Source organism: Beta vulgaris, chromosome 8, assembly GCF_026745355.1.
Source record: "Beta vulgaris subsp. vulgaris cultivar EL10 chromosome 8, EL10.2, whole genome shotgun sequence".
Taxonomy (NCBI): domain Eukaryota; kingdom Viridiplantae; phylum Streptophyta; class Magnoliopsida; order Caryophyllales; family Amaranthaceae; genus Beta; species Beta vulgaris.
In genome coordinates this window covers 23,170,991-23,231,938 of record NC_079209.1, presented here as the reverse complement: position 1 = coordinate 23,231,938, position 60,948 = coordinate 23,170,991, and the positions used below count along the sequence as shown (strand labels likewise).

At 37.7% G+C, this 60,948-nt stretch overlaps 1 protein-coding gene across 1 annotated transcript; it reads right to left on the bottom strand.

Annotated features, from left to right (window-relative positions):
- Positions 1–19,878: 19,878 nt before the first annotated feature.
- On the bottom strand, positions 19,879–21,026 carry LOC104883734 (hypothetical protein). Its single transcript, XM_048637862.2, has one exon. The coding sequence runs from the start codon at positions 20,899–20,901 to the stop codon at positions 20,392–20,394; it is 510 nt and encodes a 169-aa protein (XP_048493819.1). The 5' UTR covers positions 20,902–21,026; the 3' UTR covers positions 19,879–20,391.
- Positions 21,027–60,948: the final 39,922 nt, after the last annotated feature.

The window sequence follows — 60,948 nt, the reverse complement described above, 5'->3', positions numbered from 1 at the left end:
GATTTGATGCACATTGACTTGTGGGGTTCGTATAGAATTCATGCATCGAATGGTGCAAGATATTTCCTGACTATATTGGATGATCATAGTAGAGTAACTTGGACCTACTTGATGCACAATAAGTTACAAGTTGCTAAGGCTGTCACTGATTTCTTACAAATGGTTAAAACTCAGTTTAACAGGGATGTTAAGACTGTTAGATCAGATAATGGAACAGAATTGATTAAAGAACACTAGTAAAATAAATGTTGTTTGATGTAGTAAAAAAGTGGCCTATTGCGGCGGTTTTGGCCGTGCAGCAAGGGGGCAGCAATAGGTAATTATTATATTGCTGCGCTTTCTGGGCAAAACCACAACAATATGTTTGTTTCTTATTAAAAAATACAATGTATTGCTGCGGTTTTGGCTAGAAACCGCAGCAATAGGTCCTGGCACGGGCAAAAAAAATTTTTTTTTATTTTGCAATTAATTTTTTTTGCATATTGCAATTAAATTTCAAAGAATATCATTCCTTCAAGAGACTATTACAGCACTGAAGTACCAGACCACAAAAGTAACTAAACCAAATCACTATATATTATACATCAGAGTTTGCGTGCTTCTCTCTCTAAAACTTTTCTCTGCGTAGATCCTAAGTAGCAGCCATGGCAAGAAAGTCTAGAGCAAGGCAGAAGGCAAATCAGGCAAACTCTAACATAGTTCCAGGGAAGGGTCCTACTGAATCTCAGGCAAAGAAAGTGCGATTGGTAGATGAAGTTATGGGTATTGAGGAAATGGTGATTGAGGATGATGATGAAGAACCGGAGGATTTACAACCTGAAATTCTTTCGCCTCGATCATCCTTGAGGTCGCTGCAACAACAGACAATGCTGAGAGAAAACTTCTCGGATTGGCTTGAGACAATCCAGAAATCGGGAGATAAGATAAATCACGACCAGAGTCGTCGAATAGAAGGTAATATTAAACCTGTTCCCATTTTATTTTCACCTGAAACTGAAAATCCGAACATAGTGAAAAAAAATGGAGGATGTGCAAATGGAGATTGATTTCTGGAGTTTAGCTGTATATTGTTATGTCATTGGAGCTAATCCTCCTATCCATGTTATGGATGGATATTTTAGGAGAATATGGAGGAATAGTGGTATTGATAAAATTGCTATGGTTAAGAAGGGTATCTATGTTGTTAGATTCACTACAATGGAGAAGCGTGATAAGGTGCTTGTTGGAAATAGTCTGTTTTTTTTATAGCAAACCAGTAGTAGTGAAACCATGGTCTACTGACATAGACATATGTAAAGAGGACATAAGAGTAATGCCTATTTGGATACAATTACAACTAGACTTCAAATATTGGGGGGAGTCTTGTCTGGAGAAAATTATTAGGCCAATAGGTAGAATGATAAAAAATGATCAGGCAACTAGCAAGAGGGACAAGTTGCAGTTTGCAAGGATTATGGTGGAGGTATGCATAGGCCAAGCGTTCCCTGAGAAATTGCACTTCATTAATGAGCATAACAAGATGATAGAAGTTATAGTTCATTATGAATGGAAGCCACTGCTATGTGCTGCTTGTAAGAAGATGGGACATGATGCTTCCAGGTGTGAAAAACCTATGGTGAGGAAGGAATGGCGACAGAAGGGCCAGGGGCAGGAAATTGAAGGTGAAAATGTTAATAGGATAGTACAACCTGCAGTTATGCAGCCTGTTAAAAATCCAGTCAGAAGAAGCCTGACTAGTAATGTAGTGACACCTACCCATAACACATTTGCAGTTTTGGATGAGGTGGAGGCAGATCGAAAAGGAGGGAGATATTCCAGAATCTAGTAGGCAAAAGGAGAATGTGGTAGATTAAGCTGTGATGGTGGGACTAGTAGCATGTGGGGCAGTAGGGGAAGTTTCAGGAGGCAGCAAACCTCTTGAAGCTCATGGATAAGATAATTGTGTGGAATGTAAGGGGTCTCAACAGCCAACAAAAGCAAAAGGATGTGAAGTTGGTATTAAATAGCCAAAGAGTTGGTTTAGTTGGGCTCCTTGAAACTAAAGTAAAGGCTCATAAAATGGGAGAGCTTTACCTTAGTTTGTTTAAAGGGTGGTGTTTCACTTCCAACTCCTCTTATCATAAAGGGGGTAGAATAGTGTTGGCCTGGAATCCTCAGAGCTTTCATGTGAACATAGGGAAATGTACCAGCAAACTGGTGAATTGTGTGGTCAAGCCTGTGAGTGGCTCTCCTCAATTCTGTGGCTCCATTGTGTATGCATCAAATGATGCAAAAGAGAGAGATGAAGTTTGGCAGGATCTAGAGTGTATTGCAAACCAGAGAAGTATGCCATGGATGGTTGTGGGGGATTATAATTGTGTACTTTTCCCAGATGAAAGAATTGGTTCTACTGTTAGACAACAAGAGACAATGAGATTGCAAAGTTGTGTACAAAAGTGTGATTTACAGGACATGGCCAGTACTGGTAATAAGTTCACATGGAACAACAAGCAAATGGGTGAGAACAAGGTGCTCTGTAAGCTTGACAGGACAATGGTGAATCAGGAATGGTTAGATCAATTCCCTACTGCTGTTACACATTTTCTCTCTGAGGGACAATTTTATCATAGCCCTACTGTCATTATGGTTTATCCAAACATTGAGATTGGTAAACATCCTTTCAAGTATTTTTTTTTTTTTTGCTAGATAAGTAAAGATTTATTGCAAAAAACCAAACCTTTTACAACCTAAACCACTTCCAAGGGAAGGCGAACCAACTAGGTTGGACCCCCTAAACCACAAGGAAGGGAAACAGCCAGCAGGCTACATACAACCAAAGGAACAATGTACTACAAAGATACTTATCTACTTTTTAACAGATCAAACCAAACTCTATCAGCAGTAGAAATTTTCTTAGGCAAGACTGTATTGATCCTAAGAATAGTTAAGCTTTTCACTCTATTAACAATCTGGTCAGGCCTCCAGCCAACAAGGTTCCACACAGCCTCATTTCTAGCCCACCATATGAAGTATACAGCAGCTTTCAATACAGCAGCCAACACTTTTTTCTTGAAACATGAAGTTCTGTTATTTCTCCAAAATCTTACTATTCTTGGGAAATCATACTGATGACTCACCATACCCAGCCAAGATCTCAATAAATCAACACACTTCCTAGAATAATCACACTGGAAGAACAAATGTTCCTGTGATTCTCTTCCTGTAGAGCAAAGTTGACAAGCATCATCATGTATTAAGCCATGCTTCAATAGTCCGTCTGCTGTATTTAGCCTGTTTTTCATTATTAGCCAGGTAATAACTCTGTGCTTTGGAATAGAAATTCTATTCCAAACAAACTTGTCCCAGGTAACATGCTCCTCTTCCACACAAAGCTTTGCATATATGCCTTTGAGGCTGTATTTCAGCATTCCAGTGAGGTCTTGAATAGAGATTTTGGATTTCAAATACTCTTTCACCTCACACACTTGTTTCCAATACCAGCTACATCCTACTGGATGTCTGTAATCCCACCAGTGCTCCTCTTTGATATAGACAGCATGAACCCATTTGATCCATAAGTTGTCCTGCTTTGTTGCCAGAGCCCATACATATCTAGCCATAGCTGCTTTATTCCACTTATGAATGTCTCTGATACCTAAGCCCCCTTCACTCTTAGGCTTACAGATATCATCCCATTTAACCCTTCCAGGTTTACTGCTATAGTAAGTTCCATACCACAAAAAGGCTCTGCAGACACCTGTAATCTCATTAAGGACTTTCTTGGGTAGAACAAACACCTGGGCCCAATACATGTGTATACTCATAAGCACAGAGTTAATTAGTTGCACTCCCCCTGCATAGGATAAGTGCCTACTACTCCACATCCTTATTCTAGTAGTCATTTTTTCCACAAGCACCTGACATTCAGTAGCAGATAACTTCTTTGAATATATAGGCACTCCCAGGTACTTGAATGGTAGAGTACCCTGAGAGAAACCTGAAACATCCTTTACTCTTTGCACATCACTAGGAGCCATACCAGCAGTATAGAATTCTGACTTATTCTCATTGATACATAGTCCAGAGGACATAGAGAATAGTTTAAAAGCTTGCAACATGAGATAGATAGAGTAGAAGTCCCCTTCACAGCATAGAATCACATCATCTGCAAACATAAGGTGATTCAAATGGAGCCCTTTACATCTAGGATGAAACTTGAACCTAGGGTTCTGGCCCACCTTCTTCAATATCCTAGTCAAATATTCCATGCAAATGACAAAAAGGAGGGGTGAAATAGGGTCTCCTTGCCTCAACCCCCTTTTTGATTCAAAGTATCCATGCATGCTTCCATTAATCATTATTGAAAATCTGGGAGTTCTCACACACACCATGACCAGCTGAATGAATTTAGGAGGGAAAAGTAAAGCTTTCATCATATCTTCCAAAAAATCCCATTCAATAGTATCATAAGCCTTTTTCATGTCTAATTTCATTAGACAGCTAGGCTTAACATTCTTTCTTCCATAACTTCTAACCATATCTTGACAGACCATAATGTTATGTATTATAAATCTGCTATGCACAAAAGCACCCTGATTTTCAGCAATGATATCAGGCAATATGAGTCTTAGTCTATTGCTAAGGACTTTAGTTATACATTTGTATAACACATTACAGCAGGCAATTGGCCTATATTCACTCACATTATGAGGGCAGGAGACTTTTGGAACAAGAGTGAGAATAGTGGCATTCAGTTCCTTTAACAAGCAACCTTTATCAAAGAAATTCAGTACTGCCTGTGTAATTTCACCACCAGTTAGATCCCAGGTATCTCTATAGAAGTGAGAGCCCATGCCATCAGGGCCAGGGGCTTTATCACCAGCAATAGAGAAGAGAGCAGCTTTTACTTCACTAGCTGTATAGGGACTATTCAACAAGCCTATGTGTTCTTCTTGAAGCTTAGGACCCATATCAATTACTGCAGCTTTTATTTCAGTCCTGTCCTGAATGCTGGTTCCCAGTAACTCTCTGTAATAATCAAGGAAAGCTTGAGAAACATTCTCAACTCCTTCCTGCCATTCACCCCTACTGTTATTGATTGCATAAACAGTGTTTTGAAGTCTTCGAGCTTTAATTGCATTATGAAATAAAGCAGAATTTTCATCCCCATCTTTACACCAAGCCAGCTTTGCCTTCTGAGCTAGGAAAGACATATACTGTTGATGCTTGCTTCTATACTCAGCACTGACCTTCCTTTCAGCCTCACTAACACTCATATCCCTAGGATCTGCCTTTAGTTTCTCTTGGCATTCTTTCAAGTATCCAGCAGCCTTTAGATCTTGACTCTGTATATTAGAAAAACCCTCCTGATTTAACTTTTTCAGTCTCATCTTCACCTCTTTTATCTTCTTCACTACTTTATACATAGGGGTACCTTGAATCTCTTGATTCCACCCTTCTTGAATGAGTTGTGAGAAGTTGCTAGCTGAGCTCCAAATTGTAAAGTACTTGAAAGGCCTTCTAGTGTTTACTGTAACAGGGTAAACATTGACAACAATAGGCGAGTGATCAAACAAACCCTCAAGCATAAAGTGTGCTGCTGATGTAGGAAACAACCTATACCAATCATCATTTACCATAGCCCTATCCAGCTTAGAGTACACCCTACTCTCCCCCTCTTGTTTATTATTCCAGGTGAAGAGGTTACCCGTGCTAGTGAGATCTTGCATCCCACACTGAGCCATACATTTCCTTAAATCTTCCATATCCTGTTGTCTCACCCTAGCACCAATTCTCTCATCATTACTCATCACACAGTTAAAGTCCCCTAGAATTATCCAAGGACCCTTACACAGATCCACCAACTTCACTAAATCCGCCCACACTTCCTTCCTTCCATGTGCATCATTAAAAGCATATAAGAATGTACAAAAGAATTTTCTACCAGCAGGTGCAGTTATGGAACAATGCATAAGCTGACTAGAAATGAACATGATATCTACCTGAAAACTCATAGGATTCCAGGCAATAACAATCCTTCCTCCCTTATGAAAAGAGGAGTTAGAAGAAAAACACCAACCTCTAAACACATTCTGGTAAAGGCTACCCATATTACATGCCTTCACCTTTGTTTCAAGGAGACTTACCAGCCCAACATCCTTCATGCCAAGAAAGTTCTTAACATCCTTCTGTTTAGCTAGGCTGTTAAGTCCCCTAACATTCCAGACAATAACTCTATCCATGAGCATCAGGGAGCTTTCCACCCCCTTCATCTTCTTGTTCAGCCCCATTTAAAACACAAACAACTACTTCAGCTGCTTCAATATCTGCTGGTTGTGAAACAAGAACCTCAAAACCATTATTCACTACTGGACTAGTAGCTACATTGAGGCTTCTTCTAGCTGGCTTTTTTACAGGCTGAAACTCCACATTCTCAGCAGGAGGTATAGCCTTAGCATTAACCACCACCTCTTGAGGTGGACCCTCTTTCTTCTTCCATTCTGTCCTCACCACCATTTTCTGGCACTTATCTTGGGTATGCCCCATAGTGTTACACCTTTTACAGGTTACTGGCTTCCATTCATAAATGATATCAACTTGTTCAACAGCATCACACTCATTTATGAACTCAATAGTATCTGGAAATTCCTGATCTACCTTCACTTCCATCATAACTCTAGCATACTGCAGCTTATCTCTTCTAGCTGTTGCCTGATCTGTTTTGATAGGTTTTCCCACCTGGCTAGCAATCTTAAAGAGGCAGTTCTCCCCCCAGTACTTAAAGTTCAATGACATTTGGACCCATATAGGCAACACTCGCACATCTTCCTTCACAATATCAACAGTAGGATCCCAAGCTTTCACCACTACAGGTTTATTGTCAAAAAACACATGGTTTCCTAATAACACCTGATCTCTGCGTTCAACTGTGGTAAAGCGAACCATATATATCCCTTTTTTAACCATAGCCACCTTATCCACCCCTAAGTTCCTCCATATTCTCCTCACAAAACCTTCCACTACCTGCACAGGAGGGTTTGCACCTACAATGTAGCAGTAAATAGCAGAACTCCAAAAATCCAGTTCAGGTTGTATATCACTCATCTCAATCCTTACCATCTTTTTTGAAGTATTTCCAGCATTTATAATCACATTGTCCACCGATTCAGGCGAAAATAAGATAGGTAGAGGAGCAATACCTTCTGTTCTTACCATTCTTCTACTCTGATCCGGAGCTTGGTTCGCTTCCACTCTGTGAATTGTTTCTAACCAGTCTGAGAACTGAACTTGAATCTCAGATTGTTTCTGCAACTCCTGTAGTGAAGCACGAGGTGATAAAATCTCCTCCTGGATGATCTCAGTTTCATTATCTATTTCTAACGCCGACACTCCAATTAGAGCATCCACCGACTTCATTTTCTGATAAAATCTCCTCCTTTCAAGTATTTTAAAATGTGGAGTAATGCTCTAAACTTTCTTGAAATAGTAAGAAGCAGTTGGAATATAGAAGTGCAAGGCACTCTGATGTTCAAGGTGGTGCAGAAGCTAAAAAATACAAAAAAGGCTTTGAAGAGGCTGAATAGAGAGGGTTATTCAGACATTCAGAGCAAGGATATTCAGGCGTATCAGAAATTGATAGCTAATCAAGAGCAGTTGCAAAGGACTCCAAGATGTGAAGAAGCAAGGAGAGATGAGTATCATGCAGCTGAAGCCTATAGGCAGATTCACAAGAGCTATCTTGAGTTCCTCACTCAAAAGGCAAAGATGCAGTGGTGCAGAGATGGTGATGAGAACTCAGCAGTGTTTCATCAATCCATAAAAGCTAGAAGGTTGAAGAACACTGTCTATGCAATAAATGATAGTGAAGGGCAATGGAAGGATAATCCTCAAGATGTAAATAAGGCGTTTTTAGCCTACTATGAGCAACTGATGGGGTCTGCTATGCAAAATAGAACTAAAGTGTATAATCAAGTGATTGCAAAGGGGCCAGTCCTGCAAAGTGAACAAATGCAAATGCTTACAAGGCCTTACACTGCACAGGAGGTGAAATTAGCTTTGTTCTCTATTGCTGGAGACAAAAGTCCTGGTCCAGATGGGTATGGGACACATTTCTTCAGGGATACCTGGGATGTGCTAGGGGAGGAGATCACTCAAGTTGTATTAGAAGTGCTACACACTGGTAAGCTACTTACTGAGCTGAATGCAACAATACTAACTCTTGTTCCTAAAGTTAGATGCCCTAGCTCTGTAAGTGAGTTTAGACCAATTGCCTGTTGCAATACATTATACAAATGCATCACCAAAATGATTTGTAATAGGTTGAGTTTAGTCTTTCCTGAGCTAATTGCTGAAAATCAAGGAGCCTTTGTAAAGGAGAGATTTATAGCTCATAACATTATGGTGTGCCAAGACTTCGTGAGACAGTATGGGAGGACAAACACTAAGCCTAGTTGTATCATGAAGCTTGACTTAAAAAAAGCTTATGATACAATTGAATGGGTGTTCTTAGAAGAGATGCTACAGGCTCTTAAATTTCCAGAAAAGTTTGTGAGTCTAGTCATGCACTGTGTGAGAACTCCTAAATTTACCTTAATGGTAAATGGTTCCTTACATGGGTATTTTAGTTCTCAAAGAGGTTTGAGACAGGGATACCCCATCTCTCCTCTTCTCTTTTTCATTTGCATGGAGTATCTGTAAAGGCTCATGAAAACCATAGAAGATGATCCTCAGTTCAAGTTTCATCCAAGGTGTAAGAAGAGTAAACTGAATCACATGGTTTTTGTTGATGACATCATATTGTGCTGTGAAGGGAGCTTTCCCTCAGTTTACACAATGCTGAAGGCTTTCAAACTCTTTTCTGCTACCTCTGGGTTACAAATTAGTGAACAAAAGTCAGATTTTTACACAGCAGGGGTTAGTCAGGAGGTAATTCAGAGAATCAAAGCTGTTACAAAGTTTGCTCATAGCAAACTTCCTTTCAAGTATCTAGGAGTTTCTGTGTGTGCTAGGAAAATTAGAGTGGCTGAGTGTCATGGGATTATTGAGAAGATGTGTGCAAGGATTAAAGTCTGGAGTAGCAGGAACTTGTCATATATGGCAAGAGTTACATTGGTGAACTCAGTCTTAATTAGCATCCATCAATACTGGGCTCAGATGTTTATTATGCCAAAAACTGTATTGAGGGAGATTGAGAAAATTTGCAGAGCATTCCTTTGGACTGGAGTAGCCATGTAATGTAGCTTGGGAGCATGTATGTTTACCCAAGCAAGCAGGGGGTGTGGGTTTTAGACAAATCCAAAACTGGAATGTGGCAGCACTAGCCAAGTATGTTTGGGCTATATCTACCAAACAAGACAACCTGTGGGTGAAATGGGTGCTTGAGGTTTATGTTAAAGATTCAGGATGGTAGGATTATGAGCCTCTCATAGATAGTTGCTGGTATTGAAAACAAAGTTGCAAAGTTAAAAGCAAAATGAAGCTGTTATACAGTGAGCAAGAATGGAACAGCATGACTAAATTCAGTGTGCAGCAAATCTATAAGAAATTACTTGGGGAACAACTTGTAGTGCATTGGGATAAACTAATATGGAACAGATTAGTGATCCCAAAGCATAGAATGATTGGCTGGCTGGTGATGAAACAAAGGTTGAGAACCTTAGATATTCTAGTTAAGATTGGTGTTCAGGATTCAAACTCCTGTCAGTTGTGTGAACATAGCATTGAGAGCCATAATCATCTGTTCTTTCAATGTAATTACTCAGTACAATGTCTGAGTTTGATCAAGGGCTGGCTGGACATGAAAAATCAACACAGTACATTCTCAAGGCTGTTATCTGTTATTGTGAAGAGTAAGAGATCTGGGTTGAAGAAAAGATTCATGGCTGCTGTGTTTAGTGGGCTGGTGTATCAGATTTGGTGGGTAAGGAATGAAGCAATATGGAATCATGTTGTATGGAAGCCTGAAATCATCTTCAAGAAACTGAAGCTGATGGTGCAGCAACGGATCAGATTATTCCTGCCTCAGAAAATCAGTACTAGGGACCAAGTTTGGATAGACTATATGTTGACTAATGTATAGATTACATTTTGTTTCAGTCTCTCCCAGTTAATTGAGGGGGCCAACCTAGTTGGGCTGTTCATTTCTGGAAGAGACTATAGGGTGTAAATGTTTTCTGGTGATTAATATACTTTTACTTAGAAAAAAAAATCACTATATATTCAATAAAAAAATATTTAACAAACTCTAATTACAAAAATATATATAAAAATAAAACAGAACTAATAAGCAAAAATTTAAGAAAACGAAAAAGAAAAAAAAAAATAGAGATACAGAATACTTCTGAGATAGAAAAATGGAATTAACAAAGAATACAAAATTTACATAGAATTAATAAAGAATATTAAAAATTAAAGGAATAAGCAAAAAGTTAAGACAACGAAAAAGAAAAAAAAAATGAGATACAGAAGGCTTCTAAGATAGGAAAATGGAATTAATAAAGAATACAAGATATACATAGAATTAATAAAAAAAAATATTAAAAATTAAAGGAAAATTGATGAGGTCTTGAAACCCTAAACATTTGAGACACTTGGTGCGGACATCGAACGAACTCGACGAACCAATGATGAACACGACAGTCGACGACGACCGACTGGGAGCAAAAACGGTGGTGGAGACGAATGACGGCGACCGACTGGGAGCGAAGAACTAACGAACCAATGACGAACAAACTAACGATCTCGAGACGTTAAGGGCGACGAAGGGGCGAACGACTTTGTTGGTGACGAATGAACGCCGGCGAACGAGGATGGGAGAGAGAGAGGAGATGAAGAGAAACGACTTTGTTGTTGCGAGGTGCTAAGGGCGAAATCAGATCAAAAGAACAAAGTCTTAGCATGTATACATAATAAGATGCTGGTTTACTTACTTTTATTCATGGTAAGCGTATGTATACAGAATAAGCGAACGATTTAGCCGGAAATGAAGGAGGAGAGAGAGAGAGGAAAGAGAGGAGAGAGAGAAGAGAGAGTTTGCCCTAAACGGCTGATGAGGAGGAAATGAGAGAGAGAGAGAAATTTTTTGTTACTTAAACGGTTGAGGAGAAGGAACAAAACCCTAATGGGCCGCGCGTATTTTTTATTTAAAAAAGTCTATTGCTGCGGTTTATTTTAGGAACCGCAACAATAGGTTGAAATAAAAAAAAATTATATTATTTTAATATAATGCTGCGATTTTGATCAGAAATCGCAGCAATATATTTGGTCTAATAGTCAAAAAATTTCAAAAAATAAATTCGTTAAAACCATATTGCTGCAGTTTTCTATAGTTACCGCAGCAATATAGTTTTTTTATATTTTTTCTTTTCTTTTAACGTGATATATTGCTGCGTATGAGTAAAACCGCAGCAATATCACCGCAGCAAATAGCATTTATTCTACTAGTGGAAGAATGTTTGAACATCTTTTTATCTAGAGGTATTCTAATGCAGAGAAGTGTGCCATATGTTCCACATCAAAATGGAAGAGTGGAACGAAAACATAGACACTTATTGGAAGTATCTAGGGCTCTCAGATTTCAAGCTAATCTACCTAAGAAGTTATGTGGAGAATGTCTTTTAACTACTACTTTTCTTACTTATAAAATGCCTACTAAGGTATTAGCTTGGAAATCACCTTATGAGATTATGTTTAACAAGGTTCCTGACTATGACAGTTTAAGGAGCTTTGGATGTCTATGTTATGCTTATAACATGACTATTAGCAAAGACAAATTTGATTCAAGATCTAGAAAATGCATATTCATAGGCTATCCATATGAACAAAAGGCTTATAAAGTGTATGATCTTAAGACTCATTCTTCATTTGTTTCAAGAGATATATTCTTTGAAAATTCTTTTCCATATCAAACACATAATACTCTTCAATCTCTTCCTACACCTAAACTAGTCTCATTTGGTGATGATAATCTTAATTATACTCCTACTGTTACAACACATTCTTCTTTTCATAATTCACCTCAAAATCCTTCTTTCTCTCCTTCTTCTAATTCTTCATCACATCAATCTTTGAATCATAATTCAGATTCTCTTCCTTCTATTTCTCAAACACATTCTGATGCTTCTCCACCATCTGAAAGTTCTTCATATCCTGTTATAAACACAGTATTAGACCTGTTAAACCTTCTACTAAACTGGTTGATTTTGTTACCTCTTACTTACCTCACAAAAACATTCCTCCTCCTAACTCCCCTTCTCATTCTGAATCACAGTCATTTGTTGTAAATTCCTGTCAGATTATTGAACCTAAATACTATAATGAGGCTAAACATGATCCTAATTGGATTGAAGCAATGAATAAAGAGCTTAAGGCTCTTGAAGATAATGAAACCTGGGAGCTGACTATGCTGCCTCCAGGAAAGAGAGTTATATGCTCCAAATGGGTCTTTAAGACCAAACTTAAGCCTGATCGGTCAATTGAAAGACATAAGGCAAGACTTGTGGTCATTGGTTATTAACAAGTTGCTGGTCAAGATTTCACACAAACATTCTCTCCTGTAGCTAAGTTAGCTATTGAACCCTAGTTTTGATGATGAAAAGAAACAAAGATGCAAAGTAAGTACTGGACTAACAAGTTGTTTAAGTGAGTGAATTTCAAGGTATCATTGAAAGGAACAAAGAGAATACTAAGTCAAGGAAGAAATCAAGTTTGGATTTTGAAGACTAAGTGAAGATGTTTCTCTATCTGATACTAGAGCTGCATTGGAGCAAGAAGACTAAAGCGAGGTCTTTTGTTTCTAGTTCTATTGTAAAGGAATGAGTGAAGATGGTAAGGAACTATGGCAGTTTAGAATGAGAATGATCATTTGTTCCTTTGTAAGGAACAGGCGAATTGGCGTTATACTTATAGGTTAAAAGAACTAACAATTGAAAGGAACTAGACTTAGGATGAAGCATTACAACGGTACATTTATGGCAGTTGAGCAAATTATGCCTAGAATCTAGGTAACCGTTTTATTTAAGAAAAAATATGATTTTATGGAAAATCTTTTTGAGGAACAGATTTTATTTTTCCAAAGATAACAAAAATATGTTTCGGTTTTTACGGAAATAATTTAAAGATAATATTTTTATTAAAAGGATTTTATCTCGGTTTTATTAATTAATATGTTTTTAATTAAATCAGATTTCCGAGTAATGCTTAAAGTAGTTGCTAAAATTAAGGAGCAGTAACTAAAAACACTCCCACCGCGTTTAACAATGATCATGGAGATCATGGGATATTTAAGGAATGTGTTCCTCAGAATAAGGAACATCATGGGATAATGGTTTTTCACTAATACATGTTTTAATCCCACGTTCTAAGTTACTACCACTATAAATACTAATGTCTAATTAAGTTCCAAAGTGTGTCTGACTAAGTGATTTAGAGGTCGTTTGGTTCAATATATGGAATGGAAAGGAAAGGGATACAAATAGAGGAGGGAAATGGTAACAAATATGATTACTTTTATTGAGTGTTTGGTTCAAGCCAAGGAATGGAAATAAAGGGTAACCATTAACTTCAAGTAATGGATTTTGTTACTTGAGGGGGAGGGAAGGTGACAAATTGGGAGAATCCATTACCATCAAGTAATGGTAAGGAATTGATGAGGGGTTGAACCAAACAAGAAGAAATTGAATCGGTAATTGATTTCATTTCTTGAAACCCAAAAGTAGTGAACCAAACGACCCCTTAGTGAGTTTAACTAAGTAAAGTGTCAGTGCCTTCATTCTCTCATAAAAGTCATTTATTCTTTGCCTTCTTACTCTAATTCCACTAAGTTTATTCAATCAATTGTATTTTGGTTTTTGGGGTAAGGGGACTTTGAGTGAAGTTCTATAAGAGAGAAGCTTTGAGTAAAATAAGTAAAAGTGAGAAAATTTCAAGTGAAGTTGAGAGGAACAACTGTTAAGGGAACAGTGGTTCAAGAACTTGAGTTTAGGAACTCAAGGTGTGGCACGTGAGTAGAATTAGATTGTAACAAAGTTGTTTGGCCTAATTAGTGAAAGAGTTGAGTTTAAAATCCCTAGTGGTCGAAGTCGTTTCTTCTTGTTGGGCCCAAGAAGTTTGTCCTCATAAAAATCTCTTGTGTTCCTTTAACTTGTTTATTTATTTAAGTTTGAAATTCCGCAAAAAGTTACGTTTATTTCTACACATATAATTCAGCCCCCTCCCCCTCTTGTACTGTTCCTAGTGAAATAACATCAACAACTGTAAGAGTTGTTGTTTCTTTGGCAACTATGAATCACTAGAAAATGTGTCAACTTGATGTAAACAATGCATTTTTGCATGGTTTTCTTGATGAAGAAGTCTATATGCTACCACCAGCTGGTTACAATATAATAAAGCTCGGCCAGGGCAAGTGTGTAGATTAAAGAAGTCTCTATATGGTTTAAAACAAGCTTCAAGACAGTGGAATAAAGAGTTAACCAAGTTCTTATTATCTCTTGGTTTTACACAATCTACACAAGACTATTCTCTCTTTACTCGATCTTTCAATGAAGAATTTCTTCTTATCCTGGTCTATGTAGATACATGTTGATGACAGGAACATCTTTATTTACATCAGATTGAAGAAGTGAAGCATGCTCTTGATGTAGCTTTCACAATCAATGATTTAGGGGAACTTAATTACTTCCTTGGTATTGAAATAACAAGAAATGCGTCTGGTACTTTCATGTCACAAAGGAAGTACATCAAAGATATCCTTGTTGATACTAATATGGAAGATTGTTCTCCTGTTACTACTCCTCTTTCTACTAGATTGAAGCTCTCTACTGAAACAGGAGATATTTTAACAGAACCTAATGTCTATAGAAGATTGGTTGGCAGATTACTATATCTAGGTCTTACTAGACCAGATTTATCATATGTAGTAAAACATTTGAGTCAATTCATGCATTGTCATAGGACTCCTCATTTAAGAGCTGCATTACATGTAGTCAAGTATCTTAAAGGTACTTTGGAATATGGTTTATATTACAAAGCAGATGCAGCTATTCAGATTCATGCTTTTAGTGACTCTGATTGGAGTGGGTGTCAGTTCAGTAGTCGATCACTCAGTGCATATGCTATTTTCCTAGGGTCTAAATTGGTTTCATGGAAGACAAAGAAACAATCTACTGTGAGCAAATCTTCCACATAAGCAGAATATAGAAGCATGTCTAATGCAGCTAGTGAGATTGTTTGGATTCATGGCTTGCTTGAAGACTTACAAGTTAAAGTTCCTCTTCCTATTACTTTATCTTGTGACAATACTTCTACTGAACATTTGGCTCATAATCCTATGTTTCATGAGAAGACAAAGCATTTGAAACGTGATATGCATTATGTCAGGGAACAAGTAGCTACAGGTTTCTTAACTACTGCTCATGTTTCTAGCAATCAACAGCTAGCTGATGTGCTTACCAAGGCTCTTCCTTCTACTTAACATCACTCTATTTGTTCCAAGCTTGGCCTTCTCACTCAGGTCCAGCTTGAAGGGGTGTATAAGTTATATATAATTATTACTAAACATTGGGCCTTAGGATATGTTGGTCTACTTGGCTTATCTTGTATAAATAGAAGAAGGAAGTTAGTTGTTAGAGCATTTACAATGGGGTGGGTTTAGAGATGTAAATGGATCGGGTTCGGGGCGGGTGGAGCATCACCCGCATCCATCACCCGCTACCATCCGCACCACCCGATCCATCCATCACCCGGAAAAATCACCACCCGAATCCATCCATCCATTTACTTTCGGGTGAACGGATGGATCGGGTTATAATCGGGTGAAATTACCTCAAAATAATGCTAACCATAAAATTTAAGAAAAATAAAGTTTCAACCGACAAAACCACATATCCACAACCACAATTCAAATTAAGTTCAAAATCAAAGTAATTCGCATACAGAAATTAGGAAATTAGGTTGGGCATTGGGCTTTTAGATTTGGACATTTAGCTGGGCCTTGAGGATTGGACCTAAAAATGTTTTTTTTTAAAATAAACGGGTGATGGGTCGGATTAACGGGTCGGGTGATGGATGAAAATTGTCCACCCGAATCCGATCCATCACCCGCATCCGTTAATCCGTCACCCGTTCACCATCCGTTTAAACCGGGTTTTTCACCCGTCCATTAAGACGGATGGACCGGGTGACCGGGTGGTCCACTGGATATTGCCATCTCTAGGTGGGTTTAGCTTGGTCTAGCAAATAGTAAAACTAGTTTTACTTGGTTTTGTTGTTGTAGAACTTGACTCTTTGGCTTGGTTGGTCTGGAAATCCAGACCATATGAGCATGGGATGGTGTGCACAAAAAGTAGCTTTTATTAATTTAAATCATTTATTTTATATAAAAATAACATTGTATATGGTGGGGTTTGGTAAAAGTAGGAGAGAGAATATGATGGGTTTTGGTTAAAGTAGGAGAGAGAAATAGAAAAACCAAGTAAAACCAACCACACCATTGTGATAAAAAAAAGATGAGTTGGTGGAAGTTTTAGTGGGATGTGAGGTGTAAGGAGGAAAGGAGAGAGAAAAAAAAAACTCGAAGACCAAGTAAGACCAACACACCCCATTGTAGATGCTCTTAGTTAATAGCTTCTCTCTATAACAAACTCTACTGTTCTTCTCTTTCTTTTCTTCTCTCTAAATGAAATCATTCTTCATTTCTTCATCGGTCTTGATTGTTCATTATTCCCTCCGTTTCCTAGAGATCTTCTTGTTACTGTTCCTACATATACCAAGGAGGATCCATTTGTGTGGGGTGTGGGGTGTGGGGTGGGTAAAGTAGGAGAGAGAAAGAGGTTAAGATAAATAAACAAATAAAAATGGGTTAAAGTATGAGAGAGAAAGGGGTTAAGATAAATAAACAAATAAAGAGGGGTTAAAGTAGGAGAGAGGGAGTAAAATTAAATTAATAATATAATGGTGGACCATATGATAGAGACAAGAGAGGAAAAATGGGGGGAAAAAATTCCAAATAAGAAATAAAATAAAAGAGGGAAGATCTTTTAGAAACGCACTTAAACGAAAAGAAGGAACATCTTTAGGAAACGGAGGGAGTATGTATGAAAGGTAGTTATATATAACGATCATGATAGATCAAACATACATCATTGATATAGGATATTGATAAGTCTGCCTAGTACTCCCTCCGTCCCATAATATAGTGTTCACTTCTCATTTTTCACAAGAATTTAGGAAAATAAAAAGAGTTTTAGGATTTCACAAAAATATATATTTAAGTAAATGTTTATTGGGTATTTTTATCTTGGAACTAGTTTTTTTCTTCTTTTTCCTTTAAAATAAAATGAAAGAGCAATAAATATACCTTGGAATGGAGTAAAACAATAAATAGGGGCACATATTTTCAAAAAAAGTAGGGGTATTTTGGAAAGTTTTATGTAGAAATGAAGGATAATTTAGTCCAAATAAGTTGATAAAAAAAAAAAAATAGGCACAATATTTTGGGACACCCAAAGAAGAATGCAAGCACTATATTATGGGACGGAGGGAGTAGTTATAATTTTTTTAATTAATAATTCACCCAATGAGTAGATTGAAATCAAATTAGTCATCCTATAAACTGAAATTCATAATCCTACTCTCTGAGTTTTATAACCCGTTTATATTTGACACGTACACCAATATAAACACGAACACATCTCCCCCTTTCCCTTCAAGCTTTCACCATCCAGTACCCCCAAGGAACAGGGAGAATAAAGTAAAAAGAGAAGGCATCTGAATTTTAAATATGGAGCCCTGTTGACAGCCTAAACCAGATGAACTAATATTGGCCTCATGTCTTCCTTTGTTTCTAGAATATGTCAAAGCTAAGTAGCTAACTTCTCGCCTTCTCCAAATGCTTTTCTTTGACTGTCTGCCTAACTATTAAGGCATTAGGCTATGTTCAGTTCACCTTATTTTTGCTTATTTTAGATCTAATCAGATCAGATCAGAAAAAATAAGTTCAGATCAGATCAGTTCAGATTATGCTTATATTTAAAAATCATTAATCTTTCATTACATATTAGTAAAAATTATAATAATTGAATATTAATAAAATACTCATTGAGACGAATCAAACAAGACCCCACACGACTATATTTTTTCTTATATATTGAGAAAAAACAAAAAGATAAGATCTTGTATTCAGATCAGTTCAGATCAGATCAGATCAGAAAAAATAAGTTCAGATCAGATCAGATAAGTTCATATCAGAAAATTTCAGGTGAACTAAACATAGCCTAACATTACGTACCGATAATGACACATCACATTATGGACTTGTTTCATTATTTAGCACTAACAAATCATGTATCTTGTAACTTACAAACTACTATTTCTCTACATAAGCCAATTTTTTAGGAGTTTTAACTGTTTAAGTCCATCTAAAGTACCTTACATGTCTTGTGTCCTTTTTTACTGTTTTAAATTTTTTATACAAATATGGGTATGACAATTCTACATGTTCTATAAATTTTTAAAAGTTATTGCATCTGCATGCATATAATTGACGAAAACATAGAAAGTTGTAAGTAAAAAATGAAAATATAACAAGTTACAACTTCTTACCCTTGCCACAAATCAAGTGATGAACCAGACAAATTTATACATACACTCTAAAAAGAAAACTATCTAAAATGAACAAGTTTATAAAGATATAACTTCCATTAAAAAAAAATAAAAATAAAAGCATCATTATTAATGATTGAGAAATAAGATCATGTTACTCTCTAAAACAATTACATCTTACCATCTTTTCCACTTTCTTGTTAACAATGAAACAAAAAAAAATTATCCCAACTACTTTTGCTTACCCAAATACTTTTTTACCCCACCTAATTAGTTTTTCTCTCTCATCATCTAACCATCATTATACAATATTTTTATTATTCTTTTTTAATAATATGAAATATTCATTATTAATTCTTAAAAAATTATAGAAAAAGAAAAAAAAAAGTGCTGAAATTTGTTAGTTCATAATGTTTGGCTCAAAAATAATTTAAAGGAAAGGAAAAACTTTATAATAAATTTCACTTGTATTTCCTGCTAAAATTAAGGGAATTGAAGTTCCTCCTAAAATTAAGGGGATTGAAGTGGAAAGAAAAATTAAAATTACACGTGAAAAATTAAAGTTTTTTTCCTTATTTTCCATTCTTTGCTCTTTTCTACCTTTTCTTTACTTAAAAATGAACCAAACCGGAAAAACACTTCCTTAGCAGTCAGCGGTCAACTTCCAATTTACTCTTACGAATCGGATAACGGACGATTTCTTGCGTGACCAGTGACCTCATATATGTTTTCCATATTCCTTTTTCCCTATTTTTCTGACCGATTCTACGTTCAATTGTGAATAATACTCCAGTATCGTCAATTTTCTTTTTGAAAATACTAGCTGCATTCTTCTCAAAAAAAAAAGGAAAAAACAAAACTAGCTGTATTTTTTGACAGCAAAACTACCTGTATTACTCCTAAGTCCTACCCTCTCCGCTTTTATTTATTTGCTACATTTTAATTTATACAAGAATTTAGGAGATGTTATTTTTATTCTTTTTTATTGTACTTTTTGATCCCTTTAGTATTAAATAGGGTGGGAAAATGGAAAAATATAGTACTTGTTGGTGGAAAAACAAGGAAAACAAATATAATACTATTACATTTTGGTAGGCCAAGTCTCCTAATAAGAAAATGTAGCAAAGAAAAAAAAAAGCAACCTTTCGAAAATGAGGGAGTAATTCCTAAAGAACAAGTAAAAAGCAGTTGCTGAACTTTGCAAGTTACAACGCTGTAGATGTGCAATTAAACCACCAAACAAATAACCAGAGAAGATTACGAATAAAAACAGAGTACATGGAATTGCTAACAAACATGGAATTTCTGCAACTAAAAGAATAGGTTAGAGTGTTATACATTGAATATTACGTACATTAATCATCTACAAATTCATCAAACTTGCTAATTCATACTAGGAAAAAAAAAAGAGCAAAAGATAACAAAATATTTAAACAAATCGTTAGGTTATTCTATCGAAAGAGACAGAGAAACTTGTGTCGAAATTCTTACAAGTCGACGACGACATAGACGATGAAAGAGGATTTTTGTCGCATTTCTTACTATGCGACGACGAAATAAAGGAGAGCGAAACTTGTGTCGCAATTCTTGAAATAGAGCATAGATCGTTAATTAGGTCACTTCAACTTTTACTACATGCCGAGCGAGAGCGAGAAACTTGCGTCGAAATTCCTACAATCCGATGACAAATGAAGGAGGGAAAGTCTGCTTCACAATTCGACTGTTAGAGTGTAGATGATAGATCCGACGATATTTGTCATTAGAAAGCATATAACTCCATTGACGAGTTACTTATTTCATAAAGCTTAATTACGGTCAAAAATGACAGCCGCAACAGAGGAAGAAGAAGCAGAGGCTAGAAACGAGGAAAATCGCTTCAAAAGTAGAGACAATTTTGAAGAGAAAATCATGGAGGAAAGACAATTTGATCATGTGAAGTCTCTTCCATGGAAACCTAAAACCAGAGCTCAGTACTCTCCATCTCCATGCTTCCTTGCTCATCAACCTCTTCGCAGACCATTTTTTCTTCGTTGCTGAGTTTGTCCTTGTTCTTGTTGTTGTTGTTGTTGTCGCCGTTTTCGGCTGATTTAGAGGAGACAGAAAGTGTGTAGTTTCTGAAATTGACCTCTTGGTGAACCACTTTTTCGTTGTTGCTGAATTTGGTGTGGTCGCCATTTTTGGTTGCTTTGAGGAGAAAGAGAGTTGGGTGTTGCAGAAGAGAGAGAAAAACAACAAGAGAGAAAGAGAGAGTGGAGAAAAGTGTGAAGGATGCAACGGATAGTAGAGATTTATATGGTGGTTGAAGGAGAAGGGTAAGGTTGACATATGGGTTTTTGTTGAGGGGTAGTTTAGTCATTTTTTATGAATGTGAGGATAACTGCCTTTTTCTAACAGGAAGGAAAGGAGTGCGTCACAACTGGAGGGGAAACCTGGAGGAAAAAACGTGGGATGGGATGTTTGCAAATTGCAATGCAGAGATTGACGTTGACCAATCAGACTTTTCTTTTTCTTCTTAAATTCTACTGTAAAAGCTTTCGTGTGCTATACATAATGGACTGATTTTCAATTCATACAAAAATTTAATGGGAAATTGGGAATATGTGAAAATGTCAAACTGAATTTTTTTTTTTTTTTTTTTTTTTGTTTTTTCTTCTCGTCAATGTGGACTGAGGTAAAGCAAATTATTGTGTAGTAGTATAAATAATCCATAATTTTTTTTGTTGAAACAGTTTGGAATTTGTATAACGAAAATATAATACTTATTTGATGACAAATCTTGTTGGTTTGTGTTAATGTGTATGTTCAAGACATTTTATTAACCTAACTAATCCTTCTTTTTTTTTTTTAATCATTTTTACCTTTATGTGCGCATCATTCAATATATTTTTTTTTGTTTTTTTAATTAGGAAATTAAGTCAGTTCAAGGGCTAACTCCTACAAAGTTACTAGCCTATAGAGTTAAGGATCGAACCCTTGATCTCAGGGGCCAAGGGGGAACATTCTACCCATTTGAGCTAACTCCTATCATTTTTCAATGTATGTTTTTAAATTTAAATATTTTTCATTATTAGTAAAAATTATAATGATTGAATATAATAAAGTATATATTAATTGAGACGAATCAAATAATATCCCAAATTACTATATTTTTCCTTATAAATTGAGAAAAATTGAGAAGATTATTTGTACGTATGAATAGTGTCGAAATTCCAAGTGATAAACATAAGAAAAAAAACAGAGAGAGCACTATTCTAGTAGTATCTTCGTATCTCACGTCTCATGGTTGTGAGATCAAACTTTACTAGACGACACTTTGGTCTTTAGGGTGGGATTTCCTTAACTTTCCCCCCAACACTCCTAAAGATCTTGTCTCTGCATGTGGGTCAAATTAACCTGTGCAAGGTTCCAGCCCATTTGTTCTTACCACTTGGAATCTTGACATTATTGACAATTAGAATAAATCTTCTAATTTCTTCTCAGTATCTAAGAAAAATTTTATTCGTGTGAGGTCTTGTTTGATTCGTCTTAGTGAGCACTTTATTATATTCAATCGTTACAATTTTTACCAACATGTAATGAAAAATATGTAAAGTTTAAAAAGTACATTGACAAACGCGCATAACTAAAGTAGAAACAACAAAAATATACCGATGATTTAAATTGTCAAGCATAAAAGTCGTAGTCTTGCTATTATTTAAGAACAAACGATTTATTATGGAAGTTCATCTTTAAACTTACTTATTGCGATTCATCGGAAGAAAATAAATTGGATTGGATGAGTGATGGAAAAATGTAATCACAAAATCGCATATGGGACATTGCTGGCCAAACATCTTTACAATTAGAGATCAACAATGATTTATTAAACGAGATTAATTCAAATGAACTTCAAGTTAATTTTATTGATATGCAACATGCTTAGAATAATGAAGAGTTTTTGGGTAAGGCAAGTCACAAAAATAACTAGGTGTGACGAGCTACTCAAGAGGCAGAGACCCACATCACCATCCCATTTCCCCGCCCCTTTCCCACTCTCCTATTCAGTGGTGGAGCCAGCAGGGGGACATGGGGACAGATGTCCCCTCACTTCAAAAAAATGATTTCACGGTTTAAAAAAAAGGGAAAAAAAGGAAAAAAGAAGGACTGAGTTCGGAGGACACATGAAACAAACACAAGCATAACGCCTTTGAGAAAAACGAAGAGAGAGAGTTTAATCAGAGAAACCCTAAATCCCCCTACCTGCCACGAGCCGTCCAGTCCGCCGGAACAAAATACGAAGCGTGCCTTCCATGAGTCGTCCAGCCATGAGCAGCCTTCCGCCAGAATTATTTGGTAAAGCTTGAACTATCATTCTAGTGAGTCGTCTTTCCGCCATTAAAGTTGTGCAAAAATCGAGAAGAAATTGATGTGAGATCGATTGTTAGTGAAATTAGCAGGGGGGAAACCCTAGATTAGGGCGCGCCATGGAAATAAGGGAGGTGGTCGGCACATGGGGACAACTTTGGACTCAGGAGAGAGAGAGAATGGCCATGGAATCCACGTCGATAGCCGCCCAGTCCAGACATCAGTGCGTTCTTTTTTCTATACACTAACTCCCTAAGTTTTAATTTCACTGTTTTGAGGTAATATATATCAATGTTTGGTTGTGGATTTGTGATTATGGCTGAAATCTGAATATGAAATGATTTGTTGTTGGAATGTTGGCCATGATTTATTGACTTGATTTGTTGTTGATTCATGGTTTAGGTAGTTTGTAATTTCTAGTTTCTAATTTGGAAATTGTAAATATGAGTTGATTTATAAATTGACTAGTTTGGTTTGATAATGTAATTGATTCATGTTTATCAATTTAATTAGGAAAATGTCAAGTGATTCAATTCATCTAATTCAAACAAGTCCAAGACTAAGGTAAAATAACTCAATCTTCGACAATTCATGTTAGAGAATGACATCCCAAGGATCATCTTCACCAGCTCATAGTGTGTTTTTTTTTTCCTAGTTTTTGTTTTTGATTTCCCGACCTTCGGATTTTGTTCCCCACTTTGAGAATCCTGGCTCCGCCACTGCTCCTATTGCACCAACTAAAATAATCGACAAAATTTCAATACAAAAGCAGTCGTTGGAAATATCGTAGCAGAAATATTATGACGAAGAATTGGTGGAATTCGTAAGCTTGAATTTAGGCGCTAGTGAAACAATGAATTGAGGGAGAATGGGCTTGAAGTAGACTATTACATAGAACTACTCAAAATCCATCCCTTCTTTCAATAATAGGGTTTCCACCATTGTTAATGATCAAAGCTTAATTTCATTAAACCAAAAATGACGAGACAAGCAACGTGTTTTAGATTCGGCAATAGCTTTGCGTTGCTTCTTGTGAAACAGGTCAGTATAATCTCTTAATTTGTTATACAAATAGTCTCGAATATTGATCTCTCATTTTGGGAAATGAGTCTTAGGTATCAGCCTATCAGGTTATGAGTCTCATAAAGAGTCTTAGATATTCGGTCTCAAATATTAGTCAACATATTTGAGATTTTGGGTCTCATATTTTAGTTAGCATGTCTCATGCATTGTCCAATCGTCGCATCTTGCGTGTGGCCGACCACACGCGAAATTACAGGTGTGGTCGTGCGCCCGATACCTTGTCTGTCCGTCAGGTCATTTTCAAATGGTTATATCTCACTCGAAGCAAATGTTAAACTAACTTCCGTTAAAATCCTTAAATTAACTTATCCAATTCAATCTTCAAACTCTTTTTCCCTCAAAGATAACAATTTAGAAAGAGGAGAGAGAAAATACAAGATAGATATCAAATGCATGAGTTTTTCAAATATTGATCGAAAAGAAAGAGAAGAAGAAGAGAGAGAACAAGTGAAACTTCCTTCAATGGAGGAGAGAGAAAATGTTAAAGAGTCTTGAAAAGGTCCAGGGGAAGTAACATCGTCGGCTTCAACCATGAGAGAGAAGAGTTTGGTATGTAATTTACAGGAGAATCACGTGGAAGAAGAAGCGCTAATTTCCACCTAGGCTTATATATAGGCCGGCCACATGCAAAATTTTTGGTGCGGCCGGCCGTATATAAGAATTTGTGCTGTCCAATATGTCTAGGCTATCTATTTTCCTTTTATTTTTGTCTATTTTGAACTAACTTTTAATTCTTGTATATATATATTTTGTAGCATTATTAGTTTTATGAGTTGGTTTGGTTTTGCTACAATTTATAATAATTTTATAATTCATTTTTTGTAACTTTTATGGATTATTTAGTTTAGTTTCTACAATTAATTTTCTAATTCTAATTACTTTTCTCACTCATAGTTTTATTGTTTCTTTTCATTTAAATTTATTATATATATCGTCTTTCACCCGTCTTTATTTTTATTTGTGTATGTGTGTCGTGTGTATCCAAAAGTCTTAGAGCATTTCTTTTTCTCCTCTTTTATTGCTTTAATTAATTATGCTTATTTGTGTATGTGTGTCGTATGAAATGATTTGTTGTTGGAATGTTAGCCATGATTTATTGACTTGATTTGTTGTTGATTCATGGTTTAGGTAGTTTGTAATTTCTAGTTTCTAATTTGGAAATTGTAAATATGAGTTGATTTATAAATTGACTAGTTTGGTTTGATAATGTAATTGATTCATGTTTATCAATTTAATTAGGAAAATGTCAAGTGATTCAATTCATCTAATTCAAACAAGTCCAAGACTAAGGTAAAATAACTAAATCTTCGACTTGTACCCGTACCCGTATGGTCTATAGGGTTTGGGTAGGGTCTAGGGTCTAAAATGGGTCCAACAAAAAAAAAAGTCCGCGCACATTATCACATGTATATATAATCGTTAAGCACAATTTTATATATTAATTTTGCAATTAGTTTCTACTAGCTAGTTCTACACTTCTACTTCATTTCTAAAAAAAAAAATATCACAAGCAATTGCATACTATATGCGAGAGAGATATTGTGAGTCTGATATAAGTGAGATTTGCGGCTAGTAAGTGAGGGAGGGTTAGGGTTTTAATTTATAGGAAGTCTGTTAGAAGTTCGAACTTAGAAGGTTATGTTTATATCTATATTTATTGTAATTTAAAAAAATAAAAAATATATATTTTTATTTAGATGGGTCTATGGGTAGGGTCTGGGTAGGGTTTGAATATTTGAGGAGTGGACCCATACCATACTCTTACCCGAGCGATAGGGCCAAGACCCATACCCTACCCTTACCCATAAGGTCCAAAAAATTAAGACCCATATCCTAATTTTAGGGTAGGATCTGGGTGGATCTAGGTAGGATCCTGGACCCATTGCCATCCCAACTTGCAAGTGACATAAAACTAGTGAGCCTCTTGAAGTAATAAAAAACATTGATGAACTTCAAATTTTCAACACCCTTTCATCCACAATTCCTTTGGGTTTTTCATTTATAATAACCCAATATTATAAAGTATCTCCTCCATCTCCGATTATACGAACAATTATCATAAAATCCTCTTTTACTAATGAGAATTTAATCACAAGGGGATATGTATTTTGTGTTTCATCATACCTCCACAAAAAAGTGGGTTTTGAGCTCAAATTGAGTGAAATGTTTAATTTTATCCACATAGTGAAGCTATTGAACCAGCATTCCGGGCATTCTTGGCAGAATCCTACAAAGCTAGAACAGTGTACATGGGATGGGAAAATAGCATATTTTCATTTGTTCACGAAGATGCTACTCATAGGAATTCAATTATCTTTTTTAAAAGAGTACAATTTATTTATTACGGGTCTGTTCTCTGCGCTATAAAACAACTGAACCGAAGTGAATCAAACTGAATTGATTGCAACTAAACCGAATGAAATTATAACTAATAATAATGATAATAATTTAGCGAACATTAATTAATAAACTAGTTTTTAGGCTTGGGCTATGCTCCGGGTAAGAAAAATTTTCATTTATCAATATTAACACAAAATACAACTTGGTCTAGTGGTTAAAACATTAGTACATGAACTTGAGGTCATGGGATCACAACCTATATCATGCAATTTCTAATTTTATTTATCATACACGGATTACATGAACTAAAATTCCCCTAGGTAGAGCGTCACATGGCACCATTCCTTGTTTAGGAACGCCTTTAATATATTTTTATAGATATAAATTAGTAAATAAATAATGGTAATAACAATATTAATATAATATAATATAATATAATATAATATAATATAATATAATATAATATAATATAATATAATATAATATAATATAATATATAATATAATATAATATAATATAATATAATATAATATAATATAATATTATATAATATAATATAATATAATATAATATAATATAATATAATATAATATAATATAATATAATATAATATAATATAATATAATATAATATAATATAATATAATATATATAATATAATATAATATAATATAATATATATAATATAATATAATATAATATAATATAATATAATATAATATAATATAATATAATATAATATAATATAATATAATATAATATAATAAATTGATAATTATAGTTTTTATTAATATAATATGTTAATATTTAATAATAATTATAATGATAATGATAAAAATATTATTTATCTAATAATAAATTCATAATGATAATTTAAGTATTAAATAACAAGTTAAATAAAGAATAATAAGTTATTAAATAATAATAATAAATTATTAAATAATAGAAATAATAAATTTTCTAGTAATAATGATAAAATATTAATTAGTAACAGTAATAAACTATTGAATAATAATAATAACTAAAAAATAAAAAAAATAAAAAGAAAGAATGATTTTAATGATATTATAATAATAAATTAGGAACAGAATAGAACTGAACTGATTGCAACTAAACTGAATTGAATGAACTGAATTAAAAATAAGTTGGGGAGAACGGGTACTACGTGGATCTCTTATCTCATGTAAAAGCTCATTTGCATCTCGATTAAATAGTCAATCACTCAATTTAAAAAATAAAAATTAAATGTTAATATTACAAGTCTTGAAAATTTGACCTATTGTTCAGGAAGTAAGAGTAGTTCAAACAGGATCAGATACAATACATCTTTATGATTTAGCAAAGATATAATGGAGTTATGGCTCCTTCAAAGTTATAAAAAGTGTTAGGGATAATTGTCAATAATAAGTTAATATTTGTCTCATTTGCTAAAAATAAGTCATTTTTTAATTAGTTTTTGAATAAGTCTACCTTTAGTACTTATAATTTTGAACAAATTAAATTACAAATGATCTGACTTTTTCCTTTGTTTTTTGTAATGTTTAATTTTTTTTTTCTCTCTCTCATTCCTTGGAAGTGTCGTTATACATATCATATTAAGCGGTTAAATAAGTTAATAACATGTGAGGACTTGTTAAAACAGATTGATATTAAAGGTTGACTTATTCAATGATAAGCAAAAGGTTGACTTGTTTTTAGCGGATGACTTAAAGGTTGACTTATTCTTGACCATTTTTCCAAAGTGTTATGTCAAGTATCGCTTTATGTCTTTAGATACTCGAGAGATTTATAATTATAACTCTTACTAAAACAGTTCGTTTATATTTCTCATTTTTAGGAACTTTTCACTCCATTTTAGATTTTAAAATTTCTTTTAAAATCCCTATAATTACTTATCAAAATAGTTGTTTCTTACTAGTTTCTAAACAAAATACGTCATGCAATAGTCATACAACATCTACAACTAAAATCTGATCCAACTATACAGAATGAAGTATCCATCAACGTTAGTACATAGAAATATAGAATGAAGTATCCATCAATGTTAAACAAATTTCACTCAAAAACCATTCTTTCCACAAACCTTTTTGGCTTTTCATACATCCTTGAGGTCACCATTAAAATTACTCAAAAATGAGAAGTAAAAAAAGCAAAAGAAAAAAGCACAAGCTGTATTGGATTAAATCGTGTAATCTCCATATATAAAATAAGCTGTTTTTTTCCTCTAAAAACAAAAAATCAAGCTGTTTTCGAATCTGCTTTCCATTGTGCATTTGTGCTGCTCCTCCAATTAAAGAACAATTGCAATATAGCACTATATAACGTAAGTTCGTATGAAATTAAAATTAAGAGTTTGTGATCGTCCATTTGGTTCGAAAGTTCAAAAGCAGCAATGAGAATATTAGTCTTTTCCTTTCTCTACTATATTCCTCTGATGGTTACTGATATGCATGCATCAATATGGTGTACAATTCTACCATTCTAGAATTTTCTATTAAGGTTCCTTTGTTTTTTCAAGTTAATTTTGTTGGATTCAAATTATTACAGATTAGAACTAATCCATAAATACTTAATAAAACTAATTTGGTTTGATTCATGGTGTATTCGTTATATGAATTTATTGATTAAACTGTTTTTTAGTAGATCAAATTGATCCTTCAGCTAGCAAATGGATGATAAGACCAAATAAGATGGTTATGACAAACGTAAGAGAGAAACAAATAATGAATGCAAAATAATGAAAATCAGACAGCAGATTTACGTGGTTCACCAATTTGGCTACAATTATTGGCAGAGAGAGAGTATTTTATTATGTGAAGAAAAACAGATTACAGAGAGAACTAGACTTAATTCGTCGTATAAAACAATTAGGTTAATAACCTATTTATAATTCCGCGTAAAAAACACGTATTCCGCATAAACCCGCCGAACCGCCCGACCTACCCGAGCGAAATCCGCACGACCGGTCGGGATTTCGCTTTTCCAAAGCTGCACGCGGGCCCGACTGGAATTGCCCGGGCGAGACGCAGGTCATCTCTTTTGTGCATTTCGTCGAACATCTTCAATACACAATTCAAGGCACTTATTCTTACAAATCTCTACCTTGACTTGAATCCTCTCACAATAAACCAGAAAAACATATGCATTGATCACAACACCCAGAATCTCCCTACAACAGACTTGTCCTAAAAGACAACCAGACCAGACTAGTCCCTAAGGACCCCAGAATTGCCCCAAGAGGGCAACTAACAATCATGATCATTGGGTAAGTCCAAACAAAGTTGAAACTTACTATGCGGAAGCGGCTTGGTGAACATATCAGCAGGATTATCAGAAGTTCCTATCTTCTTCACCTTACTAGTCTCACTCCTCATGAAATGATATCTCACATCAATATGCTTAGTCCTCTCATGATGGACTTGATCCTTGCCTAAGCATATTGCACTCAGACTGTCACAATATACAATAGCCTGATCGTGATGTAAACCAAGATCACTAACTAGCCCTTTTAGCTATATTCCCTCTTTAGCGACTACTGTCAATGCCATGTACTCTGCTTCAGTAGTAGAAAAAGTAACTGTAGCCTGCAAAGCTGCCTTCCAACTAACGACAAAACCACCAAGAGTAAATACATAACCAGTCATTGACCTTTTATTGTCAACATCTCTAGCATAATTAGAATCAGACAACTAGTGACTAAACACTGAGTATCATTCCCATAAATAAGACCAATGTGAAATGTACCTCTAAGGTAATGAAAAATCCTCTTGACTGCCTGCCAGTTGCTCCTTACCAGGATCACCATGAACCTACTAACCACACTGACTGCATGTGCAAGATCCGTCCTAGTGCAAACCATAACATACATCAAGCTCCCTACTGCACTAGCATAAGGAACCCGACTCATGTACTCCTTCTCCTCAGCAGTCTTGGGTGCAAAAGCAACAGACAAATGATTATTAGGAGCACTTGGAGTATCTATATGCTTAGCTGTTGTCATGCCAAACCTTGACAAAATCTTATGAATATAACCATTTTGTGACAAGAAAATTTTCTTCTGACCTCTCTCCCTATAGATCTCCATCCCCAAAATCTTTTTCGCAGCACCCAAATCCTTCATCTCAAACTCATTGCTGAGAAGACCCTTCAACCTCTGAATGTCAGACTTGGTCTTTGCAGCTATGAGTATATCATCTACATACATGACTAGATAAATAAATGACCCATCACCCAGCTTGTTGTGGTACACACAACAATCATACAAGCTCCTATTGTAGCCTAGCTTAATCATATAGCTGTCAAACCGCTTATACCACTGCCTAAGATACTGCTTTAGTCCATACAAGGACTTCTTCAATTTGCAAACATAGTCTTCTTTTTCAAGCACTTGGAACCCATCTGGTTGAGTCATAAAATCTACTCTTTCAACTCCCCATGTAGGAAAGCTATTTTCACACTAGTTGCTCAAGTTCAAGATCCTGATGTGCAACTATTGCTAGTAGCACCCTGATGGAAGTATGTATGACTACTGGTGAGAAAATCTCGTTATAATCAACTCCTTCCCTTTGTATGAACCCTTTTGCAACAACCCGAGCTTTATACTCATGATGAAATTATATCAATAAATTCACAACGGAAAATTTATCTATTAACAAAGTGAAATGAAAAAGGTTATGTTAATAAAAACATAAGAATTCCTAAAGAACTTCACTTAATTTTCTTTTATTGTTCATCCGATTCAATTTTATTAAAAACCTATAGAAAGAATAAATCTCTATTATATAATTGTTGACCCTTGAGTTTTGAAGATGACTTAACCACAAAAGTCATATTGTATTTTATTTATGGTATTGCTAGGTAATTCATTCTCGAGCAAAGAGAATACTTGATTGAAGATTAAAACGGAGAATTAATCAAAGATCGAAGTGAAGATGTTCAAGTGATGAAATATTAAGCTTGGAATGAAGATTAGAATACATTAGGGTGTATTTAACATCTTCATGTTAAGGTTGAGTGAAAGCTCAATTTAGTTTGTGGTGAATTCTCAAACGAAACTTGGTTTTGTTTCCATGAAAGGAACAGACACTGGTACAGTTAGGAACAAGGTTAAGGAACAAACTTATAGACAGAAATAACTTCTAAGTAGTGCGCCTAACATTAGTTGTGCGCCTAACAAGTTAGTTAGAAGTTTTAGGTTAGTTTTGACTTGATCCACTATTTTAGGGAGTTTGTTATTAGTTTGTCAGGAAAAGGTTTAAATTGATTTTTTGATTTTATTAAGATGAATATCAAACGGTTTTAATCTTATCTTTTATATTTTAATTAAACTAAAAGATTTTGTTTTCAAAATTGAATATAATATCCGGTTTTAAAAATATTTTCTTTTTAAATATAAAAATGATTTTCGTTTTAATCAAATTTACTTTTAAAGATATTTTCCTAAAACTATTTAAAGTAAATATTTTATTTACTCCCCAAAAATCTGTTATCACGCCTAAACTACTGCTACACGTTTGTAGTTAGTGGGCTTATTTAATGATTTCCCATGTCTTAATTAATTTAAATAGTTTAATTATTCCACAAGTATCTAAAACCACGTAATACTTACTGCTTCTTAGTTTTAAGTTAAGTAGTGGAGAAAGTGAATTAATTACTTCTCAAGGAATATTTTAAATAAACTAATTAATTAATTAGAATCATGGACATTATGGGATAATGGATCAAGTAGTTGATAAGTTTATGTCTTGTCTAAATTATCTATAAATAGGCGCGTAAACCTTTAAACAAATTATGTCTGACTTAGCTAAATATTCTTAGTTGTCTAAAAGAGTCAGTGCCTTTCCTAAGAGAATTCATACTTACTTTATTCGAGTTATTACTCTTCCATTGTCTTACAAATTGTATTTGTGTGTTAAGGGTTTGAGTGAACTCTTGTAAGTGTGAGAAGCCTTGAGTGAAGCAAGAGAAAGAGAAAGTAATTTCTAGTGAAGTTTGAGAGAAACGACAGTTGTGGGAACTGTCGTTGGGAACTTGAGTTTAGCAACCTAAGTTGTGGCTCGAGAGAAAAGTAATAGGATTGTAAACAGAGTTGTTTTGGCCTATTATAGTGGAAGGTTTGAGTTAAAATCCCTTGTGGTCGAGGTTGTTTCTTCCTATTGGGCCTAAGAAGTTTTTCCTCACTAAAATCTCTCGTGTTCCCATTGTTTGTTCCCAAGTTAACTTTTAAATCCGCAAAAAGTATAGCTTATTCTCTCATTATAATTCACCCCCCTCTTATAGTGCTCATATTATAAAACAATATAAGCCAAGGGGAAGCTATGGTGTTCCCATATAAAAAGTTTTTTTGTCCTTAGCTAAATATATAATTGCATATTTAGATTTTCTACCATTATATCCTTCCTTAATTACAGATGGGGTCATGATGTGTCTTGGTGTCTCCTTAAAATTTCATTAATAAACTAAATAAGCATTAACAAAGTAACTTGACATAATCAGAAAAATGGTTACTCAATAATAGATTCGTTTACAAATTTAATTTGACTATAGACTGTACAACTAAATGTTCATCCTAATCTATAAACATTTTATAAATTACATTAATTTGTACTAAAATGATTATAAAGTAAACTTTCAAAATTATATTTAGAATTAATTTAAAAACAAACCCAAACAATCGACTCAAGCATTGCGTGAACAAGGCTAGTACAACAATAAGAAACGGTTTTGTGAATTGTCTTCACTAGTATTGTTCTTTTCTTCCTTCACTAGTATTTTTCTTTTCTTCCATAGGAAGTCATTACTAGTATGGTTAGAATGTAGGAGAAAAAAAACCACCCTTCCACTAATTTGCATTTATAAAAGTGATGATGACATTCGGGTGCTAAAATAGTTTGTGACAACATTTCAGCCTGACTTTTTTTCATATTTCGTTTTGTTTCAGCCTAGAAACTAGGCAAAGAAGTGATATTTGCTTAGAGAGACTAAAATCCCGAGTTGGAATATTATCCAGATTCTTTTCACTTGAGGTCCTGTAAAACAATGAAAATTGGCCCGGGGGTGTTCACGGGAAAGCCCCTCCGACGCTCAAGTCAGTTGAGGTAAAGAGAGAAATATGAGTAATTGTAGAGAAAGATGCTTCGATTTCGTTAGGTGAGAATTGAATACATGTTCACTGATTGGGTCTGCTACTTGTATAATGTTAGGGATTTCCTAGACTAGAAACCCTATTGGGAGAACACCCATGCTTTTAGGAAAGTTGTCTAACTTTTATGGTAAAGTTTTTCTTCACCTAAAGAGTTGGTGGGCCCTCTGGGCGATATTGTGCTGACCGTTTAGGTGGTCTTTATAAAATATTATTTGACCAGTTCATAGGTCCAAACAATTAGCCCCAATGCTGGACAATGGGGTATGGGATGGCCCTTCTTTTCAAAGTTGGTTGTTTAGCGGAATTTCAGAGTATGACTGAGCTGCTGACAAGCGAGGCGGTCAACGAGTGCTGCCCATGATTGGTTGGGCGTCCCGCCTAACCCCGATAGGCGGAGCACAATATTCCCCGAGTATGAGCTCGTAACATGGGGCTGCCCCCAACTAATCCTTTGGGGGGGGGGATATTGTTTCCCTGAGTCGACTCACAAGCCCAGGCCTAGGCTTGTTAGATCCCAAGGGGGGGGGGATAACGCCCCCGAGCGGGCATTTGAGCTTCGAGCTTGATACGACAGAAGGGATGATGCTTCCTGGAGCTGTTGGGGGGGGGGGATAGCGCCCCCGAGCCTAGGGGTTATTATCGAACGAGCCAGCCCGAATAACACTGGGCTCGGCTCGAGTTTGTTTAACTTTTCATGTGCTCGGCTCGGACCGTGAACTCGACAAGCTTGGGAAAGTCGAGCTCGGCTCGAGCTCGTGGTTAGTTTGTGCTACTCGAGCTTGGAGCCTGAGCTCGACGAGGCTCGAGCTTGTTTTCACGCTCATCTCAAGCTCGACTCGAAGACGGGTTCGATTATGGGCTCGAGCTCATTTGGGAAATTTATTTGCGAAAAATTTGTATAAAGTAAGTTCAATGATTCTATCATCATTAATGATTCCAATATAAAATATTTTTTGAATATAAAATATTTTTCTAGTATAAATAATAATCGAGCTGTTCACGAGCTTTTCGAGTCGATCTTTGCTTAGCTCAGCTCGGCTCGTTTAAGTCTCAAGCTGAGCTTTGAATGAGCTTTGACCGAGTCGAGCCCGAAATTTTTGTGATCTTATCAAGCTCATTTTCACCCCCAGTCGAGTCGACATGTGAGCTTCGAGCTTGATACGACAGAAGGGATGATGCTTCCCCGAGTCGTGGTATAGGGCTTAGACTTATACTTAATTAATCTCGAATGGTTGGGATGTAAGTCCTGAGTTAGATAACCTCGTACGACAATGCTTGCCCCGAGCTTAGATGCTTGGGATACTTTCCGAATATTGGCTAAGGATTGGGCCTTTTGGCAAAGCTAAGGAGGGTATGGAATAACTCGAGGGGCCAACAAGGCTCTTATGGTAATTCCTGAGTTAGGTGTTTTTGGCCCATACTTAGCCTTTTTTTGGCTAAGTGTTGAGCGTCCTGATAAGACCAAGCAAGGTAATATACCCATTTGGGGGAAAGTAAGCCCTTCTATGAGAATCCCGAGTTAGGTGTTGAGGTACTTAGCGATTTTTTGACTAAGTAATGATCCTACTGGCAAGGCCGAGAAGGGTAATGTACCAACTCGGGGGTGGTGCTGAGGTACTTAACCATTTTTTTGCTAAGTAATGAGCCCCCCGGCAAGGCCGAGAAGGATGGTGTACCAACTCAGGGGCTAATGAGCCCTTCTATGAGAATCATGAGTTAGGTGTTGAGGTACTTAGCCATTTTTTGGCTAAGTAATGACCCCCTGGCAAGGCAGAGAAGGGTAATTTACCAACTCGCGGGCTAATGAGCCCTTATATGAGAATCACGAGTTGGGTGCAGAGGTACTTAGTCATTTTTTGGCTAAGTAATGAGCCCCCTGGCTTGGCCGATAAGGGGGCTAATGAGCCCTTCTATAAGAATTGCGAGTTGGGTGTTGAGGTACTTCATTTTTTGCTAAGTAATGAGCCTTCCATGGGGGATAATAAACCTTCCATGGTGGCTATCTCGAGGTGGGTGTTTGTACTTGGTTACGTTTTGGCTAGGTACTAGAGCTCCTCGCAAGGCCAAGGAGATTACCTTGTCTTTAACTTGGTGGGCCATTGAGGGGACTGTAATCCCGAGGTGACGCCTCTTTTGAGCTGGGTTTAATTTTGGTTGGTGTTAAGTTGTTGGTCGTTGACTTGTTGATTGTTGACTGTTGACTTAATACCTTTGTAATAAGTTGGGGTTTTGTTTAGGGCTTTATTTATGGGCTTCCTCCACTATAGGCCAATTTTTTTTAAAGCCCATTCAAGGTGGTGCAAAGTTTGTCGTGATGCAAAGATGAGGATTTAAATATATAGAGAGGGAGATGAGCTTCATTTTCGTACTTCTCAATCATTTGTGAATTTTTGATTCTCTCTCTTAGTTCTTCTAAATCCTATAGTTGTTATAGTCTCGAGTTCACGAGTGCCCGAGTGTTTGCTCTAGTCCCGAGCTCTAATTTTCCTTACAAGGTATGCTTTCCTTAGTCGTATTCCGTATTTTCTTATTAATTATCTACATAGACATTACTAGAATGGATCCCGAGATCAACCCGAACACCCACGCATCCCTTACGTATATGCTTTAAGAGGAAACACACGGGGTGGATGGTTTCTTAGTTAGAACCGCATTCCGTGTGAGGACCCGTCATCAATCCTCGAGACGGTCCCTTTACCTAGCACTTCAAATTCATTGAGTGAGGAAGACGAGGGAGTAATCCCGGGTCCTTGGGAAGTTTAAATAGCCCATAGATCCCGAAGGTGGTCCTCATACTTATCAGCTCGATCCCACATTCATGATGTACATGCATGGAGATGAATGCCAAGTATGTTGGGACCAAAGTTTTGGATTCAAGATCTGTACTTTGTCGTCCGCTCCAAGCATACTAAATCAGTGTTAACTCCCCCGACGGGGTGTGTGTCGGTGTATCATCAAACCATGCAGATGGGCCTTATGTTTCCTTTGCATCTGTTCATCAAGGACCTTCTAGACGCCTATTAGTTGACATTAACCCAACTTCTTCCAAACAGCTTGCTGTCCATAAATGGGTTAATATCCATTTGTGAGTCCATCGTGTTTCCCAGAGCTTGCGCTTATAGCTCTACATGTTTTATTTTAGGCCCTGCAGATCTTCATGTCCCGGGGTGGTTCCATTTTTAATGTAGGGCAGACTACAAAGTCGTTCGTGATCCCCCATCAAACCAAAAAGGTTTTGGGTGGATGTTTTACCATGTTTGTACGATTGGTGAGTGGGAAACCCCTATCTTCCCCTCCGAAGAGGGGCCTCGTTTTAGGATACGTTCTCGAGATGTCTCGACATGATACGGTCGCGGGGATTTATCTTTCCACGAAGCCCGAAATGTTAACAGGGGCCCTCTCTTATGTGCTTAATTACTAGTTACCTACCCGCCACGAGACAACGGGCTTGAGTTGTAGATGTGACAAGGGTAATTCCCCTTTATCAAATGTATGAGTTCACTTTTACGTTAAAGTGTTTGACATTTTCCCTGTTTCAGTTGTTGCTCGACATTGCCTAGGTCTCATGATGGCCGAACGATACATCGATAATGTTGGGTTAGCCGCCAAGTTCTTGGATGAGTTAGACGAGGAGACAGTGACGATCCCTTAGCCCCCAAAGGTGAGTTTACTTTCAGTATGACTCTATTAGTAAAATATCTCAACTCGTGCTAATTTGCTAATTTTCAGGATACTGATCCTAAGAAGCCAAAGAAGCCCCATGTCCGCTCCCGAAAGTTAAAGGGGGACACTGAAAAGGCCCAAGTCTTGGAGAAGGCGGTATCCAAGGTATCCGAGAAGGCATCCTTGGGCGTGTCCACGGGCAGTATGAGAAGGCCTCAGGACCTCCTAATCGACAACATTGAGGTCTTTGATTAACCCCCCTTCCAAAAAATATCGAGCTGATCAAATTGGGTCCGATGTCCCTTTACTGATATCACCAGCCGCAGAAACTTGCTAGGGTGAAGAACGCCGTCATGGCAATCTATGAGGCACTTCTTTCCCGTGGGCATGGGGAGGTCAATGCCTTCTATGAGTCTTGGCTTGAGGTACGTAACTATCCCGAGTGAATATGGGCTTTGACATCTTACTGTTGAGTTAATAACTTTATTTCGTTGTGCAGACTTCAATTCGGATGAGCTCGGTGATCATTCCCGAGCTTAGTTCGAGGAAGGCGTTGTGGCCTTGAAGAAAGAAGTGGATATGCTGAAGAAGCAGGTCTCAGACGAAGAGGCCGATATTAAAAAGCTCAACACCTAGCTTGATGGTCGGAAGACAACATTTGAGGAAGCAAGGAAAGCGGTTAACGAGATGAACGCGCCGAAGGACACCAAAAAGCGGATCCAGGCTTCTATTGAGGCCACCATCATTGAGCGTAACACCGCTCATAAAATCGTTGAGTATGTCCAGCTCTAGCTCACAGAGGCACTGAATAAGGCCAAGACCTCCAAGCATAGTCTGAAGAAGGCCAAGGCCAAGCTGGAAAAGGTGTGTGAAGACTTCCTAGAGGAGTGGAAGAGGTCTCATGAGGGATTAGCTTTCCTAGGCAAGATGGCCTCCAACTCCTATTGCCTTGCAGTCCGCGAGACGAAGGGGCGCCTCAAGGGAATGCTTGCCGGGTCCAATTCTTCTATGAACTGGCACGACTTCAAAGTTGAATTCGACCGTCGAGTAGCCGAGGAGCAAAAGAAGGACGCTGTCAAAGCCTCAATTGCTTCCAAGATCGCGGATGCTACCTCGTAGTCAGCTGTTGTTGCCGCAGAGGTCCACATTCTCCAAGCCTCTATTACTGCCGAGGGTGCCCCGCGCTCTTGCTCTCAACTTCAAGGTGGCCAATCCTGAGGGTCACAACTTTGTTGAGGCTTCAGATGAGGATGATGGTGAGGGCAACACTGACAGTTCTCCTGACAAAACTTTAGGTGTTTAGATTTTTCTGAATTCACTTAGGTTTATTCGATCTTGGGGAGTTATGTTCCCGGGGTCTTTAGGTTGTAGTTGACTTTCATCAATGGTACGAGTTTGTTTTGCAATTATCCCTAGTACAATGTTTATATTTGCAATTTCTAAAGTACAATTTTATATTGTTAGATGCAACTGCCATATTAATTTCATAATATGAGCTTTTCATTTATAATTCCAGAGGTCCCGCCAACTCTTATGGATTACAACTGATTGCCTCGAGTTGTGTCTAACAAAATAAACTATTGGCTCAATTGTGGCCAAGTTTACAAAACAGTGGCTCATGTGTGGCCAAGTTTACAAAAAATAATGGCTCATGTTTGGCCAATTAAAAAAGATTGACTCATGTGTGGCTAAGTTACATCCTAATTCATAAATGTATAGTTATTAAGATTATCGGCATTCTGAGGCTGGGCCAGTGAAGTTCCTTCTGGTGATTCGAGTCAGTAGGTTTCCGACTTGATTACCTGAGTAACCTTGTAAGATCCATCCCATTTTGGCCTTACCTTCCCCTTAAGGTATGCTAGCCTTATAGCTTCAACTTTCCTAACCACCCAGTCACTGACGTGAATTGGCCTCGCCTTGACCTTGAGGTTAAACTGTCTGCTCACTACTTATTGCAGATAGAATTGAGTAGGGAATTTTCCCTAGATTCGGGTAATAAGTCAAGATCGAATTTCTTCTCTTCTTCATTATTATCATACTCGTAAAAGGTCATACTCAGGGGGAGGGTATCCCGACTTCAATTGGAAGTACAGCTTCGCTACCATAGACTAGGTTGAAGGGTGAGTTGTCCGTTGCCTCTTTCAACGTATTCCTTGCTGAGAACTCCCGGGAGGTCATCAATCCATGATCCCTTGGCTCCTTCTAATGAGTTTTCAATCCCATTACGCACCACTTTGTTTGCGGCCTCTGCCTGGCCATCTGTCTAAGGCCGGGACTGATGAGAACCTTATTAAAATTCCAAATCTATAACAGTAATCTCGAGTCGGCCCACTTTGAACTGCCTTCCATTATCAGAAAATGAGGGTCCTTGGGAGTGAGGTTCATTCATATGAAGTTATGTACTTGTTTGTGTGTGATGAAGGCTAGTAGTTTTGCTTCGATCCATTTGGTGAAGTAATCAATGGCAACTAGAAGGAACCTTCTATGCCATGAGGCTGTGGGGAATAGTCCTATCAAATCTATCCTCCATTTGTCCAATGGTAGCACTTCTTGTATGGTTGTCAATGAACTGGTCAGAGGCCGAAATATGTCTCCATGGAGCTGGCAGTTGGGGCACTTCTTCACCTATTCAACAATATCGTGTTTGAGAGAAGGATAATAGTTCGACCTTTAGAGCCTTCTGACTACGATTTTGGCCCCCTGGTGGCTACTGGAGGCTCATTCATGAATTTCCCTAAGGATATAATTGCCTTCGAATGGAGTGACATACTTCAATAGGGGATGAGTGTAAGTTTTTTTGTACAAATGACCTTCATGACAAATGAACCACCCCACATTTTTCTTCAAATTCCAGCCTCCTTTTCTTCTGAGGGGAGTAATCTGTCTCTCAGGTAGCCAATTATTTCCTCTATCCATGTGTCTGTCCTGTTGATAGTGTGTACTTGCAACGAATTAATGCTTGGTTGGTCCAGGACTTCACAAATGATAGTTCGGGGAGTCAATCCTTCAACTAAACTGGCGATTCGGGCCAAAGCATCTGCTTGTTGGTTTTTCAGATCTCGGGAAGTGGTGCATGTTGAACAGGGACAATTTACCGATCAGCTCTCGGGCTTTACTAAGGTACTTCCTCATATTATCCTCCTTGGCTTCATATTCTCCCGAGATTTGTCCGATTATCAATTGTGAGTCAGATTTGGCCGTCAGAGCTTGGGCTCCCGAGGTTATAAAAAGAGAATTAGGGCCTCATACTTAACTTCATTGTTTGAAGCGAGAAAATCGAACTTAATAGCGTATTCCATCTTATCCCCGACTAGGGGTATGATCACCAGCCCTGCTCCGCTGCCAATTTTTGTTGTCGAACCATCAACTTGTAATTCCCAAGACTCTCTTTCTTGGATGTTAGAGGGTCGGGAGTTGCATTCACTAATGAAGCCGGGAAAGGCTTGGGTCTTGATTCCTCGCCACGGCTCATATTCTAGTCCAAAGTCTGCCAATTGGTCTACCCACTCGGTCATCCTCGTCGAATGATTTCAACTTTCAATTACTAGTCTAATTGGTTGTCCGGCTAGGACCTTAATGGGATGTGCTTGTAAATATAGCTTCAACTTCCCACTTGTCGTCACTAATGCGAAAACCATCTTCTCCATCTTGTTGTATCTTGCTTCGGCTCCTCTATATGCGTGGTTGACGAAGTAGACTAGATGTTTATCTCCCTCTCTTTCAGCACTAGTACTGCACTAAGGGTGTATTTGGAGACCGACAAATAGATGCAAAGTGTTTCTCCCGGCAACGGTGATATGAGCTTGGGTAATGTTGCTATGTATTGTTTCAGCTGCTGAAGGCCTGCTCTGCCTCGTCGTCCCACTCAAATTCTTTCATCTTGAGTGCTCTAAAAAATAGCAGTCTCTTGTCGGTTGAGTGAGGCAAGAAGCGACACAGTGCTGCTAAGCATCCTGTTAGCCTTTAAACTTCTCTTACTTCTCTTGGCGAAGACATGTTCAACACTACATTGATTTTTTCAGGATTGGCCTCGATTCCTCTTTCATCTACCAGAAACCTGAGGCACTTTCCTCCTGTCACTTCGAAGACACATTTTTTTGGGTTTAATTTCATACCATGAGTCCATGACGTCACAGAGTGATAAGCGTCTTCGCCAAGTCCTCAATGTGGTATGTTGTCTTCTTACTCTTGACGATCATGTCGTCCACATAAACCTCGATGTTTCTCCTGAGTTTCTCTTCAAAGACCTTGTTGAGCGTTCGTTGATAGGTATCCCCTGCGTTTTTTAGCCAGAAGGGCATCATATTGTAGCAGTACATGCCTTGGGTTATGACGAATGTCGTGTGTACTCGGTCTTTTTCGCCATCGGGATCTGATGGTATCCCGCATTGTCATCCATGAAGCTGAGCAACTCTTAGCCAGCTGTTGACTCTACCATCCTATATTTTTTTTTTTTGGGGGGGGGATGATTGTCCTTGGGCATGACTGTTTAGGTCAGTGAAGTAAACGCACATGCGCCAAGCCCCACTGGCCTTCTTTACGAGGCCAAGATTAGCCAACAATTATGTGTATTGACATTCTTTGATAATGCCTGCCTCTAGCAACTTCTTAACCTCTATAGTAGCTTCTGTATTCCTCTCGGGCCTTTGATGCCTAAGTTTTTGCTTGATGGGGCAGATGTCCTGCTTGATATTAAGCTCGTGCGATGCGAAGCGGGCATCCAACCATTGCATGTCGGAGGCGGAGTAAGCAAATACTTCTTTGTATTCCTGCGAGGTGTTGACAAGATTTTCCTTGATCTCGGGGCTGACTCGTGGAAATCCTCAATCCATGCCTGACATATTCATCTATCATTATCTCCTTATCCTCGTTGAACGGTTGAGGTTATTCATATAACTTAAGATTCTCCGACAGGTAAACCCCGAGACTAGTGGGAGTGCCCACGAGATATTCCATCTTCCTCTTTCTCGGTTGTTCTTCCACATAAGTATTGGTTTTGAAACTGTTTTTATAACACTCTCGAGCCGTCTGCTGGTCCCTATAGATCATCTCGATTTGACCATCATCGTTTCATACTGCAGAATAGGTGGTACACCAAGATGACTGCTTTTATATTGTTCATGGTGGGTCTGCCCATGATGGCGTTGTAAGGCAGAGGCGTATCCACCACTAGGAAATCGGCTGGTAGGCTTTTGCTCTTTCCTCTCTTCCCGAGTCTTACTGCTAATTTTACAAACCTGATTGGGTATACAGATCCTCCCCCGAAGCCTATCCGCAGTTGACCCAAGTTAATACCAATCAACAACTGATGTGTGACAACTAATCAATCAATAATCATGAACGTCATCCACATAAAAGTAAATTATCAATTGGGCAACAAAGGATCAAAAGGTGATGGAGCTCACATCAACTAAGTCAACAATCAACATCAAAGGAAATTGCACAATCCCAAGCATAACCAACCCAATAAACTTTATTCATGAAAATAGGATGCAAACAATGAGGGCTACTCCCAATCCTAGTTAATGAACTACTCACTATCCATTATGCTACTAGACATCCTAAACATGGAAAACTAGCAATAAATCACCAATCTAAAAATAGCAAAAACCAAAAATCAATGATTTAAAGTAAAAACAAAGAGAAATCTAGTGAACAAACAAGAAGAAACAAGGAGAAAATGAAAACTTCAATCTAGATTAACTATTAAGCATGAAGATTAAACAATGAAACATGAAATTAACAAAGTATAAATACATAAAAACAATGAGAAAGAAAGAAAGGATTGAGAAGATTACTAAGGAAATAACAAACTTCAAAGGGATGTCACTTTTTCATTGATTTTCAATCTCCATATTACACCTTTTGAGCCAAGTTTTAGCTCTCCAACTATAGTAAAAAGGATTAGGGTTCTAAAAATCTAGATCCTTTTCGAAAATAGGGTAGCAGAGTATTTATATCTCTTCTAATTACAGAAGTCGTAAAACAAAAGAAATCTCGAAAAAGGCCCAACGGCCAGTGGCCCGGGCGGGCTTGACAGGGCCCGTGCGGGCTTTAGGAAGGAGCCTGAGCGGGCCAGTTACAAAGCCTGATGAGTGCAGGGTAGGTAGGCATGGGGTTGTACACCAGACGTCCGCCAATTTTCACCGTAAAGGCAGAATGTCTTGCAACTCATGAGCCTAGTCGGGCGGCTTGGCCCGGACGGGTTATCTAAAGCTTGGGCAGGCTGCTTTGCTTGGGCGGTCCTTGGGCTTCCCGGGCAAGCTTCTTCCTCCTTGCTTCCCTTTTTTTTGCTCCCTTCTAAGCTTGTAGGAGCTTGAGTTCCTACACATCAAAGATCAAATAGAAGAGTATCGGAGGAGGATGCAAATACATGTACACGTGCTAAGAGAGAGTTAGATAGAAAAAAGGTGAAATTAAGGAAAAAGGAAACTAAAATGCAAAATAAAACAAGTAAAATAGCCTAAAAACTACCCTAAGAGTAATTCATCAGTCGGCCATGGTTATGGGAGGTGGATCGGGTTAGTATTATTTCTGTGGGATGGATGGCTCTTCATTACGATCAGTAGTCCCCTCGTCGTCTATCTAGAGAGATTCGACCAACAATTGTGTTGCTGGGAGCGAATCGGTGTCGGTTGGCGTAGTAGTGAAGCTCGGGTTGTTTTCCTTCGGGATGTCATGTTACTCTCGGTACGTGACTTCGAGATATAGTATTCCCCACAGGCAGCACCCGACTGTTTCAGCCTAGAAACTAGTCAAAGAAGTGATATGTGGTTAGAGAGACTAAAATCCCGAGTCTTGTCACTTCAGGTCCTGCAAAACAAGGAAAACTGGCACGGGGGTGTTCGCGGGAAAGCCCCTCCAACACTCAAGTCAATTGAGGTAGAGAGACAAAGTGAGTGATTGTAGAGAGAGATGCTCTGATTTTGTTAGGGGAGAACTGAATACGTGTTCACTGACTGAGTCTGCTACTTTTTTGATCTTTGCAAGTTTCTAGACAGAAAACCCTATTGGGCGAACACCCATGCTTTTAGGAAATATGTATACCTTTTATGGTAAAGTTTTTCTTCACCTAAAGAGTTGGCGGGCCTTCTGGGACATATTGTGCTGACCTTTTAGGTGGGATTTGTAAAATATTATTTGACCAGTTCATGGGTCCAAACACTTTTCTTTTGCATAGTCTAAATATAAATAACAGATACAATGTATTAGAAAATGAAAATATAGTCATATCACATCGTTCTGTCCACTTGTGTGCTAGTTGAACATTAGCTCTAGGAACAAATTGCAGATACAAGATTTTCAGATCAGGGGTATTGTGAATAATAAACTAAATTGAGGGAAATCTGGTTGTTTCACTTTTGATTTTTTATATCTAGGTGTTATTTTCTATTTCTAATACACAAATAAATTAGTTACTAGCTACTACCTACTTCATATATGAAATGATGAATAGTTCATTTTCTTTGGGTAATTATTCGGGTTGCCCTATTACTGATTCGAGGGTCACTAAGAATACGTTTGAAAAAGTGGTTATGTCTTCTAAGGCTCAGTTGACTAAATGGAAGGCTAATTCTATTTCACGAGGTGGTAGAATAATTTTAATTAAGCCCAATTTATCTACGAAAGCTAACTTCCATATGCATGTTTCTTGTCTCCTCCTTTGGTGCATTTGAATTTGGATGAAAACTTCAGAAACTTATTTTTGGAATAATTAAAAATTCTTGTTCAGCGTCGAGCTATTTGATTGGTTGGGATAGGATTTGTGTCCCTAAGAAGTATGGTGGCTTAGGTTTTTGTAAAGCCAACGTCAATAATGTAGCTCTCTAAATAAAAGCTTTATGGAAAATTATTAAAAATCCTAGTAATTTGTGGGCTAATCTTATTTTTAAAAAATATTTGAAATTTGTACTATTTTTTATTACAACTCTTCTAGTAATGCTCTTGGTAATGGAACATTAGTGGAAAAATAAGGAAGGGATGCACTAAAAAAGGCCCTTAGGACTGCGCTTTTTGACAGCAGCGCTTCCAATAGCAGACCTTCACTTTTTAAGTAGGGCTGCGCTTTTCAAACGCAGCCCTTCACAACGAAGGGCTGTGCTTTTACCTAAAAAGCGCAGCCCTTCAAGCTTAGAAGGGCTACACTTTTTAGGTAAAAGCACAGCCCTTCCTACCCAAAAAAATAATAATTTTTTTTTTGGCATTTTTTAAATATCAAACAGCATGATTATATGTATAAACAACATGTTGATAACCCTCAAACCACTCTCATTCAAATAGATGAAACAAGACTAACATATTCCACAATAAACCAAAAACGAAATTACATAAATTCATCAAAAAAAAAATGAAAAAAATGAACAAAAATGAAAAAACGAAAAAACAAAAGAGAAAAATTATAGATCTGAAATTACATGAATTCATCAAAACAAAAATCAAGAAATTCTAGATCTGAAAAACGAAAAATCTATAACTTATGGTTGTCGTTGCCGGAGTTCAACCTGCGTTCAGAGAGAAAATGACGAAAAATCCCTTAGCCTTGTGTTCAGATCTAATGAAAAAGACCAACTAACGAAAAAGCCCTTAGCCCTATGTTCAGGCAGAAAAAATGAATGGAGAATCAGAAATTGGGGTTTCGCCATTTACAGTATCACAATGGCAGGAATTAGAGCATCAAGCTTTGATTTATGATCCAATTACATATTTCAATTAGTTATCAAATTATTCACTCATGCGATTTCCAACAATTGACAAACATTAGGTACAATTCAGAGAAAACAGAAGATAAGATCTAATAGGAACACACAAAAATGGAAAAAGTTAATGTAAATTAGAGATGGTTTAATAAAGGTCTTAGGTGTATTGTCAACTCGGGTGATTTCTATTTGGTTTTGGGAAGATAATTGGATTTTCCTTATCCTATTTCTTCTGTCTATTCCCCGGTTATTAGGATGGACAATATGAAAGTTAGTCGGGTTAATACTGATGTTAGGCACTAGGATATGGATTTATAGGAGGAGTTTGTTCCTTTGAATATTAGTAATGCCATTCTTGGATTTTTCTTCCAGGTACTTTGGAAGATGATGTTCTTGTCTGGGATCTTGCTCTTAATGGTGAGTATTCGGTTAAGTCTGGTGCTTTATTGGTCCAGGGTTTAGCTATTGATCCCCCGACTTCGGTTACGTTTAGTTGGCTTTGGAAGCTTGTTGTTCCTCCAAAAATTTAAAATTGCTTGTGGAAGGTTTATCAACATAAGTTGCCAACTAAGGCTAGGCTCCAAAAAAGTCATGTTTTTCTTACTCAGGAATCTTGTTCTTTCGTTGTCCTTTTGTTGCAAGATAGTTTCTAGGCTCTACACGATTTGTTTGGCTGGTGTTTGTTGCCTGCTGGCCCCTTTTCTGATGATGTTGTGGAGAATCTTAATTTTCTTAGATCAGTGTGCTGCTCGGCTACTTTAGTCAAATTTACTATTATTTGCAGGTTTTTTTAGTTTCAGCTTAATAAAGTTATTTTCCAGGAGGATGCTTCCTCGATGGTTGGGTTAGCATTTTCTATTTCCAATTTTTCCAAAGATTAGGAAGCTTGTCGTGTAATTGAAGAGGTCTGTGATGTTTTTACGTCGAGTCGACAGATTCTAACTCGGACATATAGTGTGTTGGTTTCGTGGTCTCCTCCGGTTGAGGGGTGGTTTTAGCTTAATTTTGATGGGTTGAAGTAGGAAAATAGTCAATCATCTTTTGGGCTTACTATTCGGATCATTTAGGGGAGCTTTGTCTAGCGGGGGCAATGATTATTTCTTCAGGCTGCTCTATTCTTAAGGTAAAGGCTTGGAGGATCCGAGAAGGTATCCGAACTGCTCATTTCCTCCGGATTGATTCTCTTGTTGTTGAAGGAGATAATTTATTGGTTACTAATTGTATTAGGCAGTGTTGGAAGGTTTCTTGAGATATTTAGTCTTTTGTTGTGGACTCTCTTACGAATTTGAAGATGTTTAAAGAGTTTTCCCTCAATCATTGTTTTTGAGAAGTTAATCAAGCGACAAATTTTATTGCTCATAGGGGTCACTCGAATTCTTCTTTGGTGTATTGGTTCTCTTCTAATGATGTTTTTTCTACCATCATCCTAAAGGATGTTGTAGGTTGGTACTATATTAGGAGTCATGCCTAATTTGTTTCTTCTTTCGAAAAAAAATACAATAACCAATAATCAATTCATCATACAAATCAATTAATTCAAACTAATTACTATGTACTAAATACTCCATATGAACTCGATTTGGCTTGAAACCTTAATTCGCACGAGTTGAGAATGACCCAATTTGACTTGATAAACTCATGAGCAACTCGATAATTTTTCAAAAAGAAAAATATTACGTTTATTAAAATGTTACAAATTTTAAAAATAAAATAACATTGAGTTTGTATTGTTTTTCTTGTATATTAGATAAATTGGGGGGAAAAAGATAAGCCCAAGAAGATCTCCAATAAGACATGAACTTCATTATCCATCAAGGTCCAGGTCACTTAGTAATATTAGTAAAGAAGAGAGAAAGAAATCATAATATTCAGATTTAGAGATAAAGGGTTAAGGGGAGAAAAATAATGTAAAAACATAAAGAAATCCTAGTTTTCAAGTGAAACATGAGCCATAAGGCCCACAACTACAAGTAGTAGGCATTTCTCTCTCTAGTAATCTTGGTGTTGTGCATTGTGAAAGTAGTAACTGACTTGACATTAATTGCGTGAAGCCGGACGCATCAACATGGGCTCCAAACTAGAGCATCAATATTCAGTAGCATTTAGGAGACAAAGTTGGAGTAACCATTAGTAGATTTGGTGACTTTTTTTTTTATATAGATAATTTCACAAATTTTTTTACAGTACCCTCACCGCCAATCTAGATTCGCCAGTTCTAGGAACCTTATGAATAATTGGCGAGTCACTTGATGATTTAATTTGAATCTTACATTGCAGATTAGTAGATTCATGAGAATTACATTGAAGTAAGAAAAAAAAATTTGTAAAAAAAAAGGAGTTAAGGGTATTTGAGGGTACTCAACTTTCAAAAAAGTTTCAATTAGGGTACTGAACTTTCAAAAGTTTCAATTAGGGTACTTAAAATGGATGTCTCTTAACTTAAAGTAATGAACTTTGGTTTGTACCGTTATCAGGCCCAAAAATAAAAGAAAAATGTGACATGACATTAATTAAAAAGAAAAAAGTGACACGACATTAATTATAAAAATTCCAAACTCTTTTCTCTGTCCTTTGATTCCTCACCCTCTTTTCTCTCTCCTCCTCTATTATTCCTCACCACAGTAGGTCTCCAAAGTTGAACCATTGCAGTTCATTGAAGCAAACAAACCCACAAAATTATCAAAGTTAATCCTCTAATCATCTATTGCTTGAATCTTCTAGATCGATTTGCCATTGTTAATCTTAATCTATCAACTTTTTGTGCATCACCTAGTAAATTTTGCAACTTAATATCCATCTTCCATTCTTTTTCACCTCCACCATTAACACCTTTTCTTTCTCTAATTACTTCAGCATCTTCAACTTTACACATTATGCAAAATATTTGGGTTTTTTGCTTTTTTTCAACAATACCCATTATTTATTTTCTGCCAAAGATAATGTAAAGTTTCAAGCTTTCAATTTCCCGCTCAACCCTTATGATAATTTGTTGAGATATTTCTGTATATTGTTGTATATATCTTTCCTAAATATATTAGGGTTTCCTAATTCCACGTTGGACTTGGGCTTAGGTTGTATTATATATACATATCTTGTTGATTAATGAAATACAACACATTATTATTCTCTCTCAATATTTCTTCATGGTATCAAGAGCCTAACCTATTTTATTTCCATGGCTGGCGAAGATGACGCAAAGTCAGTCTGCCCACCTGTCACGGTGGCTGGCCCACCTGTCACGGTGGCTGGCCCACATGTCATGGTGGCTACCGGAGTTTCTTCACCTTTTTTTCTCGGAGCAGGCGACAAACCAGGGGACTACATCACCCCTACACGCCTCAAATTGGATAATTATTCTGATTGGGCCACTGATATTCAACTTGCGTTGGAGGCCCGCCGGAAATTTGGATTCCTTGATGGATCCATTACAGGCCCCGAGCCGCCGTATCAACACGCAGATTGGGTACAAGTGAACGCTATGCTCGTGTCTTGGGTCACCAATACTATTGACCCCGAGGTGCGCATCACTCTTTCCAAGTTTCGTGAAGTCTCTCGTCTATGGGATCACCTACGGACCCGTTTCACCACTGTCAATGGCCCCCGTATCGACCAATTGCGTTCGTCTCTTGCCAAGTGAGAACAAACCTCTTCCATGCCCATATCAACTTATTATGGGAAGCTTCATATCTTGTGGGAGGAGTTGGCTCGTCATGACCCCATTGTAACGTGTTGCTGTTCTTCTTGTAACGCCGGTGAGAAATATGCCCAGAAACGTGAGGAACAAAAACTCCATGACTTTCTTATGGGCCTTCATCCTGATTATGCTCCTTCACGCACTGCCATATTATCTATGGACCCTCTTCCGTCACTCGATCGCGCGTACCAATTGCTCATCCAAGATGAGCGTGTGAAGCTTGCCACCAAACCTGCCGAGACATCCCCCATGCTGCTCTCGGATTCTCGGTTCAGGTTGGGCGCGGTCGAGGTAAGTCCGATATTCCTACTTGTACGCATTGTCATAAAGTGGGTCATGATGTTTCTCGATGTTGGGTGTTGCTTGCGTGTTCTCATTGCAAGAAGCATGGGCACGACGTGAGTACGTGCTATGAGTTGGTTGGTTTTCCAGAGGGATGGCAGCCTTCGTCGAAGAATGGTGGAGGTCGTGGTTAGAAGGCAGGGGCTGGCCGAGGTCGAGGTCCTGCCAAAGCCAATGTTGCTGTAGCAGCAGCATCCTCGGCTTCTGTTGCTAGTGAGCCTTCCCAATTATTTTCAGCTGAGCAATGGAAGGCTTTGGGGGGATTAATTGGTAATGCTAAAATTTCTGATGATCGTTTAATGGGTACGTCACTTTCTACCTCCTAGATTATTGACACAGGTGCCACCCATCATATCACGGGTGACAAAACTTGGTTGTTTGATGTTGTTGTTATTCCCCCTTTCCCGTTGGCTTGCCCAATGGTACGATTGTTATGGCCACCCAACAGGGATCCGTTCGTCTGTCTCCCACTATTCCTCTTACCGATGTATTATATGTGCTTGATTTCAGTTGCAGTTTACTTTTGGTTTCACAGTTATCCTTTGCTCTGCAATGTGTTGTTCAATTTAACTCAGATGAGTGTACTATTCAGGACCAAACGAGGGAGCTGATTGGAACGGGTCGTAGGCGGGATGGACTATACTACTTCTGCATCGAAGATTTCCCTCATGTAGCAGTTACTGGTGCAGTGTCTGATTTGGAGTTGTGGCATAGACGTTTGGGTCATCCGTCGGAAAAAGTAGTAAAGTTGCTTCCTCATTTATGTGGTCACAAGGGTAGCCTAGATAATAATTGTGAAGTTTGTTTTCGTGCCAAACATACACGTGATAAATTTCCTTCCAGTGATAGTAGAGCTGATAGAATTTTTGAGAAAATACATTGTGATTTGTGGGGTCCCTATAGACACGTCTCCTCCTGTGGAGCTCGTTATTTTTTAACCATTGTGGATGATTTTTCCCGTGCTGTTTGGATTTATTTATTGGTTGATAAAACTGAGGTGTTTCGCATGTTTATGAATTTTATTGCCATGGTTGAGCGTCAATTTTTCCAAACCATGAAAGTTGTGCAAAGTGACAACGGAACTGAGTTTAATTGTCTTCATGATTATTTCTATGCTTCTGGCATCTTATTTCAAACCTCTTGTTTTTCTACTCTCATAACAAAATGGGCGAGTTGAGCGAAAACATCAGCATATATTGTATGTTGCACGAGCCTTACGTTTTCAAGCAAACCTACCTATATATTTTTGGGGGGAGAGTGTTTTAGCTGCAGCTCATCTCATTAATCGAACTCCTTCTGTTCTCTTAAGCAACAAAACTCCATTCGATATTCTTCATGATAAATTGCCTGCCTATGATGTCATTAAAACTTTTGGTTGTCTATGCTTTGCACATAATCACAAAACACGGGGGGATAAGTTTGCTAGTAGAAGTCGAAAATGTATCTTTGTGGGATTTCCTTTTGGGCAAAAAGGATGGCGATTGTTTGATTTGGATGTAAAGGAATTTTTTGTTTCACGGGATGTTCGTTTCTTTGAGGACACCTTTCCTTTTCTTACCCCTGACACAGCCAACATTGAACCCCATACACTTTTTCCCCCTACTGACACTGCTATTGACCCCGATTTTGCTGAACTATCCTTCACAAATGAGCCCACCTCTCTTAGTCCTGTTTCTCCCCTCGTTCCTGGTCCCATTCCTCTCACGGACCCCTCTCCTGCCTCACCTGCTCCGTCTCTTGACACCTCCGGCTCCCCACCCGAGTCCCCCGTTCTCTTATCTCCTAGCACCACAGATGAACCAAATCTGCTCACCCCTTCTCCTCCTAGCTCGACAGATTTTCCCGTATCCCCTGAACCTTCTCCTGAGTCGTCTTCCGTGACTCCTTCACCATGTGACTCCTCGTCCGATGATTTAGGGCATGGTAAGAGGGTTAAGGTACCCTCGGTTTTGCTTCGTGACTTTGTTGCTCCGACCATCACATTGAAAACTCCATCTTTGCCTGCGCCGTCTCCGTCATCTACCTCAGGTACTCCATATCCTATTGCTCACTTTGTTAATTGTGCAAATTATTCTGTGAAATATCGAAAGTTTCTTGCTTCTGTTGTCTCTCACACTGATCCCAGGTCTTTTAAGGAGGCTATGCGTGACGAAGGATGGAAAGCTTCTATGCAGGATGAGATTAGTGCTCTCGAGGCCAATGGTACCTGGACATTGCAAGAGCTTCCGCCTGGCAAACGGGCTCTCAGCAGTCAGTGGGTTTATAGGATAAAGTATTTGTCCAATGGAGAGGTTGAACGTCTCAAATCTCGCCTTGTTGTGTTAGGTAATCATCAGGAGGCTGGCATTGACTATAATGAGACATTTGCTCCTGTTGCAAAGATGACTACAGTTCGTACTTTTCTGGCCATTGCTTCTGCTAAGAACTGGGAACTTCATCCAATGGACGTTCATAATGCGTTCCTTCATGGTGATCTCGATGAAGAAGTTTATATGAAACTGCCTCCCGGTTTCGAATGCTCTAATCCAAAGCTTGTCTGTCGTCTTCAAAAATCGTTGTATGGGTTGAAACAGGCTCCTAGGTGTTGGTTTGCTAAACTTGTGGTGGCTTGGTTATGGTTTTCATCAGTCTTATGCTGACTATTCTTTATTCACTTTCGCTCAGGGCTCCACTCATTTTAATGTTCTCATATATGTTGATGATTTGATTATTTCTGGGAATGATTCCGCTGCTTTATCTGCTTTCAAGGATTATCTGAGCGATTGTTTCAAGATGAAAGATCTGGGTCCTTTACGGTACTTTCTTGGTATTGAGGTTGCTCGTAGGTCGCATGGGTTGTTTTTATGTCAGTGCAAATATACTCTAGACATTATTTCTGAGTCTGGGTTGTTGGGAGCTAAACCTTGCAGTTTTCCGATTGAGCATAATCATCGTCTTGGCCATGCATCAGGTCCTCTCTTCGAGGATGTTGCTGCTTATCGACGCCTGGTTGGTCGTCTAATCTACTTGGCCGTGGCTCGCCCTGATTTGGCATACTCAGTTCATATCTTGTCTCAGTTTCTTCATGAGCCTCATGTGGAACATTGGGAGGCTGCATTGCGCGTTGTTCGTTATCTGAAGGGTACACCAGGCCAGGGTATTCTTCTTCGGGCTGATTGTGATCTCTCTCTTCAGGGATGGTGTGATTCTGACTGCGATGCATGTCCCATCACTCGTCGTTCTTTGTCTGGTTGGCTGGTTTTCCTCGGCAACTCTCCCATCTCCTGGAAGACTAAGAAGCAACACACTGTTTCGAGGTCCTCTGCGGAGGCCGAGTATCGATCCATGGCGGCTATCACATGTGAGCTGAAGTGGTTAAAAGGCTTGTTGTTGAGTTTGGGTGTTCATCATCCAAAATCTATTCCTCTTTTTTGTGACAGTCAGTCAGCTCTTCATCTTGCGAAGAATCCTGTTTTTCACGAGCGCACCAAGCACATTGAAGTTGACTGTCATTTTGTGCGCGACGCGGTTACTGATGGTCTGATTTCTCCATCTTATGTCTCTACTTCCACTCAGTTGGCCGACATTTTCACTAAAACTTTTGGGAAACTCCAATTTGATAATTTGTTATCCAAGTTGGGCATTTATAATCCTTCCAATGCTCCAACTTGAGGGGGGGTGTTGAGATATTTCTGTATATTGTTGTATAAATCTTTCCTAAATATATTAGGGTTTCCTAATTCCATGTTGGACTTGGGCTTAGGTTGTATTATATATACATATCTTGTTGATTAATGAAATACAACACATTATTATTCTCTCTCAATATTTCTTCATAATTTGAAGCAAATTTTCTAAAACATAAAGAGTATAAATTGTTTTAGAATAATAAAAAAATATCTCAGTAAGCAATTATGAGGAAATACCCAGAAAATTGAAGCAAATAAAACAATGGAAGATAAATGAATGAATAAATATAAAATTTTAAGAAGAGTAAGTTAATCTGTGATGGTTTCAGAACAAATAATTAATGAAGCTTTGCCTTGAAATTCTAAAAATAAAATACTAGTATAAATCTACCTCGATAATGGTAAATCTGAGTAGAAAAAAGTTCTCAAATAGTCAAAGAAAATACTTATAATTCCACACAAATCAAACTTTTTTTCTAAAAGAATGGAAGAATAATAGCAAAAAAAATTTAAGCAACCCTTAGGAATAGGGCTGACATTTAGAGCAACACTTTTCTAATAATCATATGAGAAACTTTAGAAAAGATAAAGTAGCAAAAAGTAAAAACAGGGTGAGGAATCAGAGGAGAGAGAAAAGAGGGTGAGGAATTAGAGGAGAGAGAAAAGAGTGTGGAATGTTTATAATTAGTACCATGTCACCTTTTTCTTTTTAATTAATGCCATGTCACGTTTTTTTATTATTTTTGAAGCTGATAACGTTACATACCAATTCAGTACCTTAAGTTAACAGATATCCAGACATCCATTTTGAGTACTCTAACTGAAACTTTTGAAAGTTTAGTACCCTAATTGAAACTTTTCTGCAAATTCAGTACCTTCAAGTACCTTCAACTCTAAAAAAAAATAACTTACAAGGGCGAAGCAGTGAAGGGACAAGGGGGGGCCGTGCCCCCAGTATTTAAATTTGGTAATAGAAAAACTACTTTTTTTTTTTAATAATTGCTATTAAATATGTGTTATGGGTCTCCTTGAGTATCTATTATTGTTATTTTATATAAATAAGTATTACTCTACCGTACCCTTTAAGTTGACTATACAAAGAGATTGCAAATCTCTTAGTTAGAATATATTGTATTGTTTAAGAATATGGTCCCGTGTTACTATCAACACTTAGCTTTGCCCCTAAAAGTAAATGAGGATATTTTGAAAGTGTGCCCTTGTAATGCCTACTAGACAAGCGGATGCCTTCAAATGAAGTATAGAGGCCGCTAACCCATATGAGCCATCTCCAAGAAGATCCAATGCTTGTGTGTTGTTGCTCATTCCTATTGTATTTGTTAGATAAATAACAATTACAAACAAGAACGAAAACTACAGAAACTAGATTAGGACGAGTTATTCTTTGTCCTTGGGATAATATTATCCACACAATTATGTTGATGGAATTAACTACTAATTTACCTTCAGGATTTCCTAATCTAAGAATGGATACAAAAAACATGGTTGTAAGTTTTATAGAGAAGAAATTTCTGTGAAGGAATGACAAAGGTCACATCGTAATTTTTCGTTATGCCGTGAGGGCGCTAGATCGTAATCTAACCAGCCTAACAATATTCGTATAATGAATAGTGGTAAATATTCATTCACACAAAGCATATAAATCAAACGCAGCAATCTTATATCATAGAATGTGTATACAAATCGTCTAACCCCTTGGACAGCCCCCAAGGGTGTATATTTATAGGCCATGATGACAGAGACAAGCCCCTCTGTCTGAGCAACTGCACTCGTAACCGCCAGTCACGTGGCAGCAACATGCAGTAACAAAGCCCCCAAGTAGCGTGCCTTAAATACGTGTCTCTTCGCCCAAACAGCGATAACCGCAAAGAATAACCGCCGCGTCGCTTCGCACTTGATGCATGGCCCTTGACACGGGAGCGTGGCATGCACGCGCCCTTTGTTTCCTACGCATTCCACCATTTACTTAACACTGAGCATGTGCAACCCACGCACACGTGCATAGCACATGATCAAGCTTCCAACAGCCCCTATGCCAAGTGCCCAGCACTCCAAGGCAAGGCTTCATTCTCCCAGCACACATGAGCCACGCCTTAGACCTTTAAACTCAGTGGTGACGCATTCCTTGACCCAAGCAATACATTGAGGTGGGCATCCTAGGGTGGCTAAGCACTTCCAAAGGAAGTCCTATTTAATTGACTCATAAGCTTTTTCCATATTAAGCTTAAGAGCACACCATCCTGTCTTTGATGAAGATTTTTGAAAGATATTCATAATCTCTTGGACAATGAAAATGTTATCATGACTAGAACGTTCTGGAGTGAAAGCATTTTGAAGAGGGCTTCTATTTTGATTTAAAATAGGGCAGAGTCTTTGGACAAGAAGCTTAGATGTAGATTTGTCTACTGTATTGATTAGGCTTATTGGACGGAAATGATTTGGGTTGTCTGGGTTCTAAATTTTAGGAAGGAGTGCTAGAATGGTGTGATTTAGAAAAGGCATGAGCTTTTCATGATGAAAAAATCCCTTGATTGCTAAACGGATGTCTGTTTCTATGGTGGACCAATAGGCTTGGAATAAATGAGCTCTATAGCAATCGATGCCTGGGGCTTTATGTAGGTTCATGTCAAAGAAGACAACTCTGATCTCTTCATTTGAAAAAGGAAGTAAGAGAGAAGCAGACTCCTGTTGGGACATAATTGTCTGGATGAAGCTTAAGTCAATGTTGTGAGTCGGAAGGAATGTTGATTTGAATCTGTCTTGTAAGACATTTAGAAGGAGACCTTTTATCTCAGTAGGGCTATCGACCCACCTTCCTAAGTCATCTTTGAGACGATAAATGAGGGAGTTTGTCCTTTTACTTTTCATTTTGTTTTGAAAAAACCTTGTGTTTTTATCCCCTTGTGCTAGCCATTTTTTTCTTGATATTTCGACCAGAACTTCTGTCCATGGAGGAGAAGCTTCTTTCTTTGAATAATTAGCCTGACAAGATGTTTTCTCAAAATGGGATTGTAGGGATGGCTCCAAATCCGTTTTTCAACTTTGGGAATTTTGCTATCATTTTGAATTAGCTTGTTATTGTCATGTTTACCAGTAGCGCGAGCCCAATCTTTGAGATTATGGTTCGTCATTATAAGCTTTCTTTGAATTCGGAAGAAGCATGATCCTGTAGTAGGTTGAGACTAGATTTTCCGCACTATTTGATGTGATGCATCATACAATGACTAGTGATTCTGGAATCTAAAAGGGGTTGGTGGACATGCATTATTCGAGTTGCAATTGCAAAAATTGGGGCATGGTAAGAGACCGTGAAATTGTCGTATAAAACATTTCCGTTATGGAAAATTTCATTGAAAGGGTTTTTCATTATTGCTCAACCAAGCCTTTTCATTTATAAGGCTGTTGTAAACCCATTTTTTAAAAACAATTGGATGTTTGGATGGATGGAACATCAATAGCGTTTATCTTGGAGAGAAAGTTAGAGAATCGCGAGAAAGTTGGTGAGACTGTAGGGTTTGGTCTCCTTGTTTATCAGTTAGAAGTAACATTTCGTTTAAATTGCCTATCTTGATCCAGAGAGTATCGGAGGAGGCCAAGAATGAAGGTAGATATAACCAGATTTCATCTTTTTCATTTTGTTGGTGCAGGTGCGTAGACACCTGATATAAGCTATTTTTTGTTTAATGGTTTGTAATTACTGAAAAGGTGGGTGCATCAATTAGTAGAGACATAATGTAAGAGGTCTAGTTTAACACTATTTTGTAATATCCATATTCCACCACAATGATTAACAGGATCGATAATGATTTTATTCTCAAAACGCGGTGCTTTAAGAATGTTAGAATTATTGGTTCTATTTGTCATAGTTTTGAGAATGAAAAGGTTTGAATTTGTAAGTTATAAAAAGGAGCCTAGCAAGAGCTTCAGGTTTCTTGCCTCCTTGTAGATTCCAACTAATTATTTTCATATAATGATGTTATTAAGGGATAAGGGCCATGGCAATTTGTAAGTAAGTACATATCTCTAAGCAAAGAGGGGAAAGTTTGTGACCAAGCTTGGATTATAAAGATCCAACAAATTTCGATGCGGATGCTAGACATACGATTCAAATGGGGTCTAAAAACATGTTCAATACTTACATTGGCAGGCAGCCCTTGAAGGTAAGGGTTGATGGCTCGGCAAAAAAGCACGTCCAACTGAACATTGAGCCTTAGGAAAGAGGGTCCCAACAAAGATAGATAAAATAATCTGCACAAAAAAGAGAGAGTTAATTAGGCCAAGGTGCGTTATTGGAAAACTGCGGCCCAAAGTGAGAATGCAACAAGGCCAAATGCAGTCGGCCTAACACGGGAAGTTGAAACTATTTAGAGGGCAGTAATCCTAGCAAAGAAATAGGAAACACCCAGAAATGTGCGATTAAACGAAGCTGATTGAGAGGGAGTAACCCAGAACTATGAAAGTAAACAACCAAATATGACATAACTTGGCAAACATTGTAGAAGACGAAGCATAAGAAAGTAAGGAGTTCATAACACTAGGAAATGATAGATAAAAAAAAGTTTCCAAATAAACATGATCAACATAAGATCGTAGAAAATTGGGCAAAGATTGAAATTGAAAAACAAGAATCGGGGATGATAACAACCCCCAAAATCTTACAATCATCCCTAAAAAAGAAAATTACTAAAAACTAGAAAGCTAAATTGTGTTTCCTACTCAGACGTAAGGGAAGTAAACATAGCATCTTAATCATGGGGCATCTTGGGGTGGGGGGGAGGGGGTTGAAGGATGAGTCCTCAACATCCTCCTTCCTATGCCTTTTGAGGCTATCCTTGGACGACGAACCTTCCGTGTTACTGCAGGAGGGGGAGATGATCTCGATCATGTCAGCATCAAGTGCAATGTTTGGCGAGTGGTGAAGGACTCCATGCGCTTGGATGAATTCATCATCAAGGTCATCATCTTCCGGGGAGAGAATGTAGGGGAGGTCATACACTTGATTAATGAGTGGGGGGGTTGAGTTGTATACCATTTTCAGCATTGATTTGGAATTATGCTAATGAACCAAAGGCATTAGAGGTTGGAATCATAGTTGGCGAAGGAGGCGACAAATAAGGGAAATTGTGATTGTCAAGGGGGGAAATGCTATGAGGGGTTAGTTTGGAAGTTGCGGGGAATATGTGGTAAGGCCTCCGACCTCTAAAAGAACCTCGAAAAGGAGGCCGAGGCCTACCTCTTCTTTGAGGTTTGACAAAGAGCCAGTTTGCATCATTAAGAGTTGGGGAGGATGGATCAAGGGAACTAGCCTTCAATTATCCAACGACAGGGTCGAGGCAAGCAACCGGTTTTTGGGGCAAAGGGGAACGTGGTCTTTTGCACCACACAAGGAGCACACTGCATTGGTGCCTTCATAAGTCAAGAAAAATTCAGTCGAGCCATGTTCACTAACCATGGTAATAGACCTAGGGACAAGAGAGGAGATGCTAATATTGAGTCTTATCATCATTGTTGGAAGTAAATCTATCAAACTTGACTAGGTGGCTAATCTTCCTAGTTAGTTGGGCAAGGTGAGGCCAAGTCCAATACTCATTTGGGAGGAATGGGATGCAAACCCATTGATCGACTCTAGTGATCGAGTTATAGAAGGGTTGAGACATTGGTCTCCAAGGAATTAAGACAAAATTGAGGCCTTAGATAAATCAAGAATGTCTGTCCCAGACCTCGTTCTTGTCAATGGGGTCAGCAAACCTAAGCAAGAACTAACCATTCGAAAGGTATCTAATAAAGACGTCACTTACAAGGAAGGAATGTTCTCGCTTCAGGCGAGCCATAATGGAAGAAGATGAAATTGGGTCGCCCCAAGTTTTTCCAAAAAGGCACGAGGCTTGGAGGAGGGATTTGGTAGAGTCATCAATGGTGGGAGCATCTACAGTGATGCTGGGGAAAGAAGGAGCTGGAATGTCTGAGACATAAGGACTTGCGTGCCATGGTTGAAGGGGAAGGGGAGATGGACTATTATAGTTACAATCCAAACATTGAGTTGGCCAAGAGGTTGAGGGATGGGTTGAACTAGGACAATTATCCAAAGACGTAGTTGCATCGTAATTGGCCCTATTAGCGTTAAAAGAAATGGAGTGAAAACCGCAAGAGGCTCGAAGGACATTAAAATAACTTAGGGAAGGGGGAATGTCTGACATGAATGAAGGAAAGACATTGTGAAGTAGGAATACAAGGAAGCAGAGAACAGTCGAGTACTTTGAAGGGTGGTAAATAGTAAGGTGAGTCATGGGGATAAAGTACGAGTATTTATTAAGATACGAAGAAAGGGGGGGGGGAATTAGGGGGAACTTGAAGGAAAAGAAGGCTTGAAGCTCTGGAAGAATAGGTGGCATGAAGAAGACGAGGAGCCATGATGGGGGAAGAGGGGGGGGGAAGACAAGAGAACAAGACAATATGAAGAACAAGCATACAAAGATTTAAGTAGTACACAGACAAAGAAATTAATACTAGAAAAAATATTAATTAGAAAGAAGAGAGAGAAATTCCCTGGATTGGGTGGTGGATGATCTAACACTTCAAAGGCCTTAGGAGTAGCGCTTAGCCGAGAGGGATACATAGGCATAATAATTGCAATTTAGAGCAGATCTGAAGAATTATTAGAGAAATAATCTCTAATATTGTTAATAGCACCAACCCAGCAGCAACTATTGGGCAAATGCATTGAAGGGCAATCATCACTCCTCGTGCCAAAAACAAGGTTCCCCAATGAGCAAATTTCTTGATTAATTTTCTTTTTCTTTTACAAAGAAGGTATCTTGGATTTTTAAAAAGTGTCATTATGACGTTAAAACCTTGGGGAAGAAGGCTTGAAAAAATAATCAGAGGAGGGGAAAAGCCATGCATAGACGAAAGGGGGAGGGGGATTTGGCTTTTCGCACTGCAAGGAAGATGAAGAGATGGCGTGCGGTTTTTTCTTTTTCCTTTTTTTTTGGGTTTCTCTCTCTTTATAATTCACGAGCGTCGTGTTGGTTCTACCTCTATGTACCACCACTTCAAAGTAAACATAATAATGTCTTATGAGTATATGTACTAAAAACATAGACAATACTTTTGATCTGTAACACTTTTATTAAAGTAATAACAGTCTCTTACTCTAATTTTATTTTTCAATTTCGCACTAGATTGCAAATTACGAAATGCTAATAAAATCAATGATAAAATTTATGAATAATAATATATTTTATAATTGTAACTGACTTGGGGCATTGCGCGAGCCAAAATACTAGTTAATAATTCAAATACAAGGACATCCAAGCCCAATACTCCACTTAACCTAAATAGTTAGGTCATTGTCCAATATAAGCGAATTAGCACAAGAGTT

Bases quoted from the DNA above. Each gene is read 5' to 3' on its own strand.
- LOC104883734 (XM_048637862.2), bottom strand. From the start codon at position 20,901: ATGTCAACCTTACCCTTCTCCTTCAACCACCATATAAATCTCTACTAT.